Source organism: Triticum urartu, chromosome 2 (assembly GCF_003073215.2).
Source record: "Triticum urartu cultivar G1812 chromosome 2, Tu2.1, whole genome shotgun sequence".
NCBI lineage: Eukaryota > Viridiplantae > Streptophyta > Magnoliopsida > Poales > Poaceae > Triticum > Triticum urartu.
The window spans coordinates 659,930,401-660,002,489 of record NC_053023.1 but is presented as its reverse complement, the minus strand read 5'-3'; positions in this window follow the sequence as shown (position 1 = coordinate 660,002,489).

The window sequence follows — 72,089 nt, the reverse complement described above, 5'->3', positions numbered from 1 at the left end:
GGCGCTGTCCAAGATGCAGAGAGAGAGAGATATTACGGACAAGCGGAAGCTTCAGCGGAACAAAGACAAGGGAAGGGAGCAGGTGCAGCGAGGACGACCTGGCCGTGACCTACATCAACGGCGGGCGTGGGTGCTCTAGGTGGTCATGGGGTGATGCATTGGGGCTGGACCCTGTACAGAAGAGGCCACAGGCGAGGCAGAGGAAGGCGGGGCTCCAGCTACGCCTCCATGTCGATGCAGAGGACAGCAGCGTTGACTTGGCTGCAGGGACATCGCGGGGACGGCGGTAGCTTGGCGTGGTGTCGAAGCACGAAGCAGAAGGCGGGCCGAGGAGGTCGACGCGGTCCCGGGCGTCGCGGCCAATGGGAGCGGGTGGTGAGTGTGCGCCTCATCCCCTGCTCATCAGGAAGCAGAGCAGCGGCGGCGAACTCCGCGGGGAGGAGGCCGGGAACACCAGAGCGGCCGCAGGAAGGTTGGCAGAGGCCGGGAGTCGACGGTCCAGGGACTTGACGGCGGGACAGGCGGTAATGGAGCTCCAAACGGCGGCTCCATGGTTCCATGCGAGAGGAAAAATAGAGAAACGAAAGGGAAGATCATGAGAAAAATAGGTTGAGAAGCAGGAGGGAAAAAGGAGCGGGGCTGTTGGGGCACTCATCTCCGGCGAGGTTTCGGTCGCTGGTGTCGGCTGGACGACGAGGCAGGGTCGAGGGCGATGGGGAGCTGCAGGAGGAGCTCGGGCAGAGGTGCTCGGGATGGAGGGGATCGAGAGGGGCTGGTGATTGGTGGGTTTGGATCGGGAAGGATCCCGAGAGAGTGGCGGCGGTGCTAGGGAAAGGATGGATGGGAAAAGGCCCCTAGAATTTAGGGTTGCGGGTTTATATAGTGGGTCTATACGCAGACTAATGGAAGCCCTTCGATCTAAATCAGACGGCTATGAAAAAATAGGTTAGGAAGTCCAATAAACAAAACGGAGATGTTTTGTAGACGTTTGGGGATGATCCGGACACAACGGTGGCGATAGTCTGGGTCGGGTCCGGGACAGCTTTTCGGACGCGCGCGCGAGGAGAGCCGTGGGCTGACGAGAGAGGTTAGGTTGGGTCAGGCGGATTGTGAAGAGCGGGTTGGTCTGAGGGAAGAGGGGAGAGATGCACCCCGGCACGGTTTCCGGAGACCGAAAACGTCCGACGTTAGACCGGCTATACTGCCGCTATAGTTACCCGTTGGGGCATCAAACAATCTCCGAATGCGATGAAACTTGACAGGCGGTCTATCTACACTATAATAAGACCACCCGTCAACTCTCATCCCATTCCGAGAACATTTTCCGGCCACTTATAAAATACTATTTCAGACATGCCGCGGGCGCGTGCAAGTGTGTCTGGGCTTAGAACGGACAACAGACGGAACGAGGAGACCGGGACGGATGCAAGTTTTGAAAACATGATGATGCAATGCACATGATGACATGACAAGATGCAACACGCAAGCAAATGACATGGCAACGATAGCGAAAACTGGGAGACACCTGGGTAGAGGCTGTGCTGTGCAGGGTTGAGGCTAGCGTGCCCTTTTATAGGAAAAGGGAATGGAGTCTTCCTTCGCACGCTTGCGAGAAATACTATTTAGGGGCCAGTCATAGGCGCATGATCAACAGGCTAGACTGATAGGTTGGGCACCGACTACCAAAAGGTGTCGGGTCACTGTGAGGCTATCTTACACGAGAAGCTTGGCCGGGGCTTGGTTAAGATCTGGTGGGTTGGTTTACCTAGGTTTTTCGACCTGGCTAAGATAGGATTATCCAATGGTCGGCCTGGCTCTGATACCAAGTTTGTCAGGACCGGATTTTCAGGATATTAATTTCCCAAAAGCGGCCCTTGTGCTCACCAGCCCCAGGATTACTGTTAGCTGATGAGACACCAACTTGTTAAAGAAACTCTAAGCAAAATACAAAATATGATGTACAAGACCATTCTGGCCTATGGGTACAACAATTTGTTTCTAGGGGTTGATGGCGGAAGCGGTTTGCGGATCATCAGCGTCTATGGGACTCCATTTCCCACAGGAATAGCTGACCAGGATAACTCCTATATTCGCGAGGCTGCTATCACCATTACGTAGGTTCCGGGGCTTTCATCGCAACGCTCCTTTCCACGCAAGAAATCTGGCCAAGACAATAGCCAGGGACAAGCCAGTGAGTACTTTGAATGTACTCGCAAACATTAAGAACACAGGTATAATATAGCCATTGATAATCATGTTTTGAAATATTCCATGATCACTTCATCAGTTATGAAATAAGGTTCATGATGCACGCAAGCAGATCATTCAAATGAAACATGAGTAAACAATCAGGGAGTAGAAATGAAAAGCACCGATCGGGTGTCTGAAGCGATGCCTCGAAAGGATAATAATATGAAGCATGCCTCAGTCGGGCGTCTGTGCGACACCGTATAAAGGGCTTATAAGTAAATGAAATAACAAGCATGCCACAGTCGGGCGTCTGTGCGACACAACATAAAGGGCTTATAAGTAAATGAAATAACAAGCATGCCACAGTCGGGCGTCTGTGCGACACCACATAAAGGGCTTATAAGTAAATGAAATAACAAGCATGCCACAGTCGGGTGGTCTGTGCGACACCACATAAAGGGCTTATAAGTAAATGAAATAACTAGCATGCCACAGTCGGGCGTCTGAGCAACACCACATAAAGGGCTTATATAAGAATAATCACGGTGAATATCCAGGAGGTAGAACCGTCCCAGGGATACTCACTAATTCAAATACATAAATGATTAGTCCATAATAATAATAATCATAATCATCATATGTCACCGGTCATAATCAATGTTCTGGTTTAGTAGTTTTTCCTCCGAAGACCGACACTAAGACCGACACTTGACCCATCCCAGACTATAGTCCTTAACCATGGACACGGCTATTCGAATAGGTATTATATCTCTGCAGAGGGTGTACTCTTTACCCATGAGTAACGGATTTCTTTAGTCCATCGAAACTAATTCCGTCTACGATCTTTTAGTCGAAAACACGCCTGACTTGCACACACCAGCTTAACTTTACTCGTGTCTGGAATCACCCAGACACCTGTTAAGCAAAACTCTACGTGGGGAGGCTACAACCTCGCGTAGCGTGGGATCAAATTTTTATCGCGCGCTCTAAGGGGTGGCCTCCCCTCTCGGTCCCAACCGGAAACACCCATGCCCCCGGACCAGGTGGCATGCCTACCGGCTACAACCGGTATCTTCCACCATGGCCTCTCTGTACGGTGTGTGCTAGGACAGGGGTTGACAACTTACTGAACCGTACACTACCTACGGCAGGGACAAGTGGCAGCACGAAACAAGTATGGGGGTTACTGGCACAAGACTCGATCTACGGCCGACTCAGGAGGCTTAAGTATTTCCTGCATGGTTAGCTCAAGAACCATCCAGGAGGTAGAACCATCCCAGGGATACTCAATAATTCAAATACATAAATGATTAGTCCATAATAATAATAATAATAATCATACGTCACCGGTCATAATCAATGTTCTGGTTTAGTAGTATTTCCTCCGAAGACCGACATTAAGACCGACACTTGACCCATCCCAGACTGTAGTCCCTAACCGTGGACACGGCTATTCGAATAGGTATTATATCTCTGCAGAGGGTGTACTCTTTACCCATGAGTAACGGATTTCTTTAGTCCATCGGAACTAATTCCATCTACGGTCTTTTAGTCGAAAACACGCCTGACTTGCACACACCAGCTTAACTTTACTCATGTCTGGAATCACCCAGACACCTGTTAAGCGAAACTCTAGGTGGGGAGGCTACAACCTCGCGTAGCATGGGATCAAATTTTTATCGCGCGCTCTAAGGGGTGGCCTCCCCTCTCGGTCCCAACCGGAAACACCCATGCCCCCGGACCAGGTGGCATGCCTACCGGCTACAACCGGTATCTTCCACCATGGTCTCTCTGTACGGTGTGTGCTAGGACAGGGGTTGACAACTTACTGAACCGTACCATACCTACGGCAGGGACAAGTGGCAGCGCGAAACAAGTATGGGGGTTACTGGCACAAGACTCGATCTACGGCCGACTCAGGAGGCTTAAGTATTTCCTGCATGGTTAGCTAAAGACAGCCATCAGACACAACCACCACTCATCATACCTCCCCCTGCCCTACTGGTCATAACCGTCTCGACAAGGGACAAGCTCGTGTCTACACAAGATAGAGACTTTCCCGGGTCCTTCCGTGTAGGCATGAGAGGCATATGAGGGTGATTGCTATCACAAGCTTATCCATTTCTAACACCAAAAAATTTCGTTTATGCACTCAAGGTGTATGATCATATCGTCGTATAAAAATAACCAATGCTTCATGTCGAGGTGGTGTTATAACCATATCAAACAACCCACAAAACATTATGCCAGGGTTCAGAATGCTTGCCTTCAAGGTGTGGAGAGGTGAGGTGCTCTCCAAAACTTTTGAAAGTTTTCTCCTCTCTCCTACAAATCCTATTTTAAATAAATTTGAATTAACACATACTTTAAAAACAGTACAAAAAGGTTGTTTGGAAAATTTTGAAATAAATATGAAAATAAACTAGACAATATTTGAGAAACAACAGAAAAAGAATCAAGTCATTTCGATTTATATTTAAAAAGTTATAGCCAGTCAAAGTTTCAGTCAAACTCTGTTTTTAAAATAAAACAGAAAAAGAAAACGATTCAGATAAGAATACGCTTTCGAAGCAGGGGATACGCACTTGGGGGTTTTCCGCCTTCACTTATCCAACATGGACGGGCGCGTGGGTCACTAACAGTGGGTCCACGGGGCCCACTGGTCAGGTTTGACCAGTCCTCTCTCCCTCCTCTTCCTCTGCCCGAACGGAGGCAGGACTCCGGTGATCAACGCCGGCGAACGGCGGCTCCCCGTGGCTCCAGAGGGTCGGGATGGATCCGCAAGACCGGGGCGGTCCTCCTGGTGGTCGTTGGGTCAGCGGGGGTGGAGGGAGTCGCCGGCAGCGAGCTCCACGGCGGAGGAGGCTTCGGGTGGGTTTTGGGGTTCTAGGCTGCAGTGGTTCCCAATCGCATATGAGAGGTTGGACAGCTCCGCTAGGTTGAGGGGAGTCGAGTGGTGTCGCTGGATGGGCGGGGGAGGCTCGGATTGTGACGCACGGCACCGGAATGAGGCGGAGGCCGCATTGATCGGAGACGGGGAAGAAAGCTTCCCGCCATCGATTGCTGGCCGTGGTAACTCTAGATTGGTGGCTTGAGGTCGCCTGAATGCTTAGTCGAGCTCGGGGTTCCATTTTATAGGCGGCCAAGGTCGGTTCCGTGGCGGTCGTGGATAAGCTCATCGGCGACCGTCATTCTGTAGGGGCAGGGCGACGTGGCGGCGACGAGCGCTAGCGGACGCGTTTGTGGATGAGATCAAGCTGTCCCAGGGGTAGCTGGCGCGCTGGGGAGGCTCGGGCGGTGCTACCATCGCTGGGGCCTGCTGTGGCCGGCCGCTAGTTGCCACGGCCGACCTGACGGCGGCGCTGTAGAGCTCCAGGGGCGGCTCTGCGGCGAGGGAAGGGGCGGGAGTGTTGGTTGCGAGCGGGGAAGGGCCAGAATGAGCGCGAGGCGACGGCAGTGGGACGCGGCGACTCGGTGCGCGCACATGCAAAACGTGCGCTCTGGGCGCGCCCAGAGCACGCACGCCGCGTGTTTGGCAGAATGCCACGGCATAGCAGACGGCTCCAAATCACCTAAGTTTTAGGAGGTCTAGGCTAGGGCCATCTAGGAGTTTAGTGGACAAGTTGGTTAGGTCAGGGGATCAAGTTCACAAAGCAAACTAATAATCATGCCAAATCTGCTTATACACCCAAGGTGTTCGACAGAATGCTAAGTGCATCTAGGTAACTCTTGGGGGGGGGGCAAAAGCTCCAGACCAGTGTCTCTTTAGATGAAGGAGAGGATGGCTAGGTCATTTGGACAAAGCCAGAAACTTGTTAGTGCAAGCTTTGCAAAACTTCAGTTCTGGGCAGAAGGAAAAATGCATTGTTTCAGGAGCCAAAAATCTTCCAATGGGTCCACTCTCCTGGACTTAAGGGTTTGGTATGGTGTACTACAAGCAGGAGAAAGCTCATGGCCACTAGAGCAAAATTTAATAGGGATGCAGTACAAATCACCAAGCTGGACCAGAAGGAAAAAGAGGTTGATTCACTCAAATTTTACCAAGAACATCAATGGGTTTTTGCATAAAGTTGCATAACATACTCCTATGAACATCCCAAAATTTTGCTGGAGGATAGAAAGAAATATTTAAATGGGTTGCAATGCAAAATTGCCCACTGGACCAGATTTGAAAAATTGGGGTAGAGCTCAAAATATTAAATGAATGAAATATATTTTTGCATAAAAGTGATTTAATAACATCACATGACATCTCCAAATTTTGGTTGGAATTTTAGATGAATTTATAAAAGGGTTGTAGTACAAATGGGGCCCTGAAACCATGGGAAACCATTTTTAAAGAAATGAAGATCAGGAAAAACAATTATATAATTAACCCCATAGATAAAAGAAAAGTTTTCTTGAGAGGGTAAACAAGTCCCAATATATTTGGAGAGTTTTCACTTGGGGTAAAACTCCATAATAACCAAGAAAGGTTCTGAAATCAAAAGAAAGATCCAAAAAGTGAAAGTTTAAAATCTCCTGGAAAAATTTTAGTTAATAAAACAAGGCCAAAATTTTTGGGGTGTCACAACACTACCCCCCTTAAGAAAAATCTCGTCCTCGAGATTTGTTAAAAGCTGTTTTAAGAAAATATATGCAATAAAATGTGGCTACAGTGAGAGGGCAATAAGTGGTGTAAAACCATAGTGTGGAACACTGGCGCTGCGTGGAAAAATCTATGGGTAGGGGGAAAACGAGAGATTTTCTACACTGGATACAGTAAATTTAGAATAAATTCTAAATTTAAAATACGTTGGTCGTACCCGAGAGCACAGTGCTCTCTCTGGCTGACAGGTGGACCCGGGGCCAACTGTCAGCCTCTTCTTCTTCCTCTGGCTCTCTCTTCTTCCTCTCTCCCGCATGCTTTCCCGCGCTTTCTCCACCGGTGACGTCTAGCGCGTATGGCATCTAGGCCGTACCCACGGTAGTGCGCGGCGTGCTAGCTGCCGGTGCAACGTGCACTCACCTCGCGGGCCAGCATGCTGTCGGCACTGCTCGCGGATTCGCCTCCGAACACCGGCGATCGGGCGACGAGCGGCGCTGGTGGACTTCGCCCACCGTACACCGAGCTCGAACTATAAAACGGCCGAGGTGCTTCTCTCTTCTTCCTCACACCCGGCCTCGCTTCTCCATCCCCTTCTTCTTCCTCCATTTTTGTTTACAGAAGCTAGAGGCGAGGTTATAATGGCGGAGGCGATGCCGGATTGGTATGTCATCCTGATGTGCGGAGGGCTGGCGGCATTGCTGGGGCTCTCCATGCTCCTGTGTGCGATGACCCTCGATGATCGTCGTGATTCTGCCGCTCGAGTGTTGGCTCTCCGCGGTGGCGGTGATCACGAGTAGGTGTGGTCTCGGGTGCTAACTGTTGTCGGTATGCTGGGTAACTTGTACCCGGATGATTACCCACTAATCTCTCCTTCAGAGACTGTGGTGTGTTAGGGAGATGATTTGCCAGATGCAACGCGGTTACGTGGTGTTGCAAGTAGTGTATGTGTCCGAGTGGTTGTGGCTGTGAGCCTGCTGCCGTGGTGCTGCGTGAATAAAATTCCATGTCGTGAGGATACATATGCTGTAGCAACTCAGGGAAAAGAAATCTCACTCCAGGATTTCTCGCGAGGAAAAAAATTAGTTAATCAAAATTTGCAGCAGCAAAAATTTCTCATTACAATTGAAACCAAATGTTCATCTCATCGCACAAGATTTAGAATAACACGCATGAGTTACAACACTTAACTAAATGCGAGAGTAAAAGAACATAGCAGTGACATCTAAAATGAAAATGGCAACTGGATGGGGTCCCGAGAAAACGTCTCTGGTACTGGGGCGCACTCTTCTTCTATCAGGGGAAGCGGATTGATCAGTCGGTGAACGCGTCTTTCCTGGTCGGGCCTCAGTGGTCTGCCGATGGCGATGTGAGGATTTAAATCAGCAAGGCTCTGGAGATAACCCATCACTCGCTGGGTCAAACGCTCTTGAGCGATGACATACTGGACAAGGTTGGCCAGCACTGGGTCTCTCTCAATTCGTCCACCGGGAAAAGATGTCACTTCCCCGGGTGCTGCACGGCTCGGAAAGTAGTAATACCCTCGTTCGCTGGCATAGGGTACCGCAAATCAAAGGCGAACAAGCACTTCGTGTGCAGCCGCTTCTATGGCCATCTGCGGAGTCGGCATAGATTTCCCCAGGAAGGAGACTTCCGTTGGGTCTTGGTTTGAGTTTACGGGAGGGATGTGCACTACTGCCCAATATTTCAAGGTGGAAGAGGTGATCCTCGACTTGAGCAGCTCGTACTGGGTGGCTAGGTAGAACCAATGGTACTGCAGGTAAAGTCCCACAATATTTTAACAAAGCTACCTGGGGTTGCATCTGGGGTCCTCAGATAAATGCTAGGGCTCGGCATGGCAAGAAATGGTTGTGAGGGTTGCGCACAAGATGAGGGGTACTCGGCAAGGTCACGAGGTGGCCTTTTATATAGCAACTGGGCTGGGTTATTTACCGCGGTGAGGGGCAACTGTTTGTCGGTTCTGCTCTCATGGGGTCGGGGTCCAAGCCACATATACACACATCTCACAAAAGTGACGTGTTACTGTGGGTGCCGTCGGGCTTGGTTTTGGTAGCTACGCTCGGAATTAAAAATGTAACCGTACATCAACACACTTATGCACAGCTATTTTTTGTAAAATAGGGGCGCACATGCAGACAACACTGCGGTAATACAAGATCACATAACTACATGTTGTGGACATACTGAGACTCGGTACTACTCGAGTGACTTAGTCTACCTCGTTTATATCTAAGCGGGCGTGCCTTGTGGATGCCGAGGTTTCTCCATTGGCTTCACCATCGGGGTTAGCTGGAGGGGGTTGAGGAACTGCAGGGCCGGGGTAGTGATGATGACCATTGCGGGGATTGTTGGCCACAATCCCGTTGGAGTGTGTTCCCAAAAGGCGATGGGGCACTTCTGGGGTCATCAAAGCACCTTGGTCGAAGGCCGGGGCTGACCTCAAGGTCTCGATCGGTTGTCCAAACAGCACGACTGGGTTGTCGGCGTCGGGTTCATCTTCTCTTCTTGCTGGGGGTCGGCGGATCAGTTCTCCACGAGCTGCAATCAGATCAAGGGTGATTTGATCGAACAGTCCCTCTAGTGCACTTACATAGCGCACTAGGTGCAATAATGCAGGATCCGTCTCGTGATCTCCGTTGGCAACTTGTGGTGGTCTACCATACCCGTCACAGCTGGGGTAGTAGTAGAAGGAGCGACAGTTAACTCGGGGCGACAAGTGCCGGAGTTGAACTATAGCTTCTCAGGCAGCTAGTTGGATGGCTTGTGGCTCAAAGGAAGTTGTCCTTCCGGTGAACCTGTAGGGGCGTTCTAGCGATAGACCCGTACCATAGACGTGCACAGTGGCCCAAAATTGACGGCTCTCACCGCTCATGGACCCTTGGTACACAACATACTCCGAGGGCTCTTCTAAGACGAAGGCACGGCGGGTGAGGTTTGCTAGCACGGTTACGAAACCTCCAAGGTTGGTTGCTGTGGTCTCATTGTGAACAATGGGGCCAGGCATTATAACTCGGTTTGGGGTAGAGGCTGTGCTGTGCTGGGTTCAGGCTAGCGTGCCCTTTTATAGGAAAAGGGAATGGAGTCTTCCTTCTCACGCTTGCGAGAAAGAATATTTAGGGGCCGGTCACTGGCGCATGATCGACATGCTAGACTGATATGTTGGGCACCGACTGCCAAAAGGTGTCGGGTCACTGTGAGGCTATCTTACACGAGAAGCTTAGCCGGGGCTTGGTTAAGATCTGGTGGGTTGGTTTACCTAGGCTTTTCGACCTGGCTAAGATAGGATTAGCCAATGGTTGGCCTGGCTCTGATACCAAGTTTTTCAGGACCAGATTTTCAGGATATTAATTTCCCAAAAGCGGCCCTTGTGCTCACCAGCCCCAGGATTACTGTTAGCTGATGAGACACCAACTTGTTATAGAAACTCCAAGCAAAATACAAAATATGATGTACAAGACCATTCTGGCCTATGGGTACAACAATTTGTTTCTAGGGGTTGATGGCGGAAGCGGTTTGCGGATCATCAGCGTCTATGGGACTCCATTTCCCATAGGAACAGCTGACCAGGATAACTCCTATCTTCGCGAGGCTGCTATCACCATTACGTAGGTTCCGGGGCTTTCATCGCAACGCTCCTTTCCACGCAAGAAATGTGGCCAAGACAATAGCCAGGGACAAGCTAGTGAGTACTTTGAATGTACTCGCAAAAATTAAGAACACAGGTATAATATAGCCATTGATAATCATGTTTTGAAATATTCCATGATCACTTCGTCAGTTATGAAATAAGGTTCATGATGCACGCAAGCAGATCATTCAAATAAAACATGAGTAAAAAATCAGGGAGTAGAAATGAAAAGCACCGATCGGGTGTCTGAAGCGATGCCTCGAAAGGATAATAATATGAAGCGTGCCTCAGTCGGGCGTCTGTGCGACACCAAAAGGGCTTATAAGTAAATGAAATAACAAGCATGCCATAGTCGGGCGTCTGTGCGACACCACATAAAGGGCTTATAAGTAAATGAAATAACAAGCATGCCACAGTCGGGCGTCTGTGCGACACCACATAAAGGGCTTATAAGTAAATGAAATAACAAGCATGCCACAGTCGGGTGTCTGTGCGACACCACATAAAGGGCTTATAAGTAAATGAAATAACAAGCATGCCACAGTCGGGCGTCTGAGCGACACCATATAAAGGGCTTATATAAGAATAATCACGGTGAATATCCAGGAGGTAGAACCATCCCAGGGATACTCAATAATTCAAATACATAAATGATTAGTCCATAATAATAATAATAATAATAATCATACGCCACCGGTCATAATCAATGTTCTTGTTTAGTAGTATTTCCTCCGAAGACCGACATTAAGACCGACACTTGACCCATCCCAGACTGTAGTCCCTAACCGTGGACACGGCTATTCGAATAGGTATTATATCTCTGCAGAGGGTGTACTCTTTACCCATGAGTAACGGATTTCTTTAGTCCATCAGAACTAATTCCGTCTACGATCTTTTAGTCGAAAACACGCCTGACTTGCACACACCAGCTTAACTTTACTCGTGTCTGGAATCACCCAGCCACCTGTTAAGCAAAACTCTAAGTGGGGAGGCTACAACCTCGCGTAGCGTGGGATCAAATTTTTATCGTGCGCTCTAAGGGGTGGCCTCCCCTCTCGGTCCCAACCGGAAACACCCATGCCCCCGGACCAGGTGGCATGCCTACCGGCTACAACCGGTATCTTCCACCATGGCCTCTCTGTACGGTGTGTGCTAGGACAGGGGTTGACAACTTACTGAAGCGTACACTACCTACGGCAGGGACAAGTGGCAGCACGAAACAGGTATGGGGGTTACTGGCACAAGACTCGATCTACGGCCGACTCAGGAGGCTTAAGTATTTCCTGCATGGTTAGCTCAAGAATTATATTTCACAGCCATCAGACACAACCACCACTCATCATACCTCCCCCTGCCCTACTGGTCATAACCGTCTCGACGAGGGACAAGCTCGTGTCTACACAAGACAGAGACTTTCCCGGGTCCTTCCGGGTAGGCATGAGAGGCATATGAGGGTGATTGCTATCACAAGCTTATCCATTTCTAATAGCAAAAATTTTCGTTTATGCACTCAAGGTGTATGATCATATCGTCACATAAAAATAACCAACGCTTCATGTCGAGGTGGTGTTATAACCGTATCAAACAACCCACAAAACATTATGCCAGGGTTCAGAATGCTTGCCTTCAAGGTGTGGAGAGGTGAGGTGCTCTCCAAAACTTTTGAAAGTTTTCTCCTCTCTCCTACAAATCCTATTTTAAATAAATTTGAATTAACACATACTTTAAAAATAGTACAAAAAGGTTGTTTGGGAAATTTTGAAATAAATATGAAAATAAACTAGACAATATTTGAGAAACAACAGAAAAAGAATCAAGTCATTTCGATTTATATTTAAAAAGTTATAGCCAGTCAAAGTTTCAGTCAAACTCTGTTTTTAAAATAAAAAAGAAAAAGAAAACGTTTTAGATAAGAATACGCTTCCGAAGCAGGGGATACGCACTTGGGGGTTTTACGCCTTCACTTATCCAACATGGACGAGCGCATGGGTCACTAACAGTGGGTCCACGGGGCCCACTGGTCAGGTTTGACCAGTCCTCTCTCCCTCCTCTTCCTCTGCCCGAACGGAGGCGGGACTCCGGTGATCAACGCCGGCGAACGGCGGCTCCCCTTGGCTCCAGAGGGTCGGGATGGATCCGCAAGACCGGGGCGGTCCTCCTGGTGGTCGTTGGGTCGGCGGGGGTGGAGGGAGTCTCCGGCGGCGAGCTCCGCGGCGGAGGAGGCTTCGGGTGGGTTTTGTGGTTCTGGGCTGCAGTGGTTCCCGATCGCATATGAGAGGCTGGGCAGCTCCGCTAGGTTGAGGGGAGTCGAGTGGTGTCGCTGGATGGGCGGGGGAGGCTCGGGTTGTGACGCACGGCACCGGAACGAGGCGGAGGCCGCACTGATCGGAGACGGGGAAGAAAGCTTCCCGCCGTCGATTGCTGGCCGTGGTAACTCTAGAGAGGTGGCTTGAGGTCGCCTGAATGCTTAGTCGAGCTCGGGGTTCCCTTTTATAGGCGGCCAAGGTCGGTTCTGCGGCGGTCATGGATAAGCTCATCGGCGACCGTCATTCTGTAGGGGCAGGGCGACGTGGCGGCGACGAGCGCTAGCGGACGCGTTTGCGGATGAGATCGAGCTGTCCCAGGGGTAGCTGGCGCGCTGGGGAGGCTCGGGCGGTGCTGCCATGGCCGGGGCCTGCTGTGGCCGGCCGCTAGTTGCCACGGCCGACCTGACGGCGGCGCTGTAGAGCTCCAGGGGCGGCTCTGCGGCGAGGGAAGGGGCGGGAGTGTTGGTTGCGAGCGGGGAAGGGCCAGAACGAGCGCGAGGCGACGGCAGTGGGACGCGGCGACTCGGTGCGTGCACATGCAAAACGTGCGCTCTGGGCGCCCCCAGAGCACGCACGCTGCGTGTTTGGCAGAATGCCACGGCATGCCAGAGGGCTCCAAATCACCTAAGGTTTAGCAGGTCTAGGCTAGGGCCATCTAGGAGTTTGGTGGACAAGCTGGTTAGGTCAGGGGATCAAGTTCACAAAGCAAACTAATAATCATGCCAAATTTGCTTATACACCCAAGGTGTTCGACAAAATGCTAAGTGCATCTAGGCAACTCTTGGGGGGGGGGGGGCGGAAGCTCCAGACCAGTGTCTCTTTAGATGAAGGAGAGGATGGCTAGGTCATTTGGACAAAGCCAGAAACTTGTTAGTGCAAGCTTTGCAAAACTTCAGTTCTGGGCAGAAGGAAAAAGGCATTGTTTCAGGAGCCAAAAATCTTCCAATGGGTCCACTCTCCTGGACTTAAGGGTTTGGTATGGTGTACTACAAGAAGGAGAAAGCTCATGGCCACTAGAGCAAAATTTAATAGGGATGTAGTACAAATCACCAAGCTGGACCAGAATGAAAAAGAGGTTGATTCACTCAAATTTTACCAAGAACATCAATGGGTTTTTGCATAAAGTTGCATAACATACTCCTATGAACATCCCAAAATTTTGCTGGAGGACAGAAAGAAATATTTAAATGGGTTGCAGTGCAAAATTGCCCACTGGACCAGATTTGAAAAATTGGGGTAGAGCTCAAAATATTAAATGAATGAAATATATTTTTGCATAAAAGTGATTTAAAAACATCACATGACATCTCCAAATTTTGGTTGGAATTTTAGATGAATTTATAAAAGGGTTGTAGTACAAATGGGTCCCTAAAACCATGGGAAACCATTTTTAAAGAAATGAAGATCAGGAAAAACAATTATATAATTAACCCCATAGATAAAAGAAAAGTTTTCTTGAGAGGGTAAACAAGTCCCAATATATTTGGAAAGTTTTCACTTGGGGTAAAACTCCATAATAACCAAGAAAGGTTCTGAAATCAAAAGAAAGATCTAGAAAGTGAAAGTTTAAAATCTCCTGGCAAAATTTTAATTAATAAAACAAGGCCAAAAATTTTGGGGTGTCACACGAGGTGGAATCCTACTAGGACTAGGGAGTCCTAGTAGGACTCCACACTTGGCACGCCCCCTCCTAGGGCCGGCCTCCTCCTCCCTTGCTCCTTTATATATGAGTGCAGGGGGGCACCCCAAAGACACAACAATTGATCATTGATCTCTTAGCCGTGTGCGGTGCCCCCTTCCACCATAATCCTCGGTAATATTGTAGCGGTGCTTAGGCAAAGCCCTACGACGGTAGAACATCAAGATCGTCACCACGCCGTCGTGCTGACGGAACTCTTCCTCGACATTCTGTTGGATCGGAGTTCGGGGATCGTCATCGAGCTGAACGTGTTCTAGAACTCGGAGGTGCTGTAGTTTTGGTGCTTGATCGGTTGGGCCGTGAAGACGTACGACTACATCAACCGCGTTGTGCTAACGCTTCCGCTTCCGGTCTACAAGGGTACGTAGACAACACTCTCCCCTCTCGTTGCTATGCATCACCATGATCTTGCGTGTGCGTAGGAAAATTTTGAAATTACTACGTTCCCCAACAGTGGCATCCGAGCCTAGGTTTTACGCGTTGATGTTATGCACGAGTAGAACACAAGTGAGTTGTGGGCGATATAAGTCATACTGCTTACCAGCATGTCATACTTTGGTTCGGCGGTATTGTTGGATGAAGCGGCCTGGACCGACATTATGCGTACACTTACGCGAGACTGGTTCTACCGATGTGCTTTGCACACAGGTGGCTGGCGGGTGTCAGTTTCTCCAACTTTAGTTGAACCAAGTGTGGCTACGCCCGGTCCTTGCGAAGGTTAAAACAGCACCAACTTGACAAACTATCGTTGTGGTTTTGATGCGTAGGTAAGAACGGTTCTTGCTAAGCCCGTAGCAGCCACGTAAAACTTGCAACAACAAAGTAGAGGACGTCTAACTTGTTTTTGCAGGGCATGTTGTGATGTGATATGGTCAAGAAATGATGCTAAATTTTATTGTATGAGATGATCATGTTTTGTAACCGAGTTATCGGCAACTGGCAGGAGCCATATGGTTGTCGCTTTATTGTATGCAATGCAATTGCGCTGTAATGCTTTATTTTATCACTAAGTGGTAGCGATAATCGTGGAATAATAAGATTGGCGAGACGACAACGATGCTACGATGGTGATCAAGGTGTCGCGCCGGTGATGATGGTGATCATGACGGTGCTTCGAAGATGGACATCACAAGCACAAGATGATGATGGCCATATCATATCACTTATATTGATTGCATGTGATGTTTATCTTTTATGCATCTTATCTTGCTTTGATTGACAGTAGCATTATAAGATGATCCCTCACTAAATTATCAAAGTATAAGAGTTCTCCCTGAGTATGCACCGTTGCGAAAGTTCTTCGTGCTGAGACACCACGTGATGATCGGGTGTGATAGGCTCTACGTTCAAATACAACGGGTGCAAAACAGTTGCACACGTGGAATACTCAGGTTTAACTTGACGATCCTAGCATATAACAGATATGGCCTCGGAACACGGAGACCAAAAGGTCGAGTGTGAATCATATAGTAGATATGATCAACATATTGATGTTCACCATTGATACTACTCCATCTCACGTGATGATCGGACATGGTTTAGTTGATTTGGATCACGTGATCACTTAGAGGATTAGAGGGATATCTATCTAAGTGGGAGTTCTTAAGTAATATGATTAATTGAACTTTAATTTATCATGAACTTAGTCCTGGTAGTATTAGCATATCTATGTTGTAGATCAATAGCTCATGTTGTTGCTTCCCTATGTTTTATATATGTTCCTAGAGAAAACTAAGTTGAAAGATGTTAGTAGCAAAGATGCGGATTGGATCCGTTATCTGAGGTTTATCCTCATTCCTACACAGAAGAATTATGTCCTTGATGCACCGCTAGGTGACAGACCTAATTCAGGAGCAAATGCAGACGTTATGAACGTTTGGCTAGCTCAATATGATGACTACTTGATAGTTTAGTGCACCATGCTTAACGGCTTAAGAATCGGGACTTCAAAGACGTTTTGAACGTCATGCACCATATGAGATGTTCCAGGAGTTGAAGTTAATATTTCAAGAAAATACCCGAGTTGAGAGATATGAAGTCTCCAACAAGTTCTATAGCTAAAAGATGGAGGAGAATCGCTCAAGCAGTGAGCATGTGCTCAGATTGTCTGGGTACTACAATCGCTTGAATCAAGTGGGAGTTAACCTTCCAGATAAGATAGTGATTGACAGAATTCTCTAGTCACCATCACCAAGTTAGTAGAACTTCGTGATGAACTACAATATGCAAGGGATAACAGATACAATTCCCAAGCTCTTCGTGATGCTAAAATCGACGAAGGTAGAAATCAAGAAAAACATCAAGTGTTGATGGTTGACGAGACCACTAGTTTCAAGAAAACGGCAAAGGGAAGAAGGGGAACTTCAAGAAGAACGGCAAGCAAGTTGCTGCTCAAGTGAAGAAGCCCAAGTCTGGTCCTAAGCCTGAGACTAAGTGCTTCTACTGCAAAGGGACTGGTCACTGGAAGCGGAACTGCCCCAAGTATTTGGCGGATAAGAAGGATGGCAAAGTGAACAAAGGTATATTTGATATAAAGATTATTGATGTGTATTTTACTAGTGTTCGTAGCAACCCTCGGTATTTGATACTGGTTCAGTTGCTAAGAGTAGTAACTCGAAACGGGAGTTGCAGAATGAATAGAGACTAGTTAAGGGTGAAGTGACAATGTGTGTTGGAAGTGGTTCCAAGATTGATATGATCATCATCGCACACTCCCTATACTTTCGGGATTAGTGTTGAACCTAAATAAGTGTTATTTGGTGTTTGCGTTGAGCATGAATATGATTTGATCATATTTATTGCAATATGGTTATTCATTTAAGTAAGAGAATAAATTGTTGTTCTGTTTACATGAATAAAACCTTATATGGTTACACACCCAATGAAAATGGTTCGTTGGATCTCAATCGTAGTTATACACATAGTCATAATATTGAAACCAAAAGATGCAAAGTTAATAATGATAGTGCAACTTATTTGTGGCACTGCCGTTTAGGTCATATTGGTGTAAAGCGCATGAAGAAACTCCATACTGATGGACTTTTGGAATAACTTGATTATGAATCACTTGATGCTTGCGAACCATGCCTCATGGGCAAGATGACTAAGACTCCGTTCTACGGAACAATGGAGCGAGCAACTGACTTATTGGAAATAATACATACTGATGTATGTGGTCCGATGAATATTGAGGCTCGCGGCAGGTATCATTACTTTCTGATCTTCACAGATGATTTGAGGAGATATGAGTATATCTACTTGATGAAACACAAGTCTGAAACATTTGAAAAGTTCAAAGAATTTCAGAGTGAAGTAGAGAATCATCGTGACAAAAATAAAAGTTTCTACGATATGATCGCAAAAGTAAAATATTTGAGTTACGAGTTTGGCCTTCAGTTAAAAAAACAATGTGAAATAGTTTCACTACTCATGCCACCTAGAACACAACAGTGTAATGGTGTGTCCGAACGTCATAACCGTACTTTGTTAGATATGGTGCGATCTATGATGTCTCTTACCGATCTACCACTATCGTTTTCGGGTTATGCATTAGAGATAGCTACATTCACGTTAAAAAGGGCACCATCTAAATCCGTTGAGACGACACTGTATGAACTGTGGTTTGGCGAGAAACCTAAGCTGTCGTTTCTTATAGTTTGGGACTGCAATGCTTATGTGAAAAAGTTTCAACATGATAAGCTCGAACCCAAATTGGAGAAGTAAATCTTCATAGGATACCCAAAAGAAAATGTTGGGTACACCTTCTATCACAGATCCAAAGACAAGTTATTCATTGCTGAGAATGGATCCTTTCAAGAGAAGGAGTTTCTCTCGAAAGAAGTGAGTGGGAGGAAAGTAGAACTTGATGAGGTAACTGTACCTGCTCCCTTATTGGAAAGTAGTTCATCACAGAAATCTGTTCCTGTGACTACTACACCGATTAGTGAGGAAGCTAATGATGATGATCATGTAACTTCAGATCAAGTTAATACCGAACCTCGTAGGTAAACCAGAGTGAGATTTGCACCAGAGTGGTACGGTAATCCTGTTCTGGAGGTCATGTTACTTGACCATGACGAGCCTACGAACTATGAGGAAGTGATGATGAGCCCAGATTCTACGAAATGGCTTGAGGCCATGAAATCTGAGATGAGATCCATGTATGAGAACAAAGTATGGACTTTGATTGACTTGCCCAAAGATCGGCGAGCCATTGAGATTAAATGGATCTTCAAGAGGAAGACGGACGTTGATAGTAGTGTTACTATCTACAAAGCTAGAATTGTCGCAAAAGGTTTTCGACAAGTTCAAGGTGTTGAATACGATGAGAGTTTCTCACTCGTATCTATGCTTAAGTCTGTCTGAATCATGTTAGCAATTGCCACATTTTATGAAATCTGGCAAATGGATAAACAAAACTGCATTCCTTAATGGATTTATTAAAGAAGAGTTGTATATGATGCAACCAGAAAGTTTTGTCAATCCTAAAGGTGCTAACAAAATATGCAAGCTCCAGCGATCCATCTATGGACTGGTGCAAGCATCTCGGAGTTGGAATATACGCTTTGATAAGTTGATCAAAGCATATAGTTTTAATCAGACTTGCGGTGAAGTCTGTATTTACAAGAAAGTGAGTGGGAGCACTACAACATTTCTGACAAGTATATGTGAATGACATATTGTTGATCGGAGATAATGTAGAATTATTCTGCAAAGCATAAAGGAGTGTTTGGAAAGAGTTTTGCAAAGAAAGACCTCGGTGAAGCTGCTTACATATTGAGCATCAAAATCTATAGAGATAGATCACGACGCTTGATAAGTTTTTCAATGAGTACATACCTTGACAAGATTTTAAAGTAGTTCAAAATGGAACAGTCAAAGAAAGAGTTCTTGCCTATGTTACAAGGTGTGAAACTGAGTAAGACTCAAAGCCCGACCACGGCAGAAGATAGAAAGAGAATGAAAGTCATTCCCTATGCCTTGGCCATAGGTTCTATAAGGATGCCATGCTGTGTACCAGAGCTATTGTATACCCTGCTGTCGGTGTCAAAACCGGCAGATCTCGGGTAGGGGGTCCCGAACTGTGCTTCTAGGCCGGATGGTAACAGGAGACAAGGGACATGAAGTTTTACCCAGGTTCGGGCCCTCTCGATGGAGGTAAAACCCTACGTCCTGCTTGATTAATATTGATGATATGGGTAGTACAAGAGTAGATCTACCACGAAATCGAGGAGGCTAAATCCTAGAAGCTAGCCTATGGTATGATTGTTGATGTGTATGTTTTCCTACGGACTAAAACCCTACGGTTTATATAGACATCGGATAGGGTTAGGGTTACATAGAGTCGGTTACAATGGTAGGAGATCTTCATATCCGTATCGCCAGGCTTGCCTTCCACGCCAAGGAAAGTCCCTTCCGGACGCAGGACAGAGTCTTCAATCTTGTATCTTCATAGTCCAGGAGTCTGACTGAAGGTATAGTCCGGCTATCCGAACACCCCCTAATCCAGGACTCCCTCAGTAGCCCCCGAACCAGGCTTCAATGACGATGAGTCCGGCGCGCAGATTGTCTTCGGCATTGCAAGGCGGGTTCTCCTTCAAATTCCGTGTACCTGTTTGAATAAAGTCCGGTTTCTTGTAGATGTTGCGCTCCTTGGCTTCTACGCCCAATAATGGCCGCTTCCCACGTGTCAAACGAATATGAGAAGTCTGAGTGTTTTTACATTCACACCCCTAGTCGCGTAAATGAGCTGCCCTATTTAAGGGGACGAGGATTTAGATCCAATCCACACCTTCTCCCCTCCGCGAGTGTTCATTAGAGTGCATCCGACAAAGGTCCATTCCACCATGGCCAGCCGTTGCAACTCCTCCCCTCGCCCTTCCAGCCCTAAGCCTGGATATTGGGAGAGATGTTCCACCCCGCATAGCAAGCAAGTGACGCTCCAGACCAAGGGATTTCTCCCCCCTGGCCTATATGGTCCCAGTTCGAGCCGGTCTTGCCGTCTACAACGGCGGAGAGCAAGCAGAGAATGCCCCTAATCCCTCTAAAGGAGAGCGGGTGTGCCTTGTTCCTTACTTAATAAGGGGGCTCGGATTTCCAATCCACCCATTTCTCCGGGGGCTGCTGGAGTTCTACGGCCTCCAGCTACATCATCTCACGCCTGCCTCAATATTGCATATCGCGGGCTTTGTAGCCCTCTGCGAGCTGTTCTTGGGAGTTGAAGCTCATTTCGGACTGTGGAAGGAGCTATTTTGCCTTGTGCCCCGTTCCAAGAAGGGGTCAATGTATCAAGTGGGCGGAGCCGAAGTGTGGCGCATCGCCGGGACCGGATATCTGTCCGGAACCCCAAAGAAGGCGTCCGAAGACTGGCCCTCGGAATGGTTCTATATAGAAGATGTCCCGCTGCCGGATCCTGTCCGGATCGGCCTCCCTAAATTCAACAGTGAGAAGGTTGCCAACCATGTCAGGCGATGTAGGCGGATCAGGATGTGTTGAGGAGCATGACAGTAACTTGCATGGTGCCAACGATGCTGATGAGCTTCAAGCTTGGCATGGCGCGAGAGTTGGGATTTGAAAGCATGAGAGTCTGGCCAACCAGCGCAGCAATTCGTTCGTGGGCTGCACGAGGCTTTCAGGAGCTCTGACGTGACACACTGACTCTGAAGAGCTGCGGCAGCGGTGGGAGTGTGGGGGTGTGGCGCAGCGATGGGCGCAGGTAAGGTGTTTGACAGAATTACAGAGAGAAATAGTGTAGTACAGTAGTAGTGAGAGAGGGGTATTAGCCACGTCAGCAAAAATGGAACTGATATGGTACTGGTGACCGTAGAGTGACACGTCTGGGCAACCTCAGTGACCGTATTTTAAGCTTTCCTAAATACAGTGATGGAAGTGAACCCTAGGGTCAAGTTTAAGTATCATAGATGTAATTTACTCTTTGTTTGGCTTTGATTTCTTCTTGAAGCCAAATTTTCTTGAGCTCTCCATGGACAAAGTTTAATCTATTAGTCTCAGCCTCAGAGAGGTCAGTGGTTTTGCCTTAATATCTAGAGAATCGAACTCAAGGAGGAGAAGCCTTTTGTATCTTCTAAGATTAGCTTCCTCATTGGAGTTCCACCCTTTGGTAGTTCTTCTAAATCTCCTGATTTTGATGTGCCAATTTTCTAGGGGGCAGCTGCTCCCAGTAGGCTCATTCCAGATTTTCCTGAATAGCTCAGTAAAATCTTCTCTAAGCAACCACCACTTTTCAAATTTAAAACTATTTCTTTGGAGTTTGGTTAAGACCAGAGTCCCAGAGCAAAGGAGTGTGGTCACTACCACATCTGGGCAGAGCTCTACAACTAGAAAGGGGAAAGAAACTATCTAATTCTGTGTCACAGAAAATTCTGTCAATGGTGGACATAATCCTGGAGCAGCACTTCCAACATATCTAGCAGAACTGTGGGTTTTCCTTCTGACAGGGCAATTCTCAACTTTATGGGTAACCATTTTGCAGATAAAAACACTCTTGGGCTTGACACATTTATCCAAATGATGCCTCGGTTCCCCATAGTTGTAGCAGATCACCTCAGAGTATGCCATAAGGCCCGAAGCAGGGGCAGGAGCAGTTTTCTGGATGTCCTATCTCTTCTTTTGCTGATTCTTGCCTTGAGATTTCCCACTGATCTGAGAGTCAGAACCACCAACAGATTGATCTTGGGCAATTACAGGAGCCTGCCCAGATTGTGCCCCCATTTGGGGCGGAGGTGGGCCGTACCACTGCCCAACCGGCGCTCCCCCCATTGTGATAGGGGAAATTCATCGGAGTTCCTGATTCCTTCTCATCCTCCAGCCAGATGTTGTCTCTCAGGAAGTAGAAATAACCAACAGACAGCTCAATTGAAGCAAATTGCAAGCCTAATTTCAATCTTCTGCAGGTTTGGGGGAGAGGTAAGGTAGGGGATCCACCTACTCCGGCTCCGGTGGCGTGCTGGTGGGAAGGAGTCCAGTCAAGCATTCCCATCTCGCAGCATGGCGTGGATCTCCTGAATTCACTTCTCCTTTCGCCCATCGAACGAACGCAAGCGGCGGCTCACTAGGGTGGGGCATCCTGTGCTTCTCCGAGAAATCTCCTTCGAAGTAGATCCGCAGGGCTAGATTCAGCAGCTCCCAATCCACATGATCCTTGCACATCCGAGCATACCTGCGCGAGTAAGAGAACGGATTTGGTCCCTCCTCGGCTTCCTCCCTCGCAGCTTCCTCCTCTGCTTCCCTCCATTCGCGCATGCACTGGGTCCAGGAGAGAGCGTCGTCGCGGATCCGCATCACCCGCTCCCTCCATCTCCTCCCTCGAGTCTCCCACAGCACCGCCGGTGCGACGGAGTCGAGCGGCTAGAGCATCCGTGGGAAGGCTTTGTAGACATGTGGGAGATGCATCTTGTACATCTGCCTGTCTTCCAGCCATTCCCCTGTGGATATGGCCGGCGACTCCATGGGGCGCACGAGCGGACTTGCTGATGGTGGCGAGATCTATTTGCCAATTACTCCCTCCTTTTCGGTTTACAGGGATCAATTCAAAAATCTCACCAACCAAGGTAGATGATGAATGGTGGAATACTTTTTGTAGTTTGCAAAAGCACCTAATTAATGCACTTGTTTTCCTCAAAAAATTATGTTTATCAATGCATAAATTGCAATGCATGCATGCATGCATGCATAAAGTACATGCATTGGTCAATTTTCTCTTAATACTTGCATGCAATGATTTAATGCACCTTGGAATCTGAACATGTGATGGAAAACAACCAAATTGAGCCTTATAAAATGGAAAAACTAAAATTTTGAGATAAGCCCTATAAACCGAAAAGGAGGGAGTATGTGAACTAAACAGTCAACATATAAAATAATTTAAATATATATAATATACTTAGAAGGGAAACATAAGTTGGACTTGGCGTTCCTATTCTTATATAGAAAAATAGAATAGACCTCTGCGTTTTCTTCAAAAAAATACATAAATTGGGCTGCCAAAAATAAAACCTTGGATGGGAGGTCCATAGGCCGGTCGATACATGACGGCCCTAAGAAAATACAAACAGGCCTATGGACCTCCCATCCGAGGTCGTGGGCTGCGCATGTTAAAAATGAAAGCCTAGATGGGCAGCCCAAAACCACGTCCAACACTTGCCAAAACTTCGTCCCTCGTTTTCTCTGTGTTTCGCACACTCGACATTGTGTGGGCATTTTGACTGTGCATCATATGAAGATGTGCTATGCATGAATGTTGATCAGCATGATGTTAACTGGCTGGTAGTTCCATTTGCGACCATGAATAAAACTTCCAACATGATGTTAACCCTATTTGAAAAGGTCGTGTTAATATAAATGCTCTGCCTCTGAAAGTTGCAGTTTCTTATCTGAAATTGAACTTGTAGTTTCTTCTCTGAGAATCACATTGTCTACACTTTTATACTCCTATGAAACTACATTTTTTAAGTGCTAAAAATAGATCTCTAGAATTCATAAAATACTTTATATGCTCAATACTGCAAATCTGAAATTCAAAAGACATTCATATCTGAAAGTACTCTCAAAATACACAACACAAAACACAATTCACAACCTGCAAATACTGACAACCCTAAGCTCCTCCTGACAATTCACAACCTGCCCGACTATTGGGCTGGGGGGTAGCCCCCTCCTATTCCTCGGCGGCAGACAGCCGCCCCGTGAGACGATGTGAACGGCGAGGGAGACGATGGCGGGGAAGTGTCGTCGGGCCAACTGCTTTTCTCCTCTTGTAGTTGGGTTCGATCGACGAAGACTCCACCGGCTCGCTCTGGCAGGACACCCTCACAAACGGCACCATGTAGATGCTCGATCCATCAATCTCTGGTGGATGCTCCATCTGGGATCGATACTCCCACCACCGCTCCCTCACGATCGGATTCGGTGAACCTGTTTGCTCCATGGACCAGAGGAGCAGCTCTATGTACTCCGGCGCGACTCCCTCCGGGAGTATCGCCGCCTTTTCACTCTATTGCAGATATTTGGCCATGGATGTCGCCGTCGCCGCTAGTTGGTCCTTGTTGTCAAACCAAGACTATATCTCCAACATCCTAGTTAGCTTCACAGGGTCGCCGTCTGCGATCCTCACGTATCGGTTGTACTCCTCCGTCGATCTACTTCTCCGCAGCACCTTCACTCGCCGGCGGTGGGTTTTGAATGGAAGAAGAGAGGAGCAGCGCTGGTTTTGGATTAGAATGGGAGAGGAGCGATGCTGGTTTTGGACTGGAACAGGAGAGGAGGGGCGGTGGTTTTGAAATGGAAGAGGAGAGGAGCGGCGCTGCATTTAGATTGGAACAGGAGAGGAGCGGCGGTGGTTTAAGAGGAGAAGAGCGGAAGAGCGGCGCTGGTCTTGGAAGTATTTTTTTGTTATTTCGCGTATTTTGGGTCAAAGTTTGACCACGTACTGTATTTGATAAGCAAAATGTGAATGCATGTCACCAAAAATTGTATCGTTTGGTTCGTATCTGAATGTACTTTCAAATTATACTCCCTCCATTTTTGTATACAAGGCCACAAACTCATATTACAGGTACCAAGGTAAAAATCAATGCTATGTTTAAGTCAATGTTGCAAGCTAGCTTGTCACCTTGATTATCGTGTTAATTAATGTGGTTTTTCTCTCCCAAGCACAACAAGCCAACCCTCTTACTCCTCATTGGTTGATTAATGTTGGGAATGCAAGCTAACCTTCTCACTCCCGCATGCACACAAGGGATATTAATGTCCTCGGGTGCTAGTACGAGGCAAACGCCATCAATTTTTCCTCGATTAATGTTAGTGGCCTTGTATAGTTGTAAATTGTAATTTTGATAGTGGCCTTGTATACAACGTATAACATAAATTTTATGTGCGAAAATCATGGTCAATTATGACCCAGGATAAAAGGGAGACTAGTTAATGTGGGGTCGCTTTATTAATTGAAGGGTAAATTGATTTTGATTTTGATCCAGTCAGAGCGCGCCGGCCCTCTCGTCCAATCCTAAATCGCTACCGCACTCTCCTCTCCCTCTTCTCCATTGCAAAACCACCTCATCTCCTCTCCATCATCTCCATTTCAAAACCACCGTCTTGCCTCTCCCTCTTCTCTATTGCAAGACCACTGTCTCTCCTCCATTTTCTAGACGCTTTGCTCCATGGCGCAGGCGCAATCCATGGATACAGAATTAGTAAACTGTATACTATTTAAAAGTCAAGGGTAGGGCTTTTCCCGCGCGGTAGGCGGCGGGGCAGTTCCGCCTAGTCGGTTCGACAGAGATGCGAGAAGACGAGGGAGTAGGCTGCTGCAAACGTAGGGCTATGTGATTTGACAGCGAGTTACTGCTGGACAGGTGGGGCCCCATGATTTGACTTGCCATTATCATTTTAACTGCGGTGCTACGACCGGCGTGAGTCTCCCAGATTCCTGACCACCTCCATACAGGTGCCTCTCCCAATGCTCCACCATGTAGTAGAGGCTGGCTCTTGCATGAGAGCCCACTTCTCCACTTTTTCCTTGCCTATCTTTCCTCCACATATGCAAAAATGCCATGTAAAGCGCACTATTGTACTTACTTTTACTTGCTCCTACAGGTGCTTAAGCTTGCCACATAGGCATAAAGTCTGATGTGGCAAGTTAATCAAGAAGAGAGAGACTAGTTTGGTGACCCAAGGAAGAAACAGTGCTAAGCGCGTGTACCTAGGTGAAAAGACAATTTTGAGTCTATAGCTAATTAAATGAAGCAAACTTAGCAACACCATTTCATTGGAAGAGGTCACTCCTTGGCAAATGCAATAAATACACGTGCTTAGCACCGTTTCTTCCTTGAGTACGAAGAAAGAGATAGAGAGGAGTAAAAAAATACACTTATAGCCAACCTTGTTGTAGTATGAGTGACTAAGTGATGACTATGTATGACATGCCAACATCAGATAGCCTAACGCACCGTGTTAAATCTCTAAGGGCGCGACCACGCGAGTGATGCGACGGTCGTGGTAGGTGCGACCATGATACGGACTGCTGGCAACCCTTGGATCTGAGATCAAACGGTCGCATGCTGAGTTGCTGAAAATTTGCAGAATAACCCTCCAGGATAGGATATTCACCCATAGGTCTAGAGTCACGCCATGCAACCGTTCGATCTCAGATCCAAGGTCTCTCGGAAGCCCGTATCATGGGAGAATGGAAAGCCACTACCCTGCCGTTCGCACGCTGGCAGTTCGCTCCTACTCGTCCCCGCACGTCCTTCAATACTATGGCGGTTCGCTCCTAGTCGTCCCGTCCATTCACATTACGGCAGTTCCTCTAATCCTAACCCTCCTCCCAAATCCATGGCGTCCCAAATCTCCATGATCGGCGGTGAGTAAAAGGTTAGAACCATCACCGGTGATGAGTTCAACGTCATCTACACCCGTTCTTCCGCGACGGTGAAAGGATGCCTTTCTCGCTTCAGCCGCATGTTCGAAAACTCAGATGATGAGTGGGTCGCTGGGCTAGATGTTGAGTACACCACAATCCTGGGATGAGAGAAGGATCTAAAGGACGAAGAGAGGAAGAAGCCCTCCATGATCCAGGTTTGCGTACATAACGTTTGCTTGGTCTACCACATATGCCATGCCGACGTTGAGTTCTAGGATTTTAAGAACTTCCTCAAGGACAAAACAGTGAAATTCATTACTGTAGACTTTGGTAACGACAAAGAAGTCCCACGTCGGATAGGCCTCATTGTAGGCAACACCTTCGACCTCCAGAAGAATCGGCTGGTGTCCTCTCGTCAGCCTTCAATGCTGACCCTGGCAGGAGCCATGGTTCATCCTTCATACGGTAAACTAGAGAAACCTCATTACACGTTTCATCGTCATACATGGCAGCGGAATGTACTAGATATAGACCACATCCACTACGCTTCAATGGATGGCTACCTTTGCTTCAATATCTACAAGGGTTGGATGAAGAGCAACAACCAAGTGTGCGGTTCAAGCAAAGAAGTATCGGCCAAGAGGAAGAGGGACAAGGACGAAGTCGAGGACGTGGACGAGGACTCCGAGTAAGGTGGCAGTGTCGTTGCTCATGGTGGTTCTAATGCAGTGTCTACCGGAATAGTTGCAAAGTTTAATTTCAGGTGTGCTTAATTTAATTTGAGGGGTGTGTTGTGCTGAGCCCCCAGCAGAACTATTTTATGTTTCTTCTTGTTACTTTAACTCTTCAGTACGTACATACTAGTATTTCTTACATTTCATCTTTTAGTTGGTATAGTACTACCACTCGTTTCTTCACATTATATACGTACAATATATATGGCCAACATCATATAGCCAGCAGTTTAGTTGTCAAAGAATTTCAGGGTGCTTAGTTTTGTCAAAGAATTCCAGGATGCTTAGAGGGTGATTGGATCCAAGGGACTTATTTTAGTCTGACTAAAAATAGTCTCTTTAAGAGGCTAAAGTTCCAAGTACCCCTGACTAAAGAGGGGCTAAACCTAGTCTTGAGACTAAAAAAATTTAGTCAGGGGTACCCCTACTAAAATGTGGATTAGTCCTCTCTCTACTCATTTAACTCCTCTCCTTTAACACAGGCGAGTTCTGGGTTGGAGGGTTTGGAGGATAATAAATGCTAATTAACTTGATTTTAGCCTTTTTAGTATTTGGATCCAAGCATGGGTGAGACTAGCATGTTTTAGTCCCACTACTTTTAGTCATGGGACTAAAACGTATCCAAGCACCCTCTTAGTTTTATTTGAGGGGTGGGTTGTGCTGGACACCATTATTGTGACTAGCCTTTTTAATAGTACTATATGCATAATTTGGTGACGATGGCTCTCTATATGTACCACCTTTTTTAAATTTCAAGTTTTGCTCCATGGCGCAATCCATCGATACTACTGCTGTACAAAAGTATACATTTTTTAAAAGGCTAGAGGGAGGGGCAGTCTAGCTTGGTCGGTTTCACGAGAGGCGAGGGCCTTTGTGATTTGACGGCTCATTACTGCTGGAAGGCGGGGCCTTGTGATTTGACTGCTCGTATAAATGCGCCGATGACCTGATCGAGGAGGAGCAAAGAACCGTGCGGTATACTCAAGTTTTCCACTGGAGTAGTACTGCAATGGAGGAGCACGAAACACGACAGCCCAGTGCCATATGGCGATAAAAAATGATGTAATTTGCTAGTCATCTCATTGTTAGCATTGTTCTATTCATTCCCTCAGAAAAAAACATTGTTCTATTCATGCCTCGCAGAGAACGTGCCACGTGCGGCGAAACACCCGAAGCAAAAGATGAAACACAGGAGCAAAAGAAGAAGGAAGATTATCACCCCAAATGATCTAATTCGCCGCGGAGTCGTAACTACTTCTTCATCACCTCCACGACCTCCATCTCCTTGCGCGTCTCCTCCGCCATCTTCATCATTGTGTCCATGACGCGGCATTTCTCGACGCGAGCCTTCATCATCTGTTCCACGGCCATATTACGTACCTTGACAGCAGCCGGGTGCTCGATGCGGAGCTTTGCCAACTCTTCCTTCTGTTCCATGGCGAGGGCCTGCAGCATCTTCATCGAGGAACTACTATTCTCATGCAGCTTCTTCCAGCCGGCGTTCTTCTCCTTCAACAGGTCGATCTCGTGGCAGAGCTTCGCATTGTCCTCCCGAAGTCGCAGGATTTCGCCGGTCGCCTTCTTCTCCGAGGCAATGCTCTTCTTCAGCAGCATCACCAAGCCGGCGGTCAACTCCCCCTGCTGATTGAGCTCAGCGGGCATGTCGCCGAGGCTCTCCTTCAGCAACTCCATCAAGCCTTGGATGAACTCCTTCTGCTTATTGAGCTGATCGGGCATGCCGTCGAGGGATAACGACTCCAGCTTCGCTGGCTCAGCATGTTCGCCTTCGCGGCTAGGGCGCTCCTGGGAGCCATCGCCTGCCTGTGAGAGATCTTTCGAGGTCTCTGCGTGGCGGCGAACCCTCTCTTTTTTTCAGCAGCCTTGGTTGCCGCTCCCTTGTTACGAGTAGTTCTCGACCTAGAGCTCTGCTCACCGGCCATGGCAATGACGGACGAAGAAGCACTTATGAGGAGGAAAGGTATAGTGATTTTCGATTAGGTAGTTGCCCTTTTTATAACCTAAGTACTAGCACTAGTACTGATACCTGCATAGTGGGAACACGTTCAGGTTTGGTACGTACTACTATTAGGTGTGAGCAGGCTTTCGAATGTGATGGAACAAGATAAAGATTAATTGATGGTTTTGGTTTCGAGGCCCGAAACGGCTCCCGATGAGTTTAGCGGAACATTAATTTCAAGTACTACACTGCTCAAACGCGTAAATATTATGTTACTGTCAAAAATTGGCTCAAAATACGAAGGAGACCAATGGAAGTACTACTAGCAACCCATGATTTAACTACTCGCATGCGCGCAGTGGAGTAATAATGTGTTTCTTCCGCCCTCACGTCCACTCAATTTGCATGTCCTGTATTAATTGACCATCAATGAAGTGAATGACTTTACACGCGTCAAATTATCACATGGGGTGGATCTTGGTACAAAATTGCGTCCGCCCGTGTACCCGCGTGCGTGTGCGAGGAATGAGTGCGTGCATGGCGTGCGTGCACATCTTCGCTTCGTGCATGTACCGCCAGTATGGCTCAGGGAGGACGAGTACATTCTTTTGGAACCAGCAGCACGTCACTATGATCAATCCACGCAAGGAGGTCGCGACAACACCTACACATGTGCCACGTGGCTTCATGAACTATAAGATAGACACTGTGTAGCGTGCCATTCGTATTCTAATTTATGTGTTTTGCACATACTCGAAGTACTAGTAAGTTACACGTGCATTGCACGCATCAGATTTTGCAACCAAATTATGAATAAATACCACACTATAGCATGTAAGCTCTGAGTCATATATGCCTGATGTAGCCCTTCATTTAATTCTTATAGTTCATCTCATTCAAAATCAATTAGTTTTTATAAAAAAAGCTAAGAATGTGGGAATAGGAAAAACATGGGATTATAGTGGAATGTCGTCTTGAATCCTACAGGATTGTACGAGTGTTTGATTGTGCATAGAAAAAACACAGAATTCTTTCAAAGAGGTTTGAGTGGATGGGATGTTTCCTATGAAATCTAGTGCAAATGAATCATATGGAAAAATTCCTATGGTTTACAATCCTACGAATCAAACAACCAAGATAGGGAAAAATTCCTAATGATTAGAATCCTCCAAAATTCCTTTGAGAATCCTTTGAATCAAAGAAGCCCTTAATCTATTTTATGATTCATGGAATTGTGCGTTGTAAAGCATGAAGTAAAAACAAATAATGGCAATTCAACTAGAAAAAAGTTTGGGCGGTTATGATACGGAAGATTCTAGAACAAAAGAGAACCACTATTGTTTTGAGGTCTGTGCATTATGCTTAAGTTCAACCATGGAGTCTGCTAGATTGTACATGTGAAAAAATCCGGTGGGGGGCTAGAAGATGGTGCGAGGGGCCAAGTGGAGGGAGACTATGAAGGAATGCACAAGTGTGAGATCGATATTTAGAGAGAGGGGGCGAACACATGCGCTGATGTGCGCAGTGGCGGAGCCATGAAAAATAAATGAGCTAAGGGGCCAAGCATTGCTAATCCTTTATGAGGAGGGTCAATTCATGAACTTAAACCATTTTTAGCAGCAATTGTCTAATGATCACATTCATATTAGCCTTGATATATAGTGATGTTAGGGGGGAGGGGGGCAGGCCCCTTACTGCCCCCTGTCTTCGCCATTGTGCACGCGTCTGAGAGATGAAGCGGAAAGCATGGATGATGAGAGGGGGACGTTGGATACATAATTAATGTGGGTGTATTAGCTATATATGTTAATCCTATATAGAGAGGCATAGATTGATCGATGTGGACGTGGGAAAGAGGGTGAGACCTCACTGGATATATCGATTGATCGGTTTGTGTGGAAAACTATGAAAGACCTAGCTACATACACACATACATAGAGGAACATCGATCGTTGCGCATGCACGCGTGAGAGATAAAGAATGCCCGATATGATTGAGAGGGGGATGTGTGTTGGTGTGTGCCTTCATGGGAGACCGACTTGAAGAAAAAGATTGCATGCGTGCGATGGATAATGCCGACTGGTAGTGTGTGTGCATGCATGCACGAGAGAAAGTTAGTGGTACAATTATAAAGAGAAGACTACTGTGTGGGTGTAAAAGAATAGCTGAATAGGTGAGGTCACAATCAATGTAAAGTTGAATTCAAATATTTGAATAAGAGATCCTGATGTTTGAAACCCATGCATGCATGAATATAATGGAGATCTGTGCGATATGGTTTGGAAACGAGCATGTTGTAATGTATACACATTGAACAAGGTCATACTGATTTGAACTTGAGATACCGATGGAAGACATCATTTGGTCGCGTCACATCTGTGCATGGACACACTATTCTAATTGGAGATGATGGGCGACTTTTGCATCACATATCTATATCCCTATATATATTATATTTTATATTTTTTTATATTGTGTGCGGGTAACTTTAACTTTGAAAGATGGTCGTTGGATGAGGCGAATCTGATGGTCCAAAGATGGCAAATTTGAGCACTACTGGCTGTTGGATATCATCTAGATTCCACCATATTTCGCCACATGTATAATCTAGAAGACTCCATGGTTGAACTTAAGCATAATGCACAAACATCAAAACACAAGCACTTCTTATTTGTTCTAAAATCTTCCGTATCAGAATTGCCCAAATGTTTTTCTACATGATTTGCCATTATTTGTTTTTACTTTATGTCTTACAACGGACAATTCCATGAATCTTAAAATAGATTAGCTTTCTTATAAAAACTAGATGATTTTGAATGAAATGAACTATAAGAATTAAACGAACATCTACATCATGCATATATGACTCAAAGCTTGCATGCTATAATGTGGTACTTATTCATAATTTGGTTGCCAAATCTCATGCGTGCAATGCACGTGTACCTTACTCTAGTCTAAATGGTGTTTGTGTGTGTGTTGTGCGTGTTGAGGTGCAAATTGTCTTTTTTGGGTACACGTTAAGATTGTTCTTCCGAAATTTCAAGCCGCGCCTTATTATGCCGAAAATTCAAGCTAGCGTCTCTGTCTATCGTGCTGCGAAACTCCCGCCTCTTCAACCCGTGCCTTGTTAGCCCGAAATATTTAAGATATATCTTGTTCTCGTTGTGCTCCGACAACTCCCTCCATCTCAACCCGTGTCTTGCTATTCCAAAATTACAACGCGCGCGAAAACTCCCACCTCCTGTGAAATCCCGACACGTGAAATGCCCGTGGTACCCCTGAACTGAAAGAACCGCCTCAAATCGGTGGGGTACTTTCGTAACTTACCCCACATTTCGGACAAGCGCGTCTCTAAGCCATGGTTCCCCACTGCCATCCCATCCGCCCACCCATTCGTACACCGAGGCCACGAAAACCCGCAATGAAACCCCACACCCTGCTCCATCCGCCACCCAGCCCGAGCCTCTTCCCCGATGACGTCGTCCACAGCAACACCTCGACGTCCCTCATCCACCGTACCGGATGAGGATCTGTCGTCGATCTCATCGTCCCGCCGGTTCAGCCACCCCGTCCTCCACCTCCAAGGAGCTACCCCGATGTTCCCCTCGTCTTTCGCACCACCTCCATTCCCACAACGTCGTCTTCACCTGCACCACCGGAAGAGCATCATCATCACCGTTTCCTCGGATGAAGCTGTGGCCTAATCGGCGCCACCAAAGAGGTTGTACACTAATCGCCGCATTTTCTTCTTGATTCGATCTCACAGTGCTGCCGGCGCTTGGTACCGAGCCGACACGGCACGGCTCCATCCACGATGGCGTCGCCAGCCACTTCCTCCACAGAGTCGCTCCCTCGACGGTGACGTCCACATCAGTAGGACCTGCTGCTTCTTTAGCTCTCGCTCGCGTTGCTGCTCTGCTCTAGCTCTCGGTCCCCTGCCTGGTCTGCTCTTGCTATTGCTCTTGCTCGCGCTGCTGCTCTCGCTCTTGCTCTTGCTTGCGATCTTGCTCCAATTTAGCTACACTTCACTCCGATGCCGCCGGGATGAAGGAAGAACCAGCCGCAACGGGGAGGGGGGTCGTCGGAGAGGTACCCCACTATCTATCTTAGGGTTCAGGATGGGGGCGGTGGTCGCCGATGGTGGCGGGGCGTTGGCGGGGCGGTCGCGTGGGGATCGCCGGAGAAAAAGCTCGGCACGGGGGGGCCTAGAGGGATGGCCGGGGCGGCGGCAGACCGGCGGTGGGGAGTGTTTTCGGGGCGGGCGGGGCGGCGCACCGCCGGCCGCGGGCGGTGGGGGGCTGCTGTTTGGCCGGCTCAGGGGGGTGGAGGTTGAAGATAAACCGCAGGCCCTTGATTTCGTATCCAACGGCTGCAAAATCGACTGACCAGAGATGAAAAAGTCAGTCGACCGACATGTAGCCTCACCTTGCTAGTGCGTTCAGTTTCGATAGCAAAATTCAGTTTCAACAGCAAAATTCAGTTTCGACAGTTAAGTTCAGTTTCGACAGTTAAGTTCAGTTTCGACAGTTAAGTTCAGTTTCGACAGTTAAATTCAGTTTTGACAGTTAAGTTCAGAGATGAGCGGCTGATGTATTTTACATCTAGCACTTTGTGGTTATGTATTTTACGTCATGTATTGGAGATGCTATTAGAATTCCACTCAGGTTATCATTGTTCGTTTTCTCTCTTGTCCTGCTTCAGCCTCGGCGTCGTACAACTCACCGGAGCTGCTCCAATGACGAAACCCTCCATCACAGTGGAGCAGTACCTCGGGCTCCATCTCGAGACGCCTAAGATCTTCTTCCCCTCCTTCGACAGCCAAGTAAGCCGGAGCATCCTCACCGGCCAACCCCAATCACGCTGAGATCGACATGGCTTCGCCAAAGAGGTTGTACACTTGTTGCATCTCTTTTTACTCTACATGTTATATATATTGTCCACTGAGCACTCGTAGTAACGGGAAATATGATTATGTTATCCTACTATATGACAAGCAGTGAGGTACCAGGCAACTTAGCTATCCGTGATGGACTCTCTTGAACGCCATCATTATTTATCTCTGCGCGTTTGAGCTGTGCATTTGTCGATGGGCCTGGGAGTTGAGCTAGTATGGCAGTGGCCTGGGTCCAAAGTAATAGAAGTAGCACAAAAACATTTTTTTAGTGTAGGACTTTCCTTGCTCACGCCTGCCTACTAGAATCGCATGGTGCTTGAAAGGAAAAGTGAATGAAAAACATCGGAATTGGAAAGTTTCCTATGGTACTACTTTTCATGAATTTGGTGCAAAGGAATGGAGCAAAGGAAAACTATAGGATTTGTTCTTTTAGTGTCTCCTTGAATGAAAAACCGTAGGAATTCTAATTTCCACTTCTCCTCCTTTTCATATTCCTATTCATTAAGCACAAGACTAAGAGATAGTAGCATAATAGCATTATAACCGTACATTTTCTTGTGGTTTGACTTAATCTCACCATGCTTTTTTGCATCCTGTGATCTTCCAATTGTTGTGAATCAAACACCCAGATTGGCAGAAATCCTGTGTTTTTAAATTCTCTGTTTTGCACGTGCATTCCTATCCTATTCCTGTCTATTTCCTATCACTGCATTGTTAGAATCCTCAAATTCAAACAAGCCCTTACTCAATTACTTCTGTTACAGATATGTGTCAAAGAAAACCATGTGTGGTTTGTCCTGCTCCTGCGGCGCTGTGTTCCACCCCAGCTCAGCTGCTCCAACGACGGAAGGGTTCACCACAGCAGGGATCCGCTCTCCAGACTGTCTTTCGCCGCCTCAGATCTTCTTCCCCACCGCTGGCAGCCACGGCAACTGCATTACCATCATCAACTGAGCAGATGACCTTAAGGACTACACGGGTCCGCAAGAGAGGTCTCACTCTTCCGTGTCTTCTTACGTTATGCGTCGCTTAATATGATGACATGCTACATTATCATCATGTTCGCCTATTAGACTCCGAGTCAGGTCCAAACTAATGCTGAAACTTGAGTTTTTAAATGGTTGTGGGGTACATATTGGGGCAGCAATCAGTACTATCTGTCTACTATCTGGTTAATCTCCGGTGTCTACTATGAGTTTCATGTTGGGTGCAAACAAACATTAAAGGAGCCATTATTTGTATTTTTTAACTAAAGCTATTATCTGCCTGCTATCATTGGTTTTGGGTCTATCCACAGTTTGCTACCATCACTCTAGATTTGTGCATGCACTCCTTACATAATCTCACTATGTTTTATTCCTACGCATGCCAGTTATTGTACACAATGTAACTGATCATGTAGAGCAAAAGAGACGAGCCTTGCGTGGCAATAAAATTTCATGCAGACGTTGTTCCATGGTGGGCGCAAAGGCAGCCCCCCTCCACCCATTTCGGATCGTAATCAAGAGGAAGATAACTGTTATGAGGGGGATTCAGAACGAGAAGACCATTCCTATTTACCCCATGAGGTCTTCGCTCTAACTTGGCATGCTGATGTTGGTAATATCATGCATATGGTGCCTTGCATTGCTTACTGTATACATTAAACATGTCATCTGTTTAGTTTAGACATGCTTTGTGTCAATGCCATCTGTTTAGTTTCTTTATCGTATATGTGAATCATGCAATGCCATCTTGTCTAGCCAGGCATCATATATGTGAATTTTGCAATGCCACCCTTGTTAGCCAGTCATCTTATATGTGAATTATATCATGCCATCATTTTTTATTACGTGTTAAATTTGTCAACAATTTTAGTACATTCAATTACTCTTCATGTGCATCATCCATTTGGTACGGTCACGGAAAAATCTGGAGTGGAAACAAGGTCTTCAGAGCAGACAATGCTATCTGATGAAGCGCATGTCTTGCTGGTTACCGATAGCTCCTCAGAGGAGGATTCAGAGACAGATGACGAGTCATATCCCCCCCCTGAGGTGCATGCCCTAACTTGGCAGGGTTATGTTTGTCATATCGTGCGTATGGTATCTTGCATTGCTATGTCATTTGCTTAGTTTAGACATGCTTTGTGTGAATGCCACCTGTTTAGTGTCTAATTACCATATATGTGAATTATGCAATGCCATCTTGTTGCAAGACATTATATATGTGAATTATGCAATGTTATCTTGTTGCAAGGCATCATGTATGTGAATTATGCAATGCCATGCTGTTTAGGCAAGCGTCATATATGTGAATTATATCATGCTGTCCTTTTTTTGTATTTCTCATTGCTTTTGTCGACAATGTTTATATATTCAACTGCTCTTCCTGTGCATCAGCCATTTGAATTGGTGATGGAGAAATCTGGAGTGAAAACAAGGTCTTCAGACCAGACAATGCTACCTGCTGAAGCAAATATCTTGCTGGTTACAGATAGCTCTTCAGAGGAGGATTCAGAGGCAGATGACCAGTCCTATTATCCCCCTGAGGTGTATGCTCAAACTTGGCAGGGTTATATTACTCATATAATGCATATGTTGTATTGTAATGCTTAGTTTTTACATCATATACACAATATTGAATGCCATCTCCTTAGTTGACACATCATATATGTGATTGCCCTCTGCTCACTTCCTTAGTATATAAATCATATATTTGAATTATGTCATGTCATGATGTTTACATAGACAGCATATATCTGAATTATGGCATGCCAACCCATTTTCTAAAGACATAATATAGTTATATCATCTCATCCTGTTTACATAGTCATCATATTTAAATTATGTCATCTATCCGTGAATTATATCATACCATCATGTTTCCATCGACGGCATGTTTGTGATTTATGGCATGCCAACCACTTTAATAGACACATCGTATAGTTATATCATGTCATCCTGTTTACATAGTCATCATATTTTGAAGTATGTCATTCTATCCTCTTTAGTTAGCCATCATACATGTGAAATTGTGTCATGCTATCCTGTTTAATTAGCCATCATATATGTGAAATTATGTCCTGCTATTCTGTTTTCTTAGACAACATAAATGTGAATTATTTCATGCCCTGTTTTCTTCCCTGCTATCCATTGCACTTGTCTATCTTACAATGTTTGTACATTCAATTACTTTTCTTGTTTATCAGCCATTTTAATTGGAGGGAGTGATGGCAGTATCTGTGGGAGTAAAAACACGGCCTTCAGAAAAGATCGTGCTACCTGTCGATGCAGATAGAACCACAGTTGTACTTGCCCAAGAACCAGCCACACCACACATAACCCACACTCATGCAGATTGTACCCCTACCCAGTTGGACAGAGAACCAGGTACACCCCTTCTAACCCCAACCCCAGCAGATAGACACCCAGTTCCCGTTGACACAGCATCGTCTCCACCACAGAGCACCCAAACACGAGCAGTTAGTAAGGCAACTGCAGTGCCCAAATCACGAGGACCACCACTCCGAACCCGAAGTCAACGCTTAAAGCAGAAGAAGAATTGTTCTCAGGTCAGGTTCCGTAGCTATGGTTCATACTACTTTGCTCTTGCATCACTGCATTTACTGATACCAACTAATTTCAAATTTGAAGGATGCAATTGAAACTCCAATGGTGCAACGGGTATGTTTTAAACCTGTTTCTTCAACGTGTTTGGTTGTGTGCTGTTGTAACTTGCTCTATGTTGATTTCAGTTTCAATTGAATAAACAGTTATGTTCTCATGCCATGCACATTACAAGTGTTGTTATTGCTGTGTAGTTTCCCACACTTATATTCTGTCTATGCTGCTTTGTCTTAAATAGATATGATTTGAACTGTATCTATCTTGATTTGGCAACATAAACTAGAATGATATAGACCATACAGTGACCATACTACGTAGATATATGTTTGTTTCATGCTGTTATCCTGTCCACCTTACTACTGAACTGGTTTACCAAAATGAGTTTCATATACTACATTGTAAACCTGAGATGTGTTTGTTTGTTTCTCCTTTAGAACGCGGATAAAATATTGGAGAAGAGTACCCTGTTATGCAATGGTAAAGGAAGTAATGCAGATAAGGTTCAAGATAGTGAGACATCCCTGTTGGTCTCCAAGAAAGCTGATAAAAACTATATTGAAGACACTGAGACAACACCAAAGTCATGTCTTGATGTAGTGTTCGAGTTACTGGCTACACTGCTGGCACCAGCTCTTTGGACTCATTGCCTGAATTAGTTCGGCTTCTTGACTCTCAACTTCAAGTTGAAAGACATCGATCAGATGTTATGCGACAGGAAGCCGAAGGACTGAGGAAGTCCCTGCAGAATTCAGATGCATACTTTCTGGTGCAACAGCAAGCGCTGGAGGATTTAAGTGGTTTCAGTTCTGGACTTGTTTTGCTGCGGCATTTATATGCTGCTGTGTTCCCTATATTTGCACTGGTGGCGAACTTTGATTCCCAGTGGATGTAATATGTGTAATAGCCGTGATAGCCTAGTGTAAGTTGCTTGCTTATTTATTTCCTTGTTGTCTTGTTTATTTGTTTGCTTGTAGTCAGTGCAGTTCTTTTTCTGCGGTTTGGTAGTGGCCACAATAACCATGGGCTAATATTTACTGTAGTGACACTAGGCCTCCTACGGGCCATAGAAACAGTGGGCCTTCTACGGGCCGTATAAATAGTGGGCCTTCTACGGGCCGTAGAAATAGTGGGCCTTCTACGGGCCGTAGAAACAATGGGCCTTCTATGGGCCGTATCATCAATGGGCCTTCTACAGGCCATATCATCAATGGGCCTTCTACGGGCCAAACAGACTGCATCCTGGCCGTAAACGGGCTAGAGTTGGAATCGTCCGTTCATGGGCCGACCATAACGGGCCATCGTTAATAGGCTGTATTTGATGACGCTATGAAAACGGCCCAACGTATTAATGAACCACGAATGGGCTGACTGTAACCACGGGCTGAATTTGGCCCACAAGCAGAAAATGACAGTAACGGGCCGTAAGTAAACGAATGCTGGAAATGAGCCCAAGAATAAATGGGCTCTGAGAAGGCCGAAAGATAACATGGGCTAGAGACGGCCCAACGGAATAATGGGCCGTTAATGGGTATAAAGTGATACAGTGTTCATTACGGGCCAGTTTCACCACGGGCCGTTAATGGGTGTAAAGTGATACACTGTTCATTACGGGCCAGTTTCACCACGGGCCGTTAATAGGCCAAGAGTTACATAGGGCCTCATATGGGCCGAAAGACGTCATGGGCCATACATGGGCCAGAAGTGCAAACGGGCTGGAATCATATTGGATGGCCCAGATGATGCTACTGGGCCTAATTCGGATAGGGCGTAACGGGCCTTGGGTTAGCGGGCTGTAAATGGGCTATATGCGAACAGGTCGTTAACATGCTTTCCATGGGCCGGCCCGCCACCTTTTAACCAAGTCAAACGGGCCGGCCTTTTCACAGGAATGGGCCTCTGTTGGGTCGTGCCACATGTCAATGTATCATACGCGCCTTCTGTCCAATGAGTGGATGATATCTGTCTCGACGATGAGCCGACACGTGTTTCCTCCAGCCAATGATGATTTTACACATGGAAAATCCCCATTGGTCAGGGCTGTTAACTGGTTATCGGATCCAAAACCCGACCCGATAGCTTAACGGCGTTCCGTTACGGTGGATGCCACGTGTCGGTCACCCTTGACGAAAGCACTTCTGTGACGCGTGATTTATCGTCATGGAAGTAGGCACTTCCGTGATGATAATTTTGGTAATGTCATGGAACACTTCTATGACAGCACAGGTATGACTATCTTGATTCTGTCATAAATTTGTCATGGATGTACATGCATGACAAAAAACGCGACCTACTGTGACAAACACGTATCATCACGGAAGTGTATTTTTTTTGTAGTGTTAACTATAGCCCATTGTAGCAATTGTATTTGTTTCTCATGTATTTACTACAGCCAAATTCAATTTATTCCTCACATGGTATACAATAACAGAATGCACCCACAATTTTTGTAAAGATAAATTTTATTTATTTCTCACATGGAAGACAATACAAAATTGCAGCCTGAAGAATTGAACATCGCATTTGCAGAATTGAACCAAACAGTTAACTGAAGACGACAACTAATTAACAAAACAGTTAATAAGTGAGCACCACACTGCACGACATATAGAACATATACACTAGAGCAACAGATTGCATGGTGAATTTAGATAGCACAATTCACTAGAATTTGTGAAGGAAATGCGGGAGCAGCACATGCAACGGGTAAACCAAGCAAGCTTAACCGGCGTAGCTAGCAATTGGCAAGGTGCTCCTTCAAGATCTGGGGGTCGGCATGAATGGCAGCCATCGCGACCTCATCCACGCGTGCGGCCACGATTTGCTTCTTCGCTGCCAAATGCTCCTTGAGGTCCTGGCTATACAGCTTGCACCATGGCTTAGGCCTGCGCTTTTTTGGTGGAGTGGTCGGTGATTTGGGTGGAAGGTGTCACGCTCGCGCTGGCGGTCGGGGCATGTGGGATGTGGAGGGAGGAGGAGGATGGGGGTCGGGTGTGGATTACCTGCCTGGATAGAGGAGGCCGAGCAGCGTGAAGGAGGGTTGCCAGCGACGCTACAAGCAAGGATTGAAGGTTTCAACTTGGAAAGGAAGGCGGAAAGAGGGGAAATGTGGCTTTTGGTAAGGGGGCGGGAGCTAGATATTTCCACGGAAGCCGAAAATTTGGAATCGCTTCAGCCAAAAAACTGGCGCGCAAAGTGTCATCAAACACGGTCCCTTATTCAGATTGTGTACGATATGTGGACATCACAGACGATTCAGATAGCTTAACCCGTGGGTGATGAGTTTGAACGTCAAAAGTTTTGGTTCGAATTTCCATGGTTACAGTGGTCATCGACGTCATTGCATAATTTGGGTACACAAAGGACACTACATCACACCCACACTTCTTAATCGAGCAAGTTTAGTAATTAAACATAGCTAGCTGACCTAAACATTACTCTAACAAATTAAGGACTGGCGCCCTTAATTAAACAAAACAAAGAGTACTACTACGGCTGGTGCTCGTCGATCTCTGCCGCCGCCTCCATGTCCAGCTCACGCCCGACGGTCTCCTGGGGAAGGGGATCCATGGCATCCATCGCACCATACTCGGCAAGCATCTCGCCATCCGTGTCCACCATCTCTTTGGAAAAGGCCGCCACGAGCTGGGCATGGGCGGACGCGATCTGGGCTTGGACGGGCTCCGTTGTCACAAGGTATGCGGCGGAGGAACGGATGGCTGCTCGAACGCTCTCAGCGATTGCCAGCTCTTCGGCTTTGGGTTGCCGACCGTTGTCGGAGAAGCTTCGTTCGATTTGTGTGGTGACCGCCAAGAGCTGGGCGTGGACGGCCTCGACATGGTCATGGGTGGCCTCCATCAGGGCTAAGGCCGCCGCTGCGGAACGGACAGCTATTGTGCCGCTCTAGCCAGTTGCTATGCCCGAGACAGATGTTGTTGCCGCCACCTGAGAAGCAACAGTGGCTGTCTGGGCTGCCTTTGCGGCCCGGTCACAAATTGCGACCATGCTCATGCACCTTGTTAGCACGTGCACGGCGGCTGTGGCCGCGCTCTCGTCGGAGTGGGCCATCGAAGTTGCCCTCATGACGCGGGTCCACGTGCCCATCTTTCACCGGCAACGATTGAACAGTGAAATGATATTTGGGGAGCGAGCTAGTGTGCTTGAGACATCAGCTGTGGACAGTATCCGACGCACCTTCTCGTGTAAGCCATAGGCGTACTATACAGCAATGGTGCTCCAAGATATTTTGTACTACATCTCACACGGTTGCTGAGAATAAACTGTGTGCGATCTACTTGATTTGAATTACAAAATGGGGTCACAACGGCAATGGACGGTGTTTGCATTGCTAGACCTCTTATCTGGAGTTAACATGCAACTATATGTGTGTCGTAAAAGAATTGGAATTATTTAGGGTTCGTTTGAACATTTTATACATTAAATTGGTTTTCTAGCCATTTCAGGTGAACAATTCAAATTTGAACTACATGCACATGCTCCAGTGCATATAAATTGGTTGAAAAATCAAATATGTGTCCTTGGGTGCATGCTTAGGTCCCATGCAAGAAAGGAGAATGAATTTCAAACACCAGGGCACCATTGATTGCCAGAAAAACATTGAGATGCCTGGTTTTTAAATTCTAGTAAATCAAAATCTCGTCTAAAATTCATGAAACTTGGCATGCTATCATGGAGCGGCATCAACATGCCGTGGTACAAATTTTGTCCCATTTGGGGCAGGTTTGGGTATGTGCTTCTCACAAACCGGAGCTTCTCACAACAAGCATGATGGTTTTTGGTAGGGAACGTCCCACCTTTGGGGACGAAACGATATCAATCAACTCAACGGTAGCAATTTTATTCTCAGTAATATCAAGCCTTTGCATCACATGTTCCAAGGTTAAAATAGTTCCATTGATCAAAAGAGGTGGCGGGCCTAACAAATCAATCATGGCATTGTAAGAATCAAAAGTATGGCTCCCCAAGAAATTCCCCCCGGTAATGGTATCTAGAACATATCTATTCCAAGGAGTAACGCCCACATCAAAATTGCGAAGAAGAACGGCAGTAGATTGCTTTCGAGGATATCTATTTTGAGCATTGCAAATTCTATACCAAGCATCTTTTAAAATTTCTCCCTCCCTTTGTTTAAAGTTGAGGACTTCATTATCTGGAGTGCCAACAATGATGGGAGTACTAGCCATGAAGGCAGGATAAACAATCTAACGCACGAGTAAACAGAAAGCAAGCGAAGAAGACGAATGGAGGAGGGGCGAAGAAAAGGCAAATCTTTTTGAAAATCGTTTTAGAAGTGGGGGAGAGGAAAACTAGAGGCGAATGGCGAATAATGTAATGCAAGAGATGAGAGTTTATGATGGGTACGTGGTATGTCTTGACTTGGTGTAGATCTCCCCGGCAACGGCGCTAGAAATTCTTCCTGCTACTTCTTGAGATGGCGTTGGTTTTTCCCTTGAAGAGGAAAGGGTGATGCAGCAAATTAGAGATAAGTATTTCCCTCAGTTTGAGAACCAAGGTATCAATCCAATAGGAAACAACACACAAGTCACTGAATACCTGCACAAACAATCAAACAACCTACACCCAACGCGATAAAGGGGTTGTCAATCCCTTCACGGTTACTTGCAAAAGAGAGATTTGACAAAGATAAATAAACAGTAAAGAAAATATTTTTGATATTTTTGGTTTATAGACCAGAAAGTAAAAGATTGCAAAATAGTAAATCGGAAACTAAAATTAAAGATCGGAAACTTATATGATGGAAAATAGAACTTGTATGATGGAGAATAGACCTGGCGGCCATAGGTTTCACCAGAGGGTTCTCTCATGATAGCAAATAATACGGTGGGTGAACAAATTACTGTCAGGACCCCGATCCAAAGTCACACCCATCTAGCATGTATTCCCACGGGTGCCACCTTACCGGGCCCGGGATCGTTTGCACCTTTTGGCTCACGTGTATGATAGTGTCGCTAGCATCCATATGACAAAGAACCCGGGCCGACATAACTAGTCATAAACCCAAAGTGGCACTAACTTACAGGGACAGGCATACATGACCCAGCAACGAACGTGTTGGTCATCAGCGAGTGGATCCGGGCTGTAGCAGCTGGGCTAACAGGACTCCGGTAGACACCGTGTGACATTTCCCCGAAGGGACAGACACAAGAATGAAGAAGGACACATACCGACCAACCTAAGTGTTTCGGAGCAGTAGCAAGCTACCATGGCTCAGTGGAAGCACCAGGAGACATTTCCCCATAAGAGAGGCTACCAAGAATAAACAACTAGGTTGTCGGATCCCACACATACCAAGCATTTCAATAACATACACACAATATGCTCGATATGTGCAAATACAACATGGAATCACAACATAACTCTATGACTCAAGTATTTATTCATTAGGCTCTGAAGAGCCAGATATTACAAACATGGGTCTCATGACCCAACATACAGAGCATACAAGCAACAAGCAGAAGCATAAACATGTCTGAGTACAGACAACTACAAATGAAAAAGGCTGAGAAGCCTGACTATCTACAAGACCCTCCCAAGGGTACAAGATCGTAGCTGAGGTAACAGCCTAAACATCGAAGTCCACGCGGTACTACTAGTGAGACTGAAGTCTGTCTGCAAAAACATAAATTAAGAGAACGTGAGTACAAATGTACCCAGCAAGACTTACATCAGAACTAGCTACATATGCATCAGTATCAACAAAGGGCGTGGTGGACTTTAACTGCAGCAAGCCAGCTTTGACTCAGTGGCTATCCTGTACTACGATTGCAAGTAACTCTTTTGAGGTGGCACACACGAGTCCACATATAAACCAATCAATACACCACTATGGATCCGCTCCCGTCTCCCTATGAGAACGCCATCCACAGCACTAACGCTTATCTTGCACATTTTAGAGTATCCACTTTCACTTGTCTATGAACTGTACAGGCAACCCAGAAGTCCTTTACCGCGGACGCGGCTATTTGAATAGATCATTTATAACCCTGCAGGGGTGTACTTATTCACACATGCTCTCGCCACTTACCACCCTGTACACGTCGTGTATCTCGACAACCTTCAAGCGGAAGCCTGGAGAGGGAGTCGGCCACGACCTGACTAACTACACAAGTCTCTAGTCCATGTTTATCGCCTATTCGGGTTCCATCCGCAAGGAGATCCAACCGGGGTGTCGCTCATGGCCCCAAACGATGAGAGAAGGGTTCCCGAGGCACCAAATGGGCATCTCGGTACACCATGCCTCGTGTCTCTACCGCATCATAGCCCACCCCTAGGGTCAGTGCTATGCATGGCCCCCAACTCATATCCTACAAACAGCAGAAACTAGTTGCAACTCCTGGACAGAGATCGAGGCGATTAATAAGCCAAGAGGGGCCGAGTTACCGGAACCCAATGTTGGTAGTAACTGCTCATGGATCACAAACACAGAACTCAGTTCCTGAGGATGGCTGCAATGAGACAACCCACCATGTACTCCTACATGGCCTCTTACTGCTACCTTTACCAAATCATGTTCACACACTTAGCTCTCAATAGTAGGACATGTTCACCACATTCCAATTCATCCACGATGAATCAGACCTGACTCAACTCTAAGCAGTAGCAGGCATGACAACAAGCATGAATGAGTAGGCACATCAGGGCTCAAACAACTCCTACTCATGCTAGTGGGTTTCATCTATTTACTATGGCAATGACAGGTCATGCAGAGGAACGGGGTTCAACTACCGCAACAGGTAACAGTTGAAGCATTGTTGTCCTAATGCGGTAAAAGAGAGCAGAAGCGAGAGAGTGGGATTGTATCGGAATGAACAAGTGGGTTTTGCTTGCCTGGCATTTCTGAAGATAGTATAGTTCTTCATCGGTGTCATCGATCACAACGTTGGAAGAACGTCCACTGAGAGGGAACAACACCGGCAAACAGAGAAAGAACACAATCAATGCAATGCACATTCACATGAATGACATGTCATGTTAAGGTACTGAATTCACCTAATGCAATATCTAGCCAAGTTAATTGAAGTGGAAATCAACAGGCTTAAACTCCAACTCCAAATGCTAGTTCATAAATTGCCCTAATCATGATTTATCCTATTCAATGAGGTTAACTTGTTCAAACATGCATGAAAGTGCCATAAACAGATTCTTCATATTTTTCTGATCATTTTTCATATATAAATTATTTCATTTGGAGTTATGGTTGAATTTTTTTGATATCTAGAAGTTTTGCTAATTTTTTGGAATTTCTAGGATTATATTTAATCCAGAAAATTATTAATGATGTCAGCACTGTGTCACTACTGTGTCCGCAAGTCAACCGAGTTGACCAGGGTCAAACCTGACCAGTGGGTCCCACCGGCCAGTGTCACAGCGCTTGCTTGGTTCACTAACTGGTCGGGCCGGTCAAGGGCCACGTGAGCTTGGTCAACGCTGACGCGTGGGGCCACAGTAGTTAACTATAACTAAACAGGAATTTAACTATTGTTAATTAAGGGCATGGGGCCCGCCTGTCAGTGACTCCAGGGCTAACTAAGTGGTGATTAGTCCCTAATGACGGCGCCACGTCGTCGATCGCCGAAGTTATGCCGGTGGCGACCAATTCGCGTGGCGGAGGGCGTCGGGTTGGAGCTACGGTCGACGGTTCCGAGCGTGGTTTGCGGCTATGGGTTGCTGGCGCACGCGCGCATCCATCGGTGGCCACGGGAGGGAGCAAGGTGGACCGTAGCAGGAGTGGCGACGAGCCGGGCGGCGGACGAAGTACGGGCGCATGCGGGGCACGGGGCTGTGATGCGTTAAGGGGCCAACTAGTGGCTGCTTTGCCCTCCTGGAGGAACCAAGAGCATGTTTAGGTGCACGGACGCGAGCGGTCGAGCTCAGCCCACGGCGGCGATGAGGTATGGCGGCGGCAAGCTTTAGAGCTCATGGAGACGGCGGCTACAACACGGTTGTGAGCAGGGGAGGAAGGGGAAAAGATGTGGGGGCTCACAAAGAACACGCAGGGATGGTTAGTGGGCTCGGGGGCGTCCTCTATGGCGTGAATCGACCGGCGATGTATGACGGCTGTGCACGGTGAAGACGGGTCGATGGTGTCGCTGCGGTTCGTCCGAGCTCGTGTGCTTCGTATTAGAGGAGCATAGGGCGTCTCGGAGCTCGTGGGCATGGAGGAGAGGTGAGGAAGGGCCGGTGGCCACGGTGAACGACGGCGGTGGTGACGGGCGCGTTCGGGTCTGCTCGGGAGAGGGGATGTGATGAGGAGCGAACCTCGAGACGAGGGTCGATCCGTTGTTGGCCCGATCTTTCACGGCGCAAACCTCCATCGCAGCAAGAACAAGTCGCGGGTTTACGAAGATGCTCGCAAATCCCATGGAAACAACACGTCAACCCCTCAATCCGAAGGAATAGCGTGGACAAACCGTATAGGCTGAGCTTGTAATCCCCTATGTGTCGCGTCGCAGGAACTCACACGCCAGTAGAGATTTTGACAAGAATTCTCTAAACTCGATAATGGCCGATGGCCGAAAGACACATGGTGTCTAATTCATCACAAAATAACCTAAACCTTCCAAAGACTATTGTTGCCTTTATATATAGGCTTACAACCACCAAATCCACCAAATCCTAAAGATCTTCGACTCATGCGTAAAAAATAAGTATCTAAAACCGACTTAAAAATAGCATATCTAAACCGACTGGAAAACATGTTTGTTGCTGCACGTCTTCACAGTGGAACCCATGGGTCAGTAGCATTAGGAATTAATCCTTTACGTGCACAAAATCTGCCTTGCCCGTATGCCACATGGTCTCTCTTTTCAATGCCATCTGGTGGACGTCCCTTCTCAAAATAATAACCAGACAAATCTTCCAAATAATTTCTATCTCTAACCATATTTCCTTGCAGCTGTCCTCCCTCCTGATCCACTCGTGAAGAAGCTACTACTAGTTTATCCTTGTACCAAGCTTCAATACATATGTATGTATAGCTAGCTAACACATGCATGTTCAGTTCCTTTTTCATATTTTCTCTGACGCCTAAACACTTCAAAGCAGCCGCATGGGTTGTAGCAATCCCATCTGCGTCTGCTACATATTTGGGAGTGATCGGCAAGTACTTCAGAAAATACGGTGAATATACTGACACATCATCTGCGATAGATGAAACAGAAGCAACCGCCATAGTTAGGATACACATGGTCGTATCATCCTCTCCCCCTTGAATCGAAACCGTCCTCGGTTTCAAGTCGGTCTCCTCAGTAATATTTTCATCCACAGATTGAACATGCATCGAAAAAACTTCTACAACTTTGGCTTCCATCTTTGCTTTTTCCCGCTCCTTTTGTAGCCGTTCTCTCCTCTGAGTCTTGAACTTCTTCTTCTCCATGGTCATGAGAACATATTTTATACCCCGTTCGACGGTGTACGTATTTGCAAGATAGTCATGTGTAGCATTGTTTTTCTTGTACCAGGGCTCTCCCAACAGCATATGACACGACAACATTGGTACCGGAATTACTTCACACAAAACCTCACAAGAAAATCTGCCAATTGAAAAAAATACCATAGTCTGGTGGGTGATGTAGAGCTTGTCGTTGCACCACTTCAGCATGTATGGTCGTGGATGCGGTGTCGTTGATAGATCCAACTTCTCTACCATGTCGATGCCGACCGCGTTGACCGAGCTATCATGGTCAATCGTCATGGCGCAAATTTTCTCTCCCACTTTACAGTAGCTATGAAAAAGTTCAGCACCATAACCTTTCTCCTCCAGCAAAAAATCGCCGGAGAGCCTCCAGTAGCTCCTTGGTGACGGCGCACCGGTCGTCTCCTCCTAAGTGCCGTGAGAAACGCCAGTCTCTGATACCACTTGATGAGGAGCGAACCTCGAGACGAGGGTCGATCCGTTGCTGGCCCGATCTTTCACGGCACAAACCTCCATCGCAGCAAGAACAAGTCGCGGGTTTACAAAGATGCTCGCAAATCCCATGGAAACAACACGTCAACCCCTCAATCCGAAGGAATAACGTGGACAAACCGTATAGGCTCAGCTTGTAATCCCCTATGCGTCGCGTCGCAGGAACTCACACGCCAGTAGAGATTTTGACAAGAATTCTCTAAACTCGATAATGGCCGATGGCTGAAAGACACGTGGTTTCTAATTCATCACAAAATAACCTAAACCTTCCAAAGACTATTGTTGCCTTTATATATAGGCTTACAACCACCAAATCCACCAAATCCTAAAGATCTTCGACTCATGCGTACAAAAAATAAGTATCTAAAACCGACTTAAAAATAGCATATCTAAACCGACTGGAAAACATGTTTGTTGCTGCACGTCTTCACAGTGGAACCCATGGGTCAGTAGCATTAGGAATTAATCCTTTACGTGCACAAAATCTGCCTTGCCCGTATGCCACATGGTCTCTCTTTTCAATGCCATCTGGTGGACGTCCCTTCTCAAAATAATAACCAGACAAATCTTCCAAATAATTTCTATCTCTAACCATATTTCCTTGCAGCTGTCCTCCCTCCTGATCCGCTCGTGAAGAAGCTACTACTAGTTTATCCTTGTACCAAGCTTCAATACGTATGTATGTATAGCTAGCCAACACATGCATGTTCAGTTCCTTTTTCATATTTTCTCTGACGCCTAAACACTTCAAAGCAGCCGCATGGGTTGTAGCAATCTCATCCGCGTCTGCTACATATTTGGGAGTGATTGGCAAGTACTTTGGAAAAATTGGTGAATATACTGACACATCATCTGCGATAGATGAAACAGAAGCAACTGCCATAGTTAGGATACACACGGTGTCGGGGGACTAATCCACGAGCACCTATGGGACCGGCGGACCGAGTCCCTTTCAGTTCGGCGGGGGCGAGGGTCGCACGAAGAGCGGATCGAGGCGAAGCACACGAGCAGTTTACCCAGGTTTGGGCCGCACGGATGCGTAAAACCCTACTCCTGCTTTGTGGTTTGTATTGAGTTCTTGCTCGGGAGCGCGGAATGCTACAGTACACCCCAGCAGCTAACGAGACCGAGCGTGAGTGTTCTCTTCCCCCCCTCTACGTTGCGCATGGGCCTCCTTTTATATGCTCAAGGGGTCACCGACAGGTGGCAACGTAGACAAGGGTAAAAATGGAAAGGTGTTGCGGTTGGTACAGCTACCTGCTATAGTGTATCATACCTAACCCTGACGGCAGGGGACCAGGGCATTAAATGCCCGTCTGCGTCGCCTAAATAGTGCAAAAGGGACCGTCAGGGACGCCACCGCTCGCCACGATGGCAATCTTGTCAACGCCGCTTGCCACCGCGCACCGCTGGCTGCACAGCCTCCCCACGTACGCCTGGAAGGGTCCCAGAGCGACACGTTGATGGATGTGCTGGAGCGCGGGCACAGAGTGGTGGCTTGCCGCGGCAAGAGCCTTGCCGCGGTCGTTGTCTTGTCGCGTCCGGGAGCTTGTCGCTCACCGGGCCTTGCCGGGACGCGTGGCGCGTCGCGGCAAGTTCCTTGAGATGCCTTGGTTGGCCTTCCCGGCAAGCTCCTCTTGCCGGGGTCTTGTCTCCTTGGCTTGGATACTTTGTCCTTGAATGGCTCCAAAGGAACCACGGAGGACCTTGGCGGTCACCCGGCAAGCCTTGCCGCGGGATGCTGCGACTGCCCGTGCACAAGTTCGGGATACTAGGGTACCCCTAGTCTAGTACACCGACAGGAGCCCCCGGGCCTGGGCCATACATGGTGCCGAGCGCTGTTGGGCCGGGCCCAAAACAGGGCACGGGCACGCGCGGCCTGGGTTACGCCGTATCTCTCCCCGTATCCACCGCGCCCTCCCCGAATGGCACGCGTTGAATGCGGCGTCATGGGAGAGATCGTGGGTGGTTTCTTTATTCGGAAAGGCGGAACGTCCGCCCCCTCCCTCTTTATAAGCATGGGAAACAGGGGTAGTTCGCCCATTCGCCGGTTGCTACTCCAATCTCGGAAACCTCCGCCGCTCCCTCGTCTTCCCAAAGCTGAAAGAGAGCAGTGCCCCGCCCCCCATCGCCACCAGCACTACCAACGCCATCGACCTCCTCCACCACTTCCGCCATAGCTCCGAGAGCCGCAAAGGGAAGGTTGTGAAGTCGACCGAGGCGCAGCGGCTTGCGGCGCTGCGAAAGGAGCGGGCAATCTTCCCCCCCAAGCTCGCCGCGAGGGAGCTGAGGGAGAATTACTACCTCTTCTGGTCGACGGAGACGCGAGCGCATCCGTGCACGAAGGTACTTCCAGCCGCCGCTTGGAAAATGGCTCCAAATGGATATCCTTTCTTCGCCTTGTTCTTCTACTGCGGGCTCTGCCCGCCTTTCTCTTGAGTTTTTCTGCGATATTATGAACACCTACGGGTTCCGCCTCCTTGACTTCACCCCCAATGCTGTTCTGACCATGGCAGTTTTCGCACATCTCTGCGAAAACTTTGTCGGAGTCTATCCCAATGTAGCCCTTTTTCGCCACTTCTTTATGCCCCGAGTAGAGAGAGGAGAGCCTTTATCCGGCGGAATCGCCTGGATCTCGAGGGCCGGCAAGAAGGACACTTATCTGGAGGGAGAGTTCCGCGGCAAGTGGGAGGAATGGAGAGCAGACTGGTGCTGGATTGTCGAGGAGAACCCGCAGCCGTTTACCGCCCGGCGCCAAAGCCCCAGTAGCACACGGCAGCGATTGGAGTGACGTGGCCCCGGAAGACGATAGGCTGAAGATTGCCGTCACCCGGATCCAACGCCTCAGGCTTGCCGGGCTCACTGTAGGCGCTGTTGGCGCAGATTTTCTTCGCCGCCGCATTGCCCCCCTGCAGGAATGGAGGAGACCCGCCTGGGAATTCAAGAATGCGGCGGATATCATGAGGCTGCATCCGGGCCTCAACTTCAACTTCACTGTTCTGGAGCTTAACGCGATGCTCCAGGAGCTGTTCAAGTACGACCCTCAACATCCCGAAGTGTTCAGGTTGCCGAAGGGTGTCGTTCCGCTGTGCAACAACTCCACGCTCGACCGCATCCGTGCAATGATGCCGCTGTGCGATTCGCATGGAATTGTCCCAACTTGGCAAGAGCCTGCAGACGACGTCGTGCAGGAGTTCTTTGACGGCTTGGTAGAAGTGCCGGTCCGCTCCGACGAAAAGAATAGCCTCACCCGCGACACCGCCGATGCGGAGATGACACGCATCGCCACTAGGCTGGAAGAGGCGGCGGCAGCCGCAGCCGTGGGCGAATTTGGATTCACCGTGGAGGAGGCAGAGGCAGCAGAGGCGGCAAGCCGTGCCGAGCGAGAGGAGCTCGTCGGCGAGAAAGAGCTTGCCGGGCATGACGTCGAGTCGAGCGAGCCCGCCGAGGATACGAGCGGCTCGCTGGAGATCAACTCCTCTTCCTCCTCATCTTCAGGCAGCTCGCCGCAAGCAGCGCCTCCATCCCCACCAAGAAGGCGTCTCCGCAAGGCCGGGGACATAGCGGGGAGGCGGGCGAGTCAACAGTCGCCGCGCCGCGCGACACGCTCCACCGCGGCAAGCACTGTTGCCGCGGGAGCACCTCACGCTGCTGCGGCAACTGGAGCGGGGTCCACCCGGACCACCGCTTCTGCTCCTGCCGCTTCTCACGCCGCGGCGGCAGCCGGAGCGGGGTCGTCTCAGACCACCGCCACTGTTCCCGCCAAGCGGCCAAGGGAAACTACTCCTCCGCGTCCTCGCGCCGGACGTGAGCCGGACTTCGACTTCTCCGTGTTCAGCTCCAACGAGGAAGAAGAAGAGTAAGATTCTCTTGTTGTACTTGTAGTTCTTCAATTCTTGTTGTTTTGTCTTATATCTCATTTGCTTTACTCTGAACTTATTCCTTTTTAGGACTCTGGCCCAGAGAGCAGTGAAGAGAGCCAAGATCCCGGTGATTGTCATCGAGGACGAACCCACCGCGACAGCAAGGGGTGCGTCCGAGACAACCTTGCCGGACCCGGCAACTGTTCTCCAGAGCAGCCCCCAGCGTAAGTGTATGGTTCGCTTTCCGCTGTTAGGCGTGCATGGATACTCTTTCTTTGCTGACATCTGGCTGTTGGTTTGTGTAGGAGCATAGCAGCCCCACCAGGAGCGCCGGAGGCCGCCCCCGAAATGCCAAGGGAGAGTCCTCCGGCAAAGGAGAGTTCTCCGGCAAGGGACAGCACCAGCGTCCCCCCGGCGGCGGAGACTACGACTGCCGAACCCAGTACAGGTAATCTTCTCTTCAAAGCTTCCCTTGGGTTCTTCTTCTTTTTGGGTATTTGCTTGACTTTTCTCACTTTTCCGGCCATCAGACCCATCTGCTGCGGAGCCGATGGAGACCGAGGTTGCTGCCGACGACACCGCTGCCACTGAAGAAGCAGTCGGCGCTGATGATCCCGCCGGCGACGAGGCCGCCAAAGCTGCCGCCGCAGCAGCTGGCGAGGGGTCTGGCGATCGCACTGACGGCCCTGAGGCCGCAGGAGCGCCAGGCGCTACGTCGACCGCCAACCCGTCCGCCGCTGCCGCAGCGCCAGGCTCCGAAGAGCCCCTGCCAGGCGTCTACTTGAACGCCGGCGATGGCGTCTTCATCAACCTCCCCTGGGCGTCAAGCTCCAGGGCGCCGGTCGAGGGAGGGAGCTTTGATGGAGAGGTGCTCGCCTCCGCTGGGCTGACGCTAGTTGATGCGCCGAGCAGCAGCAGCTGCGAGCCTGAGGACGAGCAGCTGCTGCGGAAGCTGTTGTCGCTCTACCGCGCGCGGCAAGCCAAGCTGGAATCCCGCGAGGCGCTTGTCGCGAAGGCGGGAGCGGACATCGAGAAGCGCGCGGAGGAGCTTTGGGGTCTCAACCAGGAAGCTCTCCGGTCCCTGGCAGAGAAGCGGGAGCAACTTGCCGAAGAGCAGAAGGCCTTCTTCCTCGAGAAGGCCGAAGTTGAAGAGCAACAGCGGCTTGCCGCTGAGAAGCTGTCTGCGCAGGAGGGCGAGCTGGTGCAGCGGAAAGTTAACCTCGACAGCCACGAGGAGGAGCATGCCGCGCGTGAGCAAAAATTCGGCCGAGCCCTTAAGCAAGCAGAGGATGCTGCCGCAGTTGCCGAGGCTGCCAAGAAGGAGCTGGAGACGAAGGTGGCGCAGCTGGAGGCCGATCTCAAGGCGAGTGGTGAAGAGCTTGCCGCGCTCAAGCGTGAGTGGGAGAAGGACGCCCACAGCAATTCAAAGCTGCAGGTTCGTCTCGCCGAGAAGGGCAAAGAGCTTAGCGCCGCCAAGGACTCCAACGCAGATCTTGAGTTGAAGCTGACCACTTTGACCAAGACGCTGGACGGCGCCAGGGAGCAGGAGGTGGCCTCGAAGGAGGAGATCAAGGCCGACAAGGCGCTGCTGGCGAGTGCTGCCGCCGCCCAGAATGCTTTTAGGGAGAATGTGGAGCACTGGACGGAGGGTCTCGTGAATGCTGCCGCAGATATCGACAGGGAGCTGGCGCAGTTGGGGGTGGAGGATCTCGGGTATCCCTCTGATGAGAACCTCCAACCCAGCGCCAAGCTCACCTTGTCCTTCAAAGGCGTGGCGACGGCCCTCCAGCGGCTCCGGGAGAAGATCCCAAAGCAGCTGGCCGACGAGTCACGCAAGACCTGCGCGGGAGCTCTTCAAAAGGTGTTGGTGAAGGTGGCCTTCCGCAACCCGGGCCTCAACCTCACCAACGTCCTCAAGACCCTGCCGCCGGATGCTGATCTGGAGGCGCTCAAGACCCTTGTCGCACCCATTGTGGACAAGGTGAGCGGGATCAAGAGGATTGAGGGCGATCGCGTAGACTAGGCCGCCCGTTTTCTTCTTTTCTTGTCGCTGCTGGTCATGTTATGAGAACAATCTGTTAGAGCCGCGACAAGCTACCTTGTAATATAACTCTATTCCGGGTAATGATTGCAATGTTATTCCCTTTACTTGATTCCTCCCTTTGTATGTTTTTGCCCTACGCTTTTAGGGAACTTGCCGGTGCAGGCACCTTAGCCGCGAGCGCTGAGTACGGGACGTCAGCAGCCTGCTGGCGGTGCCGCTACCGACAAGAAACCTTGTCGCAACTAGTCGCAGCTCACTTAAGTTGTTGAGCGGACTCGAAACAAAGTAAGGGCGCAACTAGCTACGAGTTGGTTCCTCCGCACACAGGTTTTCCATACAAAGTGCGGTCGTTCAAGGGAGATAACTTAAAATTTTTAAAAATCTGATTGCTCAAACTTTGGCAACTTAGCTTTTCTGTTGTTTGCTTCCCGGTAAGGCGAAACTTTCTTGAATGACGCTTGGTCCATACCATTATCTTCTCCTTTCCCCCCCGGCAAACTTGTGGGCGAGGGAACCTTCCTTTCCTTGAGAAAAAAGAAAGAGGAGAAAATAAAGATATGGAGCCTTACGGCTCGTTATTGCTTACGGGGGAGTAGGTGCTGCACAAAGTGTCAGATCACATAGGCAAAAAATAGAAAGCATGAAATTGACAAGATGTGCGGAGCATATGAGCTTTACTTATGCACGGGGTCTGCGCCCAGCTTTGTACAAAGGATTACATGCAACAGCGGCAAGACTTGTACAAAAGGTGGTTGCCGGAACAGGTTCCGGCAACCGCGCCTTACGGGTAAAACTTATGAAGATGCTCAATGTTCCAGGAATTGCTCACCGGAATGCTATCTTCGGTCTCAAGGCGGACAGCACCAGGCCTAGTGACTCGTTTCACCCGGTAAGGGCCTTCCCACTTCGGCGTTAACTTGTTGGAATTCTTGGCGGACTGAACACGCCGAAGAACAAGGTCGCCTTCCTCGAGACTTCTGGCGTTAACTTTGCGGCTATGGTAGCGGCGCAAAGCTTGCTGGTAGCGAGCAGCTCGTACAGCAGCCTAAAGACGGTCTTCCTCAAGGAGTAGCGCGTCATCTTGTCGCAGCTGCTCTTGCTCAAGCTCATCATAAGCGAGCACTCGAGGTGACCCGTATACGAGCTCCGTGGGGAGAACTGCCTCTGCTCCAAAGACTAGAGCGAAAGGTGTCTGGCCAGTGGCTTGATTTGGCGTCGTCCTGATCGACCAAAGAACCACCGGCAGCTCCTCGATCCAGTTTCTTCCGCACTTGTGCAGCCTATCGAAAGTCCTGGTCTTGAGCCCATGCAGCACTTCAGCATTTGCCCTCTCCGCTTGACCATTGCTTCTCGGGTGAGCAACAGAAGCGAAGCAGACCTTGGCGCCAAGATCTTGGACGTACTGCATGAAGGTGCGGCTCGTGAATTGCGTACCGTTGTCGATGATTATCCTATTAGGGATCCCGAAGCGGCAAACAATCGACCTGAAGAACTTGATTGCTGACTGTGCTGTCACCTTCCTCACTGCTTCCACTTCCGGCCACTTTGTGAACTTGTCGATTGCAATGTACAAGTACTCAAAGCCTCGACTGCTCGGGGAAAGGGGCCGAGGATGTCGAGCCCCCAGACCGAAAATGGCCAGGATAAAGGGATCGTCTGGAGAGCTTGAGCTAGTTGGTGTATCTGCTTGGAATGGAACTAGCACGCTTCACACTTGGTTACTTGTGCAGTTGCATCCTGGAGGGCTGTCGGCCAAAAGAAACCTTGCCGGAATGCTTTGCCGGCAAGTGCTCTTGCGCCAATGTGGTGACCACATATGCCTCCATGTATCTCTGCCAATAGCTTTTGTCTGTCTTCCCGGTGAATACACTTCAATTTCACACCGTTGAGTCTTCTTCTGTACAGTGTGTTGTCGACAAACTGGTACATACTTGACTGCCAGGCTACTCTTTCCTCTTCTTCTTGCTCTTCGGGAAGTTCTCCTGTCTGAAGGAAACGGACAATCTGCTGTGTCCATGCTGGAGCTTGTGGCTCGACAACAAGGACTAAAGGCAAATCTGCTGCTGCGGGAACATCCGCTTCTACGGCAAGAACCTGCGGCTCTGCCGGAGCTTGACGTTCCCCAGCAAGCTTGCCGGAGCAAAACTTGTCGGGAGCTTCTGCTTCAACGGAACAAACCCTAGGGCTTGCCGGAGCAGACTGCTCCTCAGTGCTCTTGGCGTCGATCTTGGGGACCTTCTTGGCGGCGGCTTCGGGAAGCTCTACCGGAAAATAGTCACCAGAAATCAACTTCCTCTTCTTGCTCTGTCCAGTTGATGGCATTACAGACGGTTGAGTCAGCTTGAGCACAAAGATCCCTGGTTCCACAGGTAACTTAAGTGCGGTGCACTTTGATAGGCCATCGGCAATGGCGTTCTGAGCTCTTGGAACATGCTCCATTTGTAGGCCGTCAAAGTGCTCTTCTAGCTTTCTCACTTTGTCGATGTAGGCTTCCATCAACGGACACTGATAGCTCTTGTTCACTTGGCGGACGACAAGCTGCGAGTCACCCCTGACAATGAGCTTCTTGATCCCAAGGTCTGCCGCGATCCTGAGACTGGCAAGCAAGCCTTCATACTCTGCAGTATTGTTTGTTGCTTGCTCCTTGGGAAAGTGCATCTGGACTACGTACTTGAGGTGCTCTCCGGTGGGTGCGACAAGCAGCACGCCAGCGCCGGCGCCTTGCAGCGAAAAGGCACATCAAAGTACATCAGCCACTCTTTGCTTGCTTCCTCGACGGGGATGCTCGTTTCTGGAATTTCTTCATCTGGTGTTGGTGTCCATTCTGCTATGAATTATGCCAATACTCTGCTTTGGATAGTTGAAGTACTCTCAAACTTGAGGCCAAAGCTTGACAATTCCAGTGCCCACTCAACAATCCTGCCTGTCGCTTGTGGATTCTGTAGTATCCTCTTCAGCGGAAAACGAGTGACAACTGTGATCTCATGTGCTTGGAAGTAATGGCGCAGCTTTCTCGAGGCCATGAGAAGGCCAAAAAGCAATTTCTGCACGCCAGAGTACCTTGACCTAGCCCCCTGCAGAAGGGAACTGACAAAGTAAACTGGGCGTTGTACCATTCTCTTCTGTATCTCCTCGCGCGTCTGCGCAGATCCATCCTTGTCGGGACCAGAGCTTGTCGGGGAAGCCCCTTGCTTGTCGCTGGATGCGCCTGCCGTGGTTGCTGGCTCGTCATCTGCCTCCCTCTCTGCTACTAACGCAGCACTAACCACTTGATTGGTTGCCGCTATATACAGCAGCAACTTCTCTTGTGGCTTAGGTGCGACAAGTGTTGGAGTGGAGGACAGGTATCTCTTCAAGTCTTGCAACGCAGCCTCCGCTTCCGGAGTCCATTTCATTGGACCTGCCTTTTTCAATATTTTGAAAAACGGCAGGGCGCGCTCAGCAGACCTAGAGATAAACCTGCTGAGAGCAGCCACGCAACCGGCAAGTCTTTGTACATCCTTGACGCGCTTTGGTGCTTCAATCTTCTCAATGGCCTTGATCTTGTCAGGATTGGCTTCGATTCCCCACTGAGACACGAAGAACCCGAGAAGCTTGCCGGAGGGGACTCCAAACACACACTTCTCGGGGTTGAGCTTGAGGCTGATCTTGCGCAGATTTGCAAAGGTCTCGTCTAAATCTTGAATCAGAGTTGCCTTGTCCTTGCTCTTGACCACTATGTCATCCATGTAGGCTTCCACATTTCTGTGTATTTGTGGCTCAAGAGCGACATGGACTACCCTTGCAAATGTTGAACCAGCATTTTTTAAACCGAAAGGCATCCGTATGAAACAGTATGTTCCACATGGAGTGATGAATGCGGTCTTCTCCTCATCCTCTTCTGCCATGAAGATCTGATGGTATCCTGAGTATGCATCAAGAAATGAAAGCAAGTCACATCCGGCCGTGGAGTAAACAATATGGTCAATGCGCAGCAAAGGAAATGGGTCTTTGGGACAAGCTTTGTTAACATCGGTAAAGTCGATACAAAGTCTCCATTTCCCGTTCGCCTTGCGCACGACTACAGGATTGGCCAACCACGTAGGATGGAGCACTCCTCTGACAAGGCCTGTTGCTTCCAACTTCTTGATCTCTTCTGCGATGAATTCTTGGCGCTCCACTGCTTGCTTCCTGACCTTCTGCTTGACGGGCCGCGCATGAGGACAAACGGCAAGATGGTGCTCAATTACTTTCCTGGGTACACCGGGGATGTCAGACGGTTGCCACGCAAACACGTCGACGTTCGCCCGCAGGAAAGCAATGAGCGCGCTTTCCTATTTAGGGTCGAGAGTGGCACTGATGGTGAAGGTACCACCAGTGTCGTCCTCCTTGGCGGACACCTTCTTGGTCTCTGGCGGAGCTGCCATTGTCTTCTTACACTTGCCGGTGGAGCTCGATGGTGCGTCCTCGACGGCAGCGCAGCACTCCGAAGAGGTGCGCTTGCCGGAGTGGGCATCAGAACTCTTGCCGGACTTGGTCTTCTTCTTCCCCCCGGGAGCTTCAATGGCAGGTGACTTGCGATCTGTTGCGGCTGCCGCTTCCCGGTAGATCTTGTCGGCGCAGATAAGAGCATCCTTCTTGTCGCCAGGGACAGAGATGACGCTTATCGGGCCTGGCATCTTCAGCATGTTGTATGCGTAGTGAGAGGCTTCATGAACTTGGCGAGTGCTGGACGGCCAAGTATCCCATTGTAAGGCAATGGAAAATCGGCAACGTCAAAAGTGACCCTCTCAGTCCTAAAGTTCACCTCGCTGCCAAATGTTACTGGCAACGTGACCTTCCCCTTCGGCTTGCTCCTTCCCGGGTTGATTCCTTGGAATGTGCCGGTCTCTTCAAGCTCGCTGTCAGGGATCTGGAGTTTCTGGAGTACAGCAGAGGAGATCAGGTTCAAGCCGGCCCCGCCGTCAACTAGCATCTTAGTGACCTTGAGGTTGCGGATAGTTGGTGAAACCAACATCGGCAAGCACCCGACCGCAGTTGTGCGATCAGGGTGGTCCTCAATATCAAAGATGATAGGCGTGCTGGACCATTTCAGAAGCTTGCATGACTCGACAGGTGGTTCCGCCGCATTGACTTCCCGCACCCACTGCTTGAGTTGGCAGTGCGAAGTATGCAGAGAAGCACCACCGTCAACGCACAAGACCTCTGTGGCTTTCTGGAACTCCTGCTCACTGGTCTCGACACCATCCATGTCTTCGTCGTCGTCGTCATCTTCATCCTTGTAGCGGCCGCGGGGAGGTCTGTCTCCTTGCCGCTGCTTGGCCTTGCCGCGGCGTCCTCCCCGGCTGGCGCGCTTCTTGCCGGATTCTCCAGCGCCTCCTTGGGCCCTCTCCTTGTCGCGTCGCTCGTATTCAGCCTTTTGCTGCTGGACAAGCTGCTCGACCTTCTTGCAGCTCTGGAGGTCATGGCCCTTGGTGCGGTGGATCTTGCAGTACTGCTTGTCGGTGCCGTCCTGCTTGTCGGCGACCGCCATAGTCTGGCAGTTGGTGCATGCAGCAATCTCCTTGCCGGAGCTACCAGCTTTTGCTTTCTTGGCGCCACCTTCGTTGCCGGACTGCTCAATGACTAGCACATCTTTGCCTTTCTTCTTCCTGTTGTTCGGCCGCCGGTTTTTCTTTGCCGGGGCAACATCCTCGCTGTCAAATCCTCCTGCTCCTGTATTCTCTCCGGGGAGTTTCCTCCCTTCCTCAGCACGTGCACACTTGTCGGCCAGGGCATACAGCTCACTGACGTCTCTGATCTTGCACATCGCCATCTCCTCCCGCATCCTGCGGTTACGCACGTTCTGATGGAACGCGCTGATGACCGCGGTAGGGTGGACATCTGGGATGTTGTGCTGTACACGGCTGAATCTCTGAATGTACTTGCGCAGGGGCTCTCCTTCCTTCTGGGCGAGCAGATGAAGGTCACTCTCTTGGCCATGAGGTTTGTGGCCGCCTGTAAAGGCGCCGACAAACTGATGGCATAGGTCTGCCTAGGAGGATATGGAGTTGTCCGGCAAGTGCATGAGCCAGGACCTGACATTGGGCTTGAGCACCAGCGGGAAGTAGTTGGCAAGGATCTTGTCGTCCCGCCCCCCGGCAGCCTGCACTGCGATGGTGTAGATGCTGAGGAACTCCGACGGATGCGACTTGCCGTCGTACTTCTCTGGTACGTCTGGCTTGAAATTCTTCGTGCTGAGCCACTGGACTTGCCGCAGCTCACGAGTAAACGCAGGGCAACCTACCGCGTACGGCAAGTCGCCTGGTTCCCCTGGCGCATGCCTGTCGACAGAGGGCCCAGCGCGCTGGTCCGATTGACGTCGCGCTTCTCTTCGGCGCTCGATGCGAGTACGAGCATCTTCTTGCTGTCGTTCGTGAAGAACTTGGCGCTGATCGCGACGAGCTCGTGGATCTGATGACGCGGTGGAGTCGCTGTCGAGGTAGATCCGGCGAGTCGGCGATCTTGGCCTTCGGGGCGGAGAGTGCACAGTGGTTGCACCCCCACCGGTCTTGTCGCCACCGGCTCGTGCCTGGCTGACTTGCCGCGGCTGCGACGTGCTCGGCTGCCGTTGAGTGTCGCTGTTGGCGAAGCCGATGAGACTCTGAATGGTGGCCCTCCAGTCGTCGATCTTGTCTGCCGTTGGAGGGTAGTCCAGGAGCAGTTGAGCTCGCGCCAAAGCTTCTGCTGTAGTGGCGGGTGGCGGTGGCGAATGGTGCGAGGAGCGGGATATGCTCGGACTTCTAACTATGTTAGAAGGAGCAGTATCCCGTCCAGGCGACCGTGCCTCGCTCGTGCCAGCATGTTGGAGTGCATGCTGGTCTTGAGCACTCCGAGATCCACCAGCTCGATCTTGGTCCAGCAAACGCATGGTACCGTGAGTACCATGACGCTGCCGGTCCCGCGCCTCCTGAGATGGGCACGGTGCATGTACGGACGCCGAGGTCTTGGAGTGCGCCCGGTCGTTGTGGGAGCCGGCTACGCCACCGATGGGCAGCGCAGCCTTGTCCTTGGACCTGGCAGCACCGTGAGCTCCCTCGTCGACGCCCGTTCTTCCGCCGGCGTCTGCCCCATCAGCCGTTTGCTCCGGCGGTGGTGGGTTCGGCGCGGACGGAGCAGCCGCCTCCGAAGCCTTCTTCTTCGGCGGCATGTCGATGAAGATGATGAAGATCTAGCTCGTGTGAACGCCGGATCTGGTTCACACAACCTCGACTCCCCTACCTGGCGCGCCAAAGATGTCGAGGGACTAATCCACGAGCACCTATGGGACCGGCGGACCGAGTCCCTTTCGGTTCGGTGGGGGCGAGGGTCGCACGAAGAGCGGATCGAGGCGAAGCACACGAGCAGTTTACCCAGGTTCGGGCCGCACGGATGCGTAAAACCCTACTCCTGCTTTGTGGTTTGTATTGAGTTCTTGCTCGGGAGCGCAAAATGCTACAGTACACCCCAACAGCTAACGAGACCGAGCATGAGTGTTCTCTTCCCCCCCTCTATGTTGCGCATGGGCCTCCTTTTATATGCTCAAGGGGTCACCGACAGGTGGCAACGTAGACAAGGGTAAAAATGGAAAGGTGTTGCGGTTGGTACAGCTACCTGCTACAGTGTATCATACCTAACCCTGACGGCAGGGGACCAGGCCATTAAATGCCCGTCTGCGTCGCCTAAATAGTGCAAAAGGACCGTCAGGGACGCCACCGCTTGCCACGATGGCAATCTTGTCAGCGCCGCTTGCCACCGCGCACCGCTGGCTGCACAGCCTCCCGCCACGTATGCCTGGAAGGGTCCCAGAGCGACACGTTGGTGGATGTGCTGGAGCGCGGGCATAGAGTGGTGGCTTGCCGCGGCAAGCGCCTTACCGCGGTTGTTGTCTTGTCGCGTCCGGGAGCTTGTCGCTCATCGGGCCTTGCCGGGACGCGTGGCGCGTCGCGGCAAGTTCCTTGAGATGACTTGGTTGGCCTTCCCGGCAAGCTCCTCTTGCCGGGGTCTTGTCTCCTTGGCTTGGATACTTTGTCCTTGAATGGCTCCAAAGGAACCACTAAGGACCTTGGCGGTCACCCGGCAAGCCTTGCCGCGGGATGCTGCGACTGCCCGTGCACAAGTTCGGGATACTAGGGTACCCCTACTCTAGTACACCGACACACGGTCGTATCAGGACGAGAAGCCGAGGGAGAAAGTGAGAAGGGGCCTCGGGCATCTCTAGACACGGATCAAGTCGAGGGAGGGCAAGCAGGAGGTGGCCGGGGACGCACGCGCGCGCGCCACGCTTCCCCTCTGCCTACTCGTAGGAGGAAGAAGACGGCTCTGCCCTCTGGTGGGCTGGGCTGGCCAGGTGGCTACGTAATGGGCCGTCTAGGTAAGTCAGGTGAGGTTCCTCTCTCTCTGTCATTTCTTTTATGTTTTCTATTTTCTGTAATTTGTTGGATTTGATTTGAAGCATCAAATCATTTAGAACTTTTCGTAAATTTTTATGTGAGCTCAGGAAACTACTCCAAGGCCACATGCAAACTTACAAAAATTATTTGAACTTTATCTCTTATATAATAGAAATAAGTCCAACTCAAATATGTTAGATTTAATTCAAAGTCCCAAAATAAATATTTTAAAGCCTCCAAGAATATTCGTTTGAATTTTATTTTTTCCAATATTTTTCAAGGTTTAACAGGAACATTTTCTTGGGCTTCTTTGAGAAGATTTTAATGTTGATCATTTTTAAAAGGTTTATGAGGCTCTGAAAATTCCTCAATTCAAATTTCATTTGAATTTAAACATGATGGCTTGAAGATCAAGCAAAGACAACAGGGGCTGAGCTAGGGCTGTGACAACTCACCCCCACTAAACAAAAATCTCATCTCGAGATTCAAGACGTGAGGTAAGAAGATAGGGGGACACAAAGCTAACACGATCTTCATGATCCAATTGCCCTTCTCGAAGATGTTGATCCATTCATCATCTTTGTCTTGACGTCTTGCTCTGAGAATTCCATTCAACATGATAACGAATAAGAAGGGTAACTTTAGAAGAATCGATCTCCTCAAAGATCGAGCAATTTACGATCAACCCATGGAATGAGACGTAGCAACATCTCTTGAGCTGATACATAATAGATATCAACAGGGATGGAAACAAATAGATGACGAAGCTTCAATTTGGTGGGCAACAACTCCACGCTTGGGTAAGATGGTGTACGGTCTCGACGTAGCGAGGAGATAATTGCCATGATTCCATAACGGGACACCTTGGGGGAGGTGGCTAATAGAATTATTCCCTTAAGTGGAAAAAGGATTACTTTTGATACATGGATCATTGACACTCTTTATGCTAGGCTAGGGCAATTCACAAACGATCATTTGAAGGAATCCGAGAGAATGACCTACTCAGACTAGAATGGATGATGTGGACTACCTTGTTGAAGACAACGCAATGGATGAGACCCATGGTAGGACCAATTTTGAAGATGATCCTGAACAACAATTACTGAGAAGGGCAGCCCATGGGAAATTGGCACAATGGTGGTGCAAGCTAGGAACAAAATGCAGATGTTGGAATGTTCCAACCATCATATCTGCCTGAGATTCAGATCTGGTTAGTAACAGGATACTTCAGAATCAACATGTCTGAAAGGAAGAGTTGCAACACAAATTGACGAGATAACGCTGCCAGAAAATAGTCTTGATAACCCACAAGTATAGGGGGTCGCAACAGTTTTCGAGGGTAGAGTATTCAACCCAAATTTATTGATTCGACACAAGGGGAGCCAAAGAATATTCTCAAGTATTAGCAGCTGAGTTGTCAATTCAACCACACCTGGAAACTTAATATCTGCAGCAAAGTGTTTAGTAGCAAAGTAATATGATAGTAGTGGTAACGGTGCTAAAAGGTAACAGTAGCAAAAGTAATATTTTTGGTGTTTTATAGTGATGATAACAATAGCAACGGTAAAGTAAATAAGCGGAGAACAATATATGGAAAGCTCATAAGCAATGGATCGATCATGGAGAATTATGCCGGATGTGGTTCATCATGTAACAGTCATAACCTAGGGTGACACAGAACTAGCTCCGGTTCATCAATGTAATGTAGGCATGTATTCCGAATATAGGCATACATGCTTATTGAACAAACATGCATGCCATCTCTTTGTCCTACCCTCCTGTGGCAGCGGGGTCCTATTGGAAACTAAGGGATATTAAGGCCTCCTTTTAATAGAGTACCGGAACAAAGCATTAACACATAGTGAATACATGAACTCCTCAAACTACGGTCATCACCGGTAAGTATCCCGATTATTGTCACTTCGGGGTTAACGGATCATAACACATAATAGGTGACTATAGACTTGCAAGATAGGATCAAGAACTCTCATATATTGATGAAAACAAAATAGGTTCAGATCTGAAATCATGGCACTCGGGCCCTAGTGACAAGCATTAAGCATAGCAAAGTCATAGCAACATCAATCTCAGAACATAGTGGATACTAGGGATCAAACCCTAACAAAACTAACTCGATTACATGAGAAATCTCATCCAACCCATCACCGTCCAGCAAGCCTATGATGAAATTACTCACTCGCGGCGGTGAGCATCATGAAATTGGTGATGAAGGATGGTTGATGATGACGATGGCGATGGATTCCCCTCTCTGGAGCCCCGAACGGACTCCAGATCAGCCATCCCGAGAGAGTTTAGGCCGGCGACTCCATATCGTAAAACGTGATGAATCTTTCTCCTTGGTTTTTTTCTCCCCGAAAGTGAATATATGGAGTCAGGGTTGAGGTCGGTGGAGCGTCAGGGGGGCCACGAGGCAAGGGGCGCGCCCCCATCCTCGTGGACAGGTGGAGGCCCCCCTGATGTGGATCTTCCTTCCAGTATTTTTTATATATTCCAAAATAATTCTCCGTTGATTTTCAGGTCATTCCGAGAACTTTTATTTCTGCACAAAAATAACACCATGGCAATTCTGCTGAAAACAGTGTTAGTCCTGGTTAGTTCCATTCAAATCATGCAAGTTAGAGTCCAAAACAAGGGCAAAAGTGTTTGGAAAAGTAGATACGGCAGAGACGTATCAACTCCTCCAAGCTTAAACCTTTGCTTTTCCTCAAGCAATTCAGTTGATAAACTGAAAGTGATAAAGAAAAACTTTTACAAACTCTGTTTGCTCTTGTTGTTGTAAATATGTAAAGCCAGCATTCAACTTTTCAGCAAAGATAATGAACTAACCATATTCACAATAACATTTAGGTCTCATGTTTCTCATATCAATGGCATAATCAACTAGCGAGCAATAATAATAAATCTCGGATGACAACACTTTCTCAAAACAATCATAATATGATATAACAGGATGGTATCTCGCTAGCCCTTTCTGAGACCGCAAAACATAAATGCAGAGCACCTTTAAAGATCAAGGACTGACTTGACATTGTAATTCATGGTAAAAGAGATCCAGTCAAGTCATACTCAATGTAAACTAACAGCAATGGATGCAAATGATAGCGGTGCTCTCCAACTGGTGCTTTTCAAGAAGAGGATGATGACTCGTCATAAAAGTAAATAGATACGCCCTTCGCAGAGGGAAGCAGGGATTTGTAGAGGTGCCAGAGCTCGGTTTTGAAATAGATATGAAAAAAAATTGAGCGGTATACTTTCATTATCAACATGACAACCAAGAGATGGCGATATCTTCCATGCTACACACATTATAGGCGGTTCCCAAACAGAATGGTAAGGTTTATACTCCCCCTCCACCAACAAGCATCAATCCATGGCTTGCTCGAAACAACGAGTTCCTCCAACTAACAAGAGTCCCGGGGGAGTTTTGTTTGCAATTATTTTGATTTCATTTGCATAAAGCATGGGACTGGGCATCCCGGTGACCAGCCATTTTCTCGTGAGTGAGGAGCGGAGTCCACTCCTCTTGAGAATAACCCGCCTAACATGGAAGATACGGACAACCCTAGTTGATACATGAGCTATTCGAGCATACAAAACAGAATGTTTATTTGAAGGTTTAGAGTTTGGCAGATACAAATTTACTTGGAACGGCAGGTACATACCGTATATAGGTAGGTATGGTGGACTCATATGGAACAACTTTGGGGTTTATGGAATTGGATGCACAAGCAGTATTCTCGCTTAGTACAGGTGAAGGCTAGCAAAGGACTGGGAAGCGACCAGCTAGAGAGCGACAACAGTCATGAACATGCATTAAAATTAAACAACACCGAATGCAAGCATGAGTAGGATATAATGCACCATGAACATAAATATCGTAGAGGCTATGTTGATTTTGTTTCAACTACATGCGTGAACATGTGACAAGTCAAGCCACTCGAATCGTTCAAAAGAGGATACCACCCTATCATACCACATCACAACCATTTTAATAGCATGTTCGCACACAAGGTAAACCATTATAAGCTCCTAGCTAATTAAGCATGGCATAGGCAACTATAATCTCTAATTGTCATTGCAAACATGTTTATTCATAATAGGCTGAATCAGGAATGATGAACTAATCATATTTACAAAAACAAGAGAGGTCGAGTTCATACCAGCTTTTCTCATCTCAATAAGTTCATCATATAATCATCATTATTGCCTTTCACTTGCATGACCGAATAGTGTGGATAATAATAATAGTGCACGTGCATTGGACTAAGCTGGAATCTGCAAGCATTCAATTCAAGAGAGAAGAAAAGGTAATATGGGCTCTTTGTTAGATCAACAATAATGCATATGAGAGCCATTTTAACATTTTAATTATGGTCTTCTCCTCTCGACCCCCAAACAACAAGAAAAGAAATAAAACTATTTACACGGGAAAGCTCCCAACAAGCAAAAGAAGAACGAGAAATCTCTTTGGGTTTTCTTTTTAATTACTACTACAAGCATGGAAAGTAAACTAATTAAAAGCTACAACTAATTTATTTGTCTTTCTTAACATTTATTAAACACACAAGAAGAAAGCATAAAAAGGAAAATAAACTAGCATGGAAGATACAGTGAAAAAGTATGAACACCGACAACTAGCAATGAGTGCGTGAACATGAATGTAATGTCGGTGAGAAATACGTACTCCCCCAAGCTTAGGCTTTTGGCCTAAGTTGGTCTATGGCCACAGCTGGCCTGGCGGATATCCAAAGTAATAGTTGGGGTCGTACTGAGATGCATCAGCTATTGCCTCATGAGCTGCCGCTTGGAGACGGGCCGTCTCCGTCCTCCTCTTATACTCGTCAGCCTCCTCCCTGGTTATAACATATCTCCCTTTTGCCCGAGAGTCAAAGAAAGCAGGAGCAGGGAGAGCGACGTGGTAGGTGCGTCGTTTGTCAAAGATTAGTCGGTACTGGAGGAACTGATTGTTCCTCTCAACAAACTAATGACGAACCATGGCCTCATAATCTAAATAAACAGGAGGCAACTCAATATCATACCCACGTATGGGTATAGCAAGAAAATTAGCTAGACGAGTTGCATCAATTCCACCAAAGAAATCTCCATTAAATCTATTATTATGCAACCTACGTGCAACAGTGGCTCCCAAGTTGTATCTCTTATCTCCTAAAACAGCGCTTCTGAGAACGCTAAGATCAGGCACACACATGTGACATGCTTCATCCTTACCATTAATGCATCTACCTATGAAGAGAGCAAAATAATGTATAGCAGGAAAATGAATGCTCCCTATGGTAGCTTGTGTTATATCTCTAGATTCCCCCATAGTTATATTAGCAAGGAAGTCTCTAACCTCATATTTGCGAGGATCACTAGTGCTGCCCCATTGTGGAAGTTTGCAAGCAGTATTAAAATCCTCTAAGTCCATAGTATAAGAATTTTCATAAAGATCAAATAGGACAATTTGAGAATTGCGTGATGATGAAAATTCAAACTTCCTCACAAAGGAATCAGTGAGATAGTGGTATTGGTGGCACTTATCTGCCTCGAAGCTCTCAAGATTGTCATTACGCACATACGCGTTAAATTCTTCCTTGATTCCTGCTCGATCCATAAAGTCCTATGACGGCCATTCACAAGACCGCACTTGAGCTTTCCTCGGTGGTTCCTCATCGGCATAGCGCATTGCGAGCATGGGTCCTTGCTTCCTTGAAAGACCACCTTGCTACATTTTCCTAAACATATTTCATCCTCTGAAAAATTTCTGAAATTTTAGTAACTTCAAAATAAAAGTGAACCAAACTCAACAAAATTGATAGCAGCTACTCCTACAAGTGCCTAGAGGCAATATCATGCATCAAAACTAGTTTTGACCACATAAATTTGACATGCAAGCTCAAGAACATGGTCACCTAAGCAGCAAAAATATGCAATGAATAAAGCACTAGAACAAAAACTAATTGGACCATTGGAGGAGTCACATACCAAGGGACAATCCCCCAAAGCAGTTTTGTGACAGGTGCTTTGAGCAAGGAGATCGAAAATAGCAGCAAAATGAGCTTGGACTCGGGTTTGAGCTGGTTGGTGATGTTTGTGGGAAGAAGAAGGAGTGTGTGGTAGCTGGAATAAGTGGAGGGGAGCCACCGTGGGCCCACGAGGCAGGGGGTGCGCCCAGTGGGGTAGGGCGTGCCCTCCACCCTCGTGGCCAGGTGCTTGCTCCCCCTGCTGTGTTTTCAGTGCCAGATATTCTCAAATATTCCAAAAAAAACATATTTAAATTTCAGGGCATTTGGAGAACTTTTATTTTCGGGGTATTTTTTATTGCATGGATAATTCAGAAAACAAACCGAAATTACAATTTTTGCTTTATTTAATATGAATAACAGAAAGTAAAAAGAGGGTATAGAGAGTTGTGTTTTATAAATTCATCCATCTCATGCTCATAGAAAGGAATCCACTAACAAGGTTGATCAGGTCTTGTTAACAAACTCATTCCAAATAACATGGAACCGAAGAATTTTCGAATAACTCTAGGTTACCTCAATGGGATATGCACATCCCCAACAATAAGAATATCATATTTCTTCTTGACAGCAGGAGGAGGAAATTCAAAACCTCAAAAAATAATCGATGGAATTTTTCCAATAGAGTTTATACTATGAACTTGAGGTTGTTTCCTCGGAAAGTGTACTGTATGTCATTGCCATTAACATGAAAAGTGACATTGCCTTTGGTGCAATCAATAACAGCCCCTACAGTATTCAAAAAGGGTCTTCCAATAATAGACATACTATCGTCCTCGGGAATATCAAGAATAACAAAGTCCGTTAAAATAGTAACGTTTGCAACCACAACAGACACATCCTCACAAATACCAATAGGTATAGCAGATGGTTTATCAGCCATTTGTAAAGATATTTCAGTAGGTGTCAACTTATTCAAATCAAGTCTACGATATAAAGAGAGAGGCATAACACTAACACCGGCTCCAAGATCACATAAAGTAGTTTTAACATAGTTTCCTTTAATGGAGCATGGTATAGTTGGTACTCTGGGATCTCCTAGTTTCTTAGGTATTCCACCCTCAAAAGTATAATTAGCAAGCATGGTGGAAATTTTAGCTTCCGGTATCTTTCTTTTATTTGTAACAATTTCTTTCATATACTTAGCATAGGGGTTCATTTTGAGCATATCAGTTAATCGCATACACAAAAAGATAGGTCTAATCATTTCAGCAAAGCGCTCAAAATCCTCATCATCCTTTTTCTTGGATGGTTTAGGAGGAAAAGGCATTCTTTACCTTGCTTCCTAGCAACAAAGTCTCTCTTATCATAACGTTGATTCTTTGATTGTGGGTTATCAAGATCAACAGCAGGTTCAATCTCTACATCATTGTCATTACTAGGTTGAGCATCATCATGAACATCATTATTAACATTATCACTAGGTTCATGCTCATTACTAGATTGTGTTTTAGCATCAGAAATAGAGGCATCATTGGGATTCTCAGGTGTGTCATCAACAGGTTCACTAGAAGCATGCAAAGTCCTATCATTTTTCTTTTTCTTCATTTTAGAAGGACTAGGTGCATCAATATTATTTCTCTGAGAATCTTGCTCAATTCTCTTAGGATGGCCCTTAGGATACAAAGGTTCCTGAGTCATTTTACCACCTCTAGTCATAACTCAAACAACATTATCATTTTTCTTACTATTTAATTCATTGAGCAAATCATTCTGGGCTTTAAGTACTTGTTCTACTTGAGTGGTAACCATGGAAGCATGTTTACTAATAAGTTTAAGTTCACCTTTAACATTAGCCATATTGTCACCCAAGTGTTCAAGCATATCAGCATTGCGTTTTAATTCTCTACCAAAATAAGCATTGAAGTTTTCTTGCTTAACCATAAAGTTATCAAACTCATCCAAGCATATCATATATATAGAGAGAATTTACCTTTACTACCTGTGTCGGGTTATCAAGACCATGTATTTCTTCAACAGGCGGTAAATTAAGACCATGTATTTCTTTAATAGGAGGTAAATTCTTAACATCTTCAGCTTTAATACCTTTTTCTTTCATAGATTTCTTTGCCTCTTGCATATCTTCAGGACTGAGAAATAGAATACCCCTTTTCTTCGGAGTTGGCTTAGGAGTTGGTTCAGGAATTGGATCAGGAAGTGTCCAATTATTTTCATTTGTCAACATATTATTCAATAAAATTTCAGCTTCATCCGGTGTTCTTTCCCTGAAAACACAACCAGCACAACTATCCAGGTGGTCTCTAGAAGCATCGGTTAGTCCATTATAAAAGATATCAAGTGTTTCATTTTTCTTAAGAGGATGATCAGGCAAAGCATTAAGTAATTGGAGAAGCCTCCCCCAAGCTTGTGGGAGACTCTCTTCTTCAGTTTGCACAAAATTATATATTTCCTGTAAAGCAGCTTGTTTCTTATGAGCGGGGAAATATTGAGCAGAGAAGTAATAAATCATATCCTGGGTCTACGCACACAACCAGGATCAAGAGAATTAAACCATGTCTTAGCATCACCCTTTAATGAGAACGGAAATAATTTAAGGATATAATAATAGCGAGTTTTCTCATCATTAGTGAACAGGGTGGCTATATCATTTAATATAGTAAGATGTGCCACAACAGTTTCAGATTCATAGCCATAGAAAGGATCAGATTCAACTGAAGTAATTATCTCAGGATCAACAGAGAAATCATAATCCTTATCAGTAACAAAGATAGGTGAAGTAGCATAAGAAGGATCATATTTCATTCTAGCATTCAAAGTTTTTTTGTTTCAGCTTAGCTAAAA